A 68,987-nucleotide genomic window follows, 5' to 3' on the forward strand; every position below is an offset into this window, starting at 1 on the left:
CGGTTTCAATTTCACCTAAAAAGAAAGCGGAGGGACTAAAGTGCTATCACATAATGAACTAGCGACATGAAGCGGGTTTCAGACTGTTCCACAACTCCATTTCAGAACAAAAAATGCACCTTTTCACAAAAATTGAAAGGATGTGGTTAAACTAGCGAGTCAACAAATACTCACCGTACATGTACGGACTCACTCATATCCCTTAGGTCCAAATACTAGGGATATTCCGATTAATGTACACGTGCCTTCAATTATATATCCGATACCAAAGCCAAATCAACACATCACACACATCCTAAATATATCTCTGCAGCCACACGCATGATTAAGGGCATACATTGCTTTCATACTCACAAGTCACAATTCATGGTACATGTGTATATATATGGAGTTCAACTAAGTATATTTGTATTCCAACAAATAATAATTAGCAGCAACACACACTCTTCATATTCTTATAGTCCCATATGGAGGACTATCCTGAAAATGACATATACAGTACATCATGTACTCCAACTAATAATTAACAACAACACACTTCTCATGCATATTAATTGTCACTTCCATGGACTCTCCTGAAAATGACAGGCACCATTTTCAGTTCCATCCAAAAAGTAAAGAGTGACAAGCTAGAACATGTTAATAATATATAAATTTATACAGCAATGCATGCATGTTTAACCAACACAAGTTGATCGGAGAGCCTCGGAGGCAAATATAATACTAAGAGCGGCGGTAAAGATTCTCTAGCAGCACTAGTGTCGTCCTTGCATGTGTGCCATTCGTTCATTCATATTCTCATCACTAGTGAAATTTACTTAGATTCCATCTCACTCATCACAACTATCAAAGCTTAGCTAAGCTACTAGCTGCTTCTTCTCCTATAAGTAGGGCGATCTCACTCTCTCGCAGCAAGCCAATTAAGCGAATTAAGCACACATCAATTGACCAAACCTATCTCTCTATCTCTCTCGAGCTAGCGAGCTCTAGGTGTTCGACACCGAACAAGGCAGCTAGCTAGTGGCGATGGACGGCGGCCACAGCCCGGACAGGCATGCGGCGGCGGCGGCGGGGGAGCCGGTGAGGTCGCGGTGGACGCCGAAGCCGGAGCAGATACTCATCCTGGAGTCCATCTTCAACAGCGGCATGGTGAACCCGCCCAAGGACGAGACCGTCCGCATCCGCAAGCTGCTCGAGCGCTTCGGCGCCGTCGGCGACGCCAACGTCTTCTACTGGTTCCAGAACCGCCGCTCGCGCTCCCGCCGCCGCCAGCGCCAGCTGCAGGCGCAGGCGCAGGCGGCCGCGGCCGCCGCCTCGTCGGGATCTCCTCCGACTGCTTCGTCCGGTGGCCTCGCGCCTGGCCACGCCGGCTCGCCGGCTTCGTCGCTCGGGATGTTCGCGCACGGCGCCGCCGGGTACAGCTCCTCGTCGTCCTCATCGTGGCCGTCCTCGCCGCCGTCGGTGGGGATGATGATGGGGGACGTGGACTACGGGGGCGGCGGCGACGACCTGTTCGCCATCTCGAGGCAGATGGGGTACATGGACGGCGGCGGCGGCTCGTCGTCGTCGGCGGCCGCCGGTCAGCATCAGCAGCAGCAGCTCTACTACTCGTGTCAACCTGGTGAGCCCTTCATACATGATGCATGTCCCCCCAATTTCCATTCGTCGGTGCTTTGATTAATTTGCCTTTAATTTCTCTCTAACTAAACATGCACATATATAGCTAGTTTTTAGCATATATATACATGTTTAATTACGCATGCAGATGCAGTGATGAGGGGAATTAGTTGTTCCGTTTGGTGCTAATAATTCTTGCTCTCCTAGTACAAATTCAGAGAAAGAAAATTCCTTTCAGTCTCTCTTTGCTTCGATCGATCTCTTCTAGAGTATTAAGGGACATGTACATACGATCATATTACTGCATATATACACTTGATCGATCGTTTCATCTTCCAGAAACTCATATTTTGTCTTCCTTAATTTTAATTTGTCCTTATTTTGATCTTCCGCGTTGAATGTCTTTGAGACTTTGCACTTGTATTTTTGCGGTAATTGAGATTGGGAACGATCAATTACGCAGTACTAGCTAGTGTACTACACTGAAATAAGAGAATTAAGGGCAAAGCTTTGTCTTGTTCTTTTATCTTAGTAGTAGCAAATATGCTTCATGCATGCATACTAAATAAACTAATACTGCCAATTTATCCATGCATGCATATATAATCGTACTACATTATATGCATATGGAGTATATATAATGCAATTAATACTAGTAGTTGAATTGTTGCATGCGTGAATGGCGCAATACAATATATGTACTTAATTATGCAGATGCATGCATGTTTTTGTCATGGATTTGTAGATATGCATGAGTATACATATAATTTAGACATAGGGCTGATACTAGCTAGGACACTGAATTTCTAACCACCGGCCAGCCGATCAATGGTAGTACTACTTATTATTGGTTAATCATCAAGTAAAGCCACCTATTGATCGATCGATCATATATATGTACACTGTATATATCACTCCAGTTGTAGTAGGAGTAGTACTTTTGCAATAATTGAGAAGTAGTCCTTGTCCGAAGTGACATTAGATATGTAGGTAATGTGAATTGGGAAAGAAAAATGATGGATGAATATGATATGTGCAGCGACGATGACGGTGTTCATCAACGGAGTGGCGACGGAGGTGCCAAGGGGACCGATCGATCTGAGATCAATGTTTGGGCAGGACGTGATGCTGGTGCATTCAACGGGTGCTCTTCTTCCAGCCAACGAGTACGGCATCCTCCTCCATTCTCTCCAGATGGGCGAGAGCTACTTCCTGGTCAGTCTCAGCCCTGATCGATCGCTAGCTAGCTCCAACTCCTCTAATTCGATTCTGTCATCACAATGCACGTCACTAAGCTAACTAGCTATATACCCTGTCAATTAATTACTTACTTACAGAACAATTAATTAATCGATCTATAGTCAATTAATTAACAAGGCGTTGCATCATCTATGTATATATGACAGGTCACGAGGTCGTCTTGATCGAGTTGAGCGATTCGTCGATTGATTGATCGATGGCAACGTACGTATTGTGTCAGCAAGATTTAGGTACCCCTTGTCCGTTGGATCAGATCGATATGCAAGCAACGCATGCTTTGCAGGTGCCGGCCGGTTAATTACGCGATCGATCGAGCTAGCAGATGATGAATGCTGCACGTACGCATGGCAATTGTCACTGCGACGAGCCTGCATATATATGAACGATCCATTGATCGTCATTCTAGCGACCAAGCAGCACGATAGTACAAGTATATACTATACAATGCAATTGCAGCGACGAACTAGTTAATTATAATACAGATAATGCATGTGTACTTCTGTGGCCATACATATATATATAGAGAGAGAGGGGATTAATTACTATATTCGTTTTTCATCTAGCTGGTCGATCTCTGTGTGTACTTGTATGTATCCCGTTCTCGATCTTTATATCAGAATATTTTATATATGTATATTTTACAATTATATATATAGCCGTCTCGATCGCCAAGCAAATTAATTTGCGTGCGCCCTCATGCATGTAATTTTTGTTTGACGCACGCATGCATGAATGCACTACTAGTACGATTAGTAATGTAGATCATTATTCACTAAAGTGAGAAGCGTCCAAATGTCTTCCAGCTTTTTTTTCACAAACACGCAAAATATTGCACGTCAATATATTAGAAGAAAAAAAATATTTCGTTACACGACGCAATCAGCCAGACTAGTCTATGCTAAGGGAAGAGAGAAAAAACAAAACAAAAGTTGAAGCTGTAAAAAACAAAGGTCTTCCAGCTAGCTTCACAGATGATAGATTAACCGATCTGGGTTCGAAACCTTACCATTTCCTAATATTTGTGTTTTATTCACTGAAGAATAACACCCGGCCGTTTGAATATATTAATGTACAGATATGCATGAACCTGAATTACCAAGCATAGCTATATATTGATAAAATCATTTCATGTGGTAACTCATGCGTCGTATATATAACCGTGTGTGAGAGAGAAATTAGCTTTTATATATATGTATAAAAAAAACTAAAGCGGTTGATCGGTCGGTCGATCTGGTCGCAAGTGGCGAGCTCACCACCTCTACCAACCAAAAGGAGGCTACCGCGTGTCATTCGTTTTTCTACTACCAAGTACTCCACTCCACTTAAAACTCTCCCTCTCTTTTCTTAATTCTAGCCCAGCTTAGCTACTAGCCTAGTACCAAAAATTCATCGATCGAATGTACTAGTATGTGTTTTCTATGCCCAACTCTGGCAGCAGCAAGCATCAGTCAAACCACTACACTTTTAAGTATCCTACTTACAGAATGCTATTACAATCTTTTAACCAGTTTAATTGGAGCATACTTTGAATGAATCATGAATGGATGCTTGCTTCTGCGACTAGGTTAGGATGCATACCTGCTGCCTGCCTAACATCGGCTTGCGACTGCAGCCACCAAGAAAACAGTGAGCTTGACCCATGCATATGATGCATCCCCTGCCTGCCCACACATGGATCATAGACTATTTAATTTGTTATTCCCTTGCGTTAGTTGTGTTAACACCACCCCCAAAGTTAGTATATATCACAGGATTAAATATACAATTATCAAGTTATCATATCAGATTCCTTTCTACTAGGAGTACTCTGTTTTCCAACAAGTAGGTTAAACTTTTTGAGTGCACTGATGACTGATGAATGCATGCTAGTCTAAGCTCAAGGGTGCCCAACTAACATTCAGTAACAAAGCAATCAATGGAAATGAAAACTGGTCAGTTGTCACATCCACAATAAGCGTACTGAATCAAAAAGGAAAGCTTCAGACTTCGGTCTACATTCTACACAGATGCTAGTATAAAGGCAACACAGCCGAACAAAAGGACAGAGGTACTTCAACTAATGCAGGTCATCATAGAGGTAACTAAGGGATCATTAGAGAACCAAAGAAAGCAACAAGTAAACATCACGCAGACGCAGTACAAAAATGCTAACCATTTCTTCGGAGTTGAACCTCTTGTCAGGCAGCAGATCTTTTTTTTTTTCCTTTCTGAAACTTGTCAGGTAAATATATGGGCCATTGATCACAGAGCTGAAGGATCAGCAGAATACTATCAGTATCCTTTAGGCAAAGCTATTAACAATTATTATTATTGTACAACAAAACATATGCTGACAGCCTGATCATGAACCCAGTAGACTGGTGCATGCTCCACAGGCAAATTATAGAAAAATGTCAAGAATAGTACTCTTCAGGTTTCAATAGTACAGATCACGCTGCCTCCATGTTTGCAGCAGCGCCTACATCGCCAATCATCCTTCAGGCTGTAGCACTTGCTTAAATTATAGTAGTAACATGTTCTACAATTGTCACACGATTTCTTCAATATACATCACGTTGTCTCCTGGAAAGATTGAGATCGAGATAGAGCTGCTGGATTCGCCTGCAGGACTCGTGCAGCACCGGATATCTGCTCCCTGCTTTCAGGTTTCGACTGGAATGATCTGAACATGCTACGGTCACCAGGTTCAATGCCAAGGGTTGTCCAGATTGAGCTCTTTGCAGCTTCGTCAGGATCATCGATCCGAAGCGTTTTCGGAATCCACAAGTTTTTCTCTGCCTTGTCATCTCCTTGCGGTTTGGAGTCCCTGGAGTGCTTTCCTAGGACAGGAGAGCCGTTGTCTGAACATGTACTAGTGCTTGTAGGAGATGAAGCTGACACGCTGCAATTAGGTTGAATCCATGGCGAGCTCCATGCACCATTTGGCCAGGGAGAAATGAAGGGCCAAACTGAAGATGGAATTACCGGAAAGTATCCTGGTACCGGCATCACTGGTGGCATGCTCCACTGAACACTAGCTGTGCTTCCATTGTCTGAAGAATTTGCTGGTTCAGCTGGTGCTGTGCATACCGGTGGTGCCATGGCAGGAATGCCATTCCATGCTGGACTCCATGGGTACACAAAAGGAGGACCAGGGAAGCATGGTATGGGATGCATGGGAGGGACTCCACTATGCCCAACAATTCCATTTTGATGCCCACTAACTGCTCCATTAACTGGTTCATTCCGGGGACTATCTGAAGTTGTTCCTGAAGCCGGGCAGGTCTGGGTTTCTCCATTTCTGGGTTGTGCTGTTGAGGTAGGCTTGGCATTCTTACTCTGCTCTCCAATTTTCAGCACAGAGGCCATGGAATTACAGAGTGGGGAATCAGGTGCAAATTTAACTGCCGTTGCTGTTTGATCTCCTTTTATAGAGAGTTGATAGAGGGGAGCATCTCCAGCAGGAGCAGCTAGATTGCTGCCCGTGATTAATATACTGCGGTAATTTGCAGTGGAGCTCTTACTCTTGCGCCTACCAGCACCAACAGGGAGGTTCCTCATGCTTCCACCTGCCGTCCAATATCTCTGACAACTCTTGCAAAAATGTCTTGGCTGGTTAATGTTGTAGTTGTTGTAGTAGCAGAACTTTGTATCCATGCTGTTGCAACGAGGACAAGGCAGGATCTTGTCTGGCTTCTTCAGGACCTTCTCTTCACTCGATCCACCACCCTCTGTTTGAGCTGCCTCAGATTTGGACTCTGATCCAGTCATTTCATCATTGCTAGGTGTTTGATTCTCACACTCGCTGGAACTATTAAAGCTAGAACTATTCATCTGATCAGCATCTAACTCCTGATCTGTGCATGGCTTTTCTTCACTGATCCTCATGTCTCCTGTATCCTCACATGAATCCTGACGATCACATAATGACTCAGTAAAACAAGTTGCATTGCAGAAGCAACAAGCATTTTTTTTTAGAAAACTAGATCAAACAATATGGTATACAAATTCAAGCACTTTATCTACACATTGGGAAAAACAGCACTTAATATGAATTTACGACACCGTATTCACTACAAGCAATTTTTATCTTGAACTAGCTGAACTTCCCACGTTTTTTTGCGCAAAGCTACATTAATGCTTACAAGCCACGTAGTCGCGCGTTGCGCTACTTTTGATTCTGTATAAGATCTATTAGTTACAGAAGGTCTTAGCATGAGTTAATTTATTTACAAAGTATCCCTTGGTCTAGCTAACTATAGATTTAACTAAATCGTACTATATGAGAAATCACTATAAGCTTCTTGGTTTTTGTTTTCTTCATTATCTTTGCCCTCTCTCTCTTTGTACCATGTGTCTAAGAGGAGGCACTAGAAACCTCCAGAAATTCCCATATGTTTATCAAATTGTTGATTTTTTAGTGCATATGTAACTTTTTGATCCAATGGCTATTATTTATCTAAACTCTTTATTCAATGGTTGATATGTTTTTGATGATGTGGCGTGTTCTCGTGTAAGAAAGCTTGTTACTTCCACTATATAAGATAAGATAAGATTTGGAAGTGACTGCATTTAATATACAGCTATTGCTTATATTACCATAAATGCAATTGTATTTTGTATACAATTATATTGATCAATTGCAGTTATAATATGGACTCGTCGTGATTACTAACATAGATATTTCTCTTCCCCCCCCCCTGAATAATGTCGTAATTTTGAGGCCTCGAAGCAAAAATGATGGCTACTTTTGGCCTTCTCTTCAGAATACTATAATAGATGCCTTACTTGCATATGGGCAAAAATTCTTGGCAACTAAGCATGCAATCTCTCGTGGATCATCTTATTTGGTAAGAGTTGGTTAGCATAAGGAGCTTGCTATAGTTCAAATGGCCTAAAAGAATTGATTAATTTGTTTCAAAGGAAGGCATGGCTGGATTTCAGTGGTGGCATAAATTCTCCATGTTGATCTGGGTGATTGCAAGGATGATTAAGGGCATGACTATTGTTTTTGTTGCAAGCGACGGATCCTTTTTATAGCACATCATTTGCATACATCAGTTTCCCATGACTACAGTACAGCAACGAAGTTTGGTAATCCCAACAGTGTTACAGCATATGGTTCTCAGACCTAGTAGCTGCTCTGTGGGTGCAAGTGTCAGACTTCATGTTTGAGATCAGTCCAAGCTGAGTTAGAATCTAGAGGATAAGCATTCCCATTTGAAATGTATTTGTGCTTCTGTGCAGAAGCAAGAGCACAAATCAAGCAACATCACGGTAGCAAACTACACAAGCCATTTCTGTCTACAGAGTAGCACCAGAGAGCAACTTCAGAAAACCCCATGAGAGATTTCTACTTAGAATCAGCACCAACCTATTACCTAGTACTCGAAAGCTGCTTGCAAAATAGTACTAGTACACAAGAGCAGAAGAACTTTTAGAGAGTTGAGTAAACAATTGGACTTCTCTCTTGCTCTGGCTACCCAAACTTCATGTAGAAATTGAGCTAATGAGCGTGCTATTACTATCCATAAGACCCGATCAAAAAATCGGTTTTTTTTGTAATTATCTCGCTTAATCCAAAAAGGTTGTCACGGTGCCTAACTAATCAATCACCACAGAAAGATGCAAATTACGTGAAGGATTGGAGTGTAACGAGTACAAAATTAAGATCAAGCACATGATTATACTACGAATTAGCTGATATTACTATGCAATTCGACCATATATTGCAGTATTAATCGAACAATTTTATCTATACCTTACTGACCAAGAACTGAAGCAGCTAACACACGGATGGATGTTGTTCCAAACAACTTTACCAATTACAAACAGTCGCACGCGCACGCAAGAACAAAACACTGCAAAATCAGCTCGGAATATAAAAAAAAAACCGCACCTTTTTCCTCGAATCAAGTCGCCAAAAAGAACTATAAAAAACAGAAATTTTCACGAACTGAAAGGGGGGAAAACAGAGGAGATTACGAAAAACAGAAAAGAAAAAAAGAAACAGGGGGGTCGAGGCGAGCTCACCTTCTCCGGCGTCTGCGGGGGCGGAGGCACGTGGGATTCCGGCGGCGGCGGCGGCGGGTGAGGAGGGGAGGCGGCGGCGAGGTCGTCCATGGAGATGGTACATGGGCGAGAGAGAGAGGGAGAGAGAGAGAGAGAGAGAGATCCGACAAGTGGAGTTTGCCATTGGCAACGCTACCACAAAGGGGAAAAAGATTTCCTCTTTCCTTCTTGCACAAACACCCCTGTACTATTAATCAAATTTCATTTTAGTCCTCCTCTCTAAATGGGTCTCTCACTTGCATTGCTTATAGTTATAGCCGCGTGGGTGTTAGCCATGCTTGGCCCATGATGCCTCCATTAGCCTCACATGAGTTATTCACATGCTTTCATAGAAAAACAATTGTAGCAAGACATGCTGTATTTTTATACTCCTAGCTATAAATGAACGAGAGTTTTTCTTCATATGCGTAACAAACACAAATAATAAATTTGTAGCCTCTTAGAAAGTTGGATTTCTTTTCATCTAGCACCTAAATTCAAGCGGTGTTTAGTTTAACACTTCAGCAAAACAACATTAAACATGTACAATGTTTACTAACAGTGGGCTCTTAGACTTGCCATCCAGACAACTAACAAATTTGCTAATACTGCGTATGTAATAAAGGAAAAGAAAAGTCATCGATATTAAGCTAAACATCATTTCTTAGTTTAGTCATATAGAAACAAAATAACTTTTTTCTTTCATGAGACGGAGAAAATAATAGTAGAGTAAAAAAAATATTTTGGTGGATTAATATTTAGGGTCTATATAATCCCAACTATTATAAAGTGATAGTATTATAAATGACAAGTATATTGCTTAAAACCCATACAAGACTCTACCTTTCAACGTGTGCCAAAGCTATAAACCAGATTGGATCATGGGAATAGGTACCAAGTTACCAACCAGCATCCACTTGAAGAACAGAATGTTTTTGTAGTTAAGAGATAGTGAAGGGGTTGATTCAACAAAGAGGCAGCTGGGGTTTACTTTACCGGGTCAGGCCGGTGACCGGTGACCGGCGTGCCCGGTCGGAGTCCTAGTCAGCGCGCGGAGAGCGATCCTGGGCCACGAATCCCCCTCCCGTGGGGCCCACCGCCGCCAGATCACCCGGTCGTGTACAACCACCCGGGTGCCCGTACCGGATACACGCGCCCGCCTTAGTTTATTCCGTCTCGTGCCACTTGGAGAACGAGGGTCAATGACAGGTGGGCCAGGGTGCATACTATGGCCCACATGTCAGTGCCTTTGATGGTGGGGTGATGAGGTAGCTTGGGTTTTTTTGATGAGGGGGAAAAGTAATGGAGGACGGCAAAAGGCGCTTTCGGCTTTTTTTTTAGTGCTTTTGGTTTTATTGGAGGAGCTCCACATGGCCCACGGCCCCTCTCCATTTCTTTTTTTTTGTTTTTCCTCTTTTGAGGGTGTTTTTCTTTTAAGGGAGAATGATGATCTGTTTTTGCTACACAAACCTGACCTGTTACTAACAAATTGTATTTTAAGAAGCATGTGCATATAGCTAGTATTCATACTGCATAAAAGAAATCGTTATGCTCAGTCTTTCTTTTAAAAAAAATTGTGCAACATATATTATCCTTATCCTTATCCATGTATTATTTTAGCCGTAGCCAACGTAACCCTTAATAACAAGATCTTATCCTAGAGATGAGTGTGCATACATGCAAGTGACCTTTTGCATTTGAATTGTGTTTCTCCGAAGAAAAAAAATATTTCTCTCTGGAATAAAACTTTCTTTCTTTACCTCTGAAAAAAAAAGACTTTCTTTCTAAGAAAATATATTTACAGAACTTCTGCCTCACTTTCGTGAAAAACAAGTAAAAGTAAAATACAGTATAACAAATCAAAGCTGCAAGAGTGGATATCGCGGCAAAATTGGCCCATGTTAGGGAAACCATGGACAGATAGATAGTGCCAGGTCTTTCATGGATAACGCTATGAATGAACAAATGAATGGCTGAAGAGAAAAAAAAAAAAAGGTACTCCGTAAGTATTTCCAGCTACCTTAGCTTAGCAGCAGCACCATGCATGCTGGCCGACATGATGCATACGCTGGTGATCTCACATCTCTTATTATTTTATTTCTTTTCTTCAGTTTCTTTCTGCCTCCACTGATCCACGCATGCAAAATGCAAGCAAAATCTATTTAGGACCTTTTTGGCACAAATGTATAGTAGTGTTGCACATATCCACACATCCACCCTGGCTTCCTTGCAGCCACATGATAAAGATCTTTTCCTGTGCTGCCATTTCTTGGGCAATATATATAATTAATTAATAATACGAAATAATGTTCATACAGTTTGCATCTGGCTTTTGCAACTTGCAAGATCACATGATGGACCATGCATGATGCTGGTCCCTCTATAGTTAACCCTTGGGTACCTAAACAACTGAACTTATGCAGTGGCCACATGATGAAGACTATCTGGTCTTTCCTTGCTCCTCTTGCACAACAAAATTCAGAAAACTAGCTCTCTCTTTTTTTTATATACATCAACTCAGACAACTACTCCTAGCTAGTACTGCTTGATGCTAAATATATGTTATTAGTATCTCCTATAAACCAAGATTAGATGGGCTGGTCAATCAGTCATAAACAAACATAACCCAAAAATAAATGTGCTTCGGAGAGAGAGAGAGTAGTGGAGGGAATAAGGCCAAGAAGAAAACATTGGCACCACAAAACAAAACAATAACGAGTAACAGTTAAGTACTGTTGGATATTTTTATCTGGCTGACGAAGGAGGGGCTTCCTGCCTACCGCCAGTCCTTACTCCAAAATACTACTTTACCCATAAAAAATAAATCTAGGACCGGATGTGACATATTCTAATACTACGAATAGACATTTATAGTAATAGGTTATGTCTTATCCAGTACTAGTTTAGTTTTTTATGGGACGGAGGAAGTACTCCCTTTGTTAGTTATTGAATAATTGACACTGACACTGTTAAAATTACACTTTAACCTCTTATTTTATAAAAAAATAAATACTAAATAAATGTTATATTATCAAAGTGTATAGCAGGCTAATTGTTTCGCCTACCATTGATAAATCGTAAAACAGTGTATAAAAAAGAAAATTGTTGGTAGAACTTTTATATATGTATGTTATTCATGATTTAAAAGTTAATCATAGAAAATAACTACGACGAAGAAACTCTCTAAATCAACTTAAAAAATTTAAATTTTAATAGCAGGTTAAAGGCTGAAAGCTGCAAACAATGGTTTCATATAGTTATAAATATAACCTTAAAAATTTTATGTGTTGGTATAATTATTTAAAACTAAAGTGTCGTACCTAACAGTGTATACACTTATTCGAGATCGGAGAGAGGGGTAGTATTTTCGTTGGAACTTAAGGGAAGAGAGACTAAAGTTTAGTCACTCTCTCTCAAACACCCCCTAAATAGAAAATACTCGTGCACTTACCAACATGGCAACATGCACTTTACAATTGTACTACAAGTGGCAAGGGAAAAAAAATTAAAAATATCCGTGTGCATCCACTCAGCTCTTGTCCTTTCCCGAAAAAGATCTAGGCCCATTCCAAAGAGAGAAAAAAGAGTGGCCACGTAGTGTACTTTCAGTTTCCAATTTCAATTTTTTGTAAAAGGCCTTCATGATTCGTGCCGGACCGAAGTGTCAGCCATTCAGCTCTATCACATGATGAATATTTTACTGAGGAATCACATGATAAATCCGAAGCCCAATGTAGTTCAAACAGTAGCTTAATTAGGTTGTGTGTGTTTTATTGTGATGGGTTGAGTTTAGATAACATGCCCAATGTAGTTCAAACAGTAGCTTAATTAGCTGGCGTTGCGGCTGAGGCCCCACATGCGCTCCTTGGTCTCCATCAACCAAAGCGCCTTCATCAAGGGAAGAAGCATTCATGACAACTTCCTCTTTGTGAGGAACATGGCCAGAAGATTTCACCGTACGAATCGGCCGATGCTCCTCTTCAAGCTCGACATCACGAAAGCATTTGATTCTATACGTTGGGACTACTTGATGGCCCTTTTGCAACGCCTAGGCTTCCCTGTAAAATGGAGAGACTGGCTAGGTGCCCTCCTCTACACATCTACCTCGCAAGTTCTTCTCAACGGCATCCCTAGTCAAAGAATCACGCATGGGAAAGGACTTCGGCAGGGAGACCCGTTGTCTCCGCTCCTTTTTGTCCTAGCAATCGACCCTCTCCAACGTCTCTTTACAAAGGCAACAGACCTAGGTTCGCTCTCTAAGCTTCGAGGCAGAATGCATCGCCTGAGAACATCTATGTATGCAGATGACACTGCCATTTTCGTCAATCCCACAAGAGGGGATGTCCAAGCGCTCACGGAAATCCTGCAACGTTTCGGCACGGCCACTGGACTCGTTACCAACTTCCAAAAATCTCAAGTCGCGGCCATCAAATACAATAACATTGATTTGGACGACGTCCTAGAGGGAGTCCCAGCAGTGAGAGCATACTTCCCGATCAAATACCTGGGACTCCCCCTGATCCTCGGGCGGATGCGAAAGGCGGACATGCAACACATCTTTGATAAGATCACAGGGCGTATAACAGGATGGAGAGGCAAAAACATGGGACTTGCCGGGAGGTCCACACTTGTAAAATCAATGCTGACGGCGCAGCCAATCTACTTACTGACTGCTCTGAAAACTTCAAAGGAAGCCTTGGAGTGCCTAGACAAGCAGCGGCGACGTTTTCTCTGGGCTGGCACGGGGGACATCACGGGTGGAAAATACAAAGTCAATTGGACAAAGACGTGTCTGCCAACTAGGCAAGGAGGCCTCGGGGTCCTGAACCTAGAAAAATTCACGAGAGCCCTGCGTCTATGCTGGCTGTGGCATGAATGGAAGGACCCAAACAAGCCATGGGTTGGTCTCGAGATCCCCTGCGACGAAGTAGACAAGAGTTTGTGTAGCGCCCGTTCCGTCGTGGCGCCTAGCGGGAAAACTATCTCTTAAAAACCCTATTTGCGAAATCTGTTCCTTTGCTTGTCGTCTAGTGTCCATGCCATCTCAGATCTCAAATCCCCGATCTATCGTCGAATTCAATCCCGAATCCAAATCCTTCCAAATCAATCCCTCCGCAAAAGTCTATTTCGCCTCCCCCGGGTTCGATGGGCCGAATCCCTCTCGGCCCATCTCCCTCCCTCGCTCTCTCTCCCCGCCTCCATCCCTAGCGAGCTCCCCGCCCACAGAATCGGCCCCCGCGCGCCGTTGTTCGCGCGCGCGCGCCCGCGTGGTCGCCGCCCGTGCCGCGCCTGCGCCGTCTACGCCGCCCGGCCCCGCTGCCCTGCCACGCAGCCGCTCGGCCCCGCAAGCCAGCACGCGTGCCCGAGCCGTGCCGCTCAAATCGCCGCGCCGCCGTTGCTTCCCACGCGCGCGTGCTATGGTGGCCGACCGCCTGGTCGCCGCCGCCGTCAGCGCCTGCCGCGCCTGCCGCCCGTGTCGTCGCTCCGCTCCAAACCGCCCCGCCGTCATCGCCGTCGTCATCGACTCGGCCCCGCCTCTCCCTGCGCGTGCTTCCAAGGAAAGGAGGCAGGGCTCCTCCTCATCGCCTTCTCTCCCTCCTCCTTTTCCCAAAGAAGCAAGGAGGCAAGCCCCCTTTCCCTCTTCCTTTCTTCTTTTTCCTCCCATCGCCGGCGTCACCTCCTGTCGTCGTTTTGGCCGCTAGCCAGGCGCCAGCTCGCCGGCTTGACCGTCCAATGTCGGTTCCCCTCTCCCAAACCGACATTGTCGCCCCTATAAACCCAAGCTCCTCCCTCCTCTAATCTCCCTCGTTTTCGTCTCTCGCCGCCACGCCACTGTCACCCCTGTTCGCCGTCGCCGATCATCGTTGCGCGTGTCGGAGGAGTCGGCACGAGCAAGGACGCGGAAGGGGACTCCGGGCGTGCCCTCCCCCTCCTCTTCCTCGGCCCGAGGCCGAAACGATCACGTTTCGCGCCGTCGGCTCTCGTCACTGCGCCCGCCCGCACGGTAGTGCATCCCTCCGTTCTCCCTCCTCGTTCCATCTCCTCCCCTTAGACTCGGGTAGTAGCACGAGTAGCCTCCCCATAGCTAGCTGGTGCCGCCCCGACCTTTGCCGTCGCTCGCCGTGTGCTCGCTGCTGTCGCCGCCCGAGCTCGGAAACGTCTCTCGTCGCCGGCCTCCCTCGATGCGTTTCCTCCTAATCCGGTGCAAGGGACGGATTCCCGTAGCCGCGTAGATGCTCTCGCCGCCGGGAATCGGCCCCTCGTGACCTCGTCGCCGTTTTCCCTTTTTCTCTCCGCCGGTGGCCGCCGCCGCAATCCGCCGCCGTCGAGCTCCCTCTGGCGAATCCGAGCCGTTGGCTCGTCTCCCCTCGTCTCGTGCAACCACCCGGTGTGCTCGCTTTCGCCTGTATCGCCGTGATTCGCTCCGCCGCTCGTCGCCGCCGCCCGCCGTCCATTCGCGGCCGGCGTCTTCGTCTTCCTCCAGCCGGCCCGCGAGGCAGCCACGTAGGCGCCACGTCGGTGCCACCTCGGCACAACCGAGTCGGCTGACCCGGTCAGCCGCTCCCTCCGTTCCACCCTCCCCGTGCGCGCGGTCCACCGCGAGCCGTGAGGCTACGCGTGGGCCCGCCGCACCCGCGTCCCCCGCGAACCGCGCGCGTGCGCCGCGCCCCGCCCAAACCCTAGCGCCGCGTCGCGTGCTCCCTCCGCACGGTGAACCGTGCCGCCGACAAGCGGGTCCCACCCGGGACCACGCAAGGTGGACCCGGCCCACCGGCTCCCCCTCTCCTCTCCGCCCGCGCGCGCGCTTTGGGCCGCCTTCTTGGGCCGGCCGGCCCCATTTAGCTCGGCCGAGCCGCCCCTTCCTCTCGGGCCGCGCCCTAGCCGCCCGAGGAAAGTCTGATTTCCCTCCCTCCTTCTTTTCTTTTCTTTTTCTTTTTCAAAAAGGATTTAAATAAATCCTTTTTCCTTTAGACCAAAAATCCAATAATCTTAGAAATTCAATATCTTCCCGACCGTAAATCCGTTTGACTCCGTTCAACTTCCAAAATTCCTCAAATCTCGAGATCTATCTAATGGCACGCTTAGAGGTCATTAATAGGGCTTTATTTTCGCCGTTTGTTGAGTTGTCCCGTTTTGCGTGTAGTTTCGGAGCCCGAAGACCCGTAGTGCGAGGATTTCGAGGATCAAGCTCAAGATCTCGAGCGAGGCAAGCCACCTTTGAACATCTTGAGCCTATATTTGAACTTAATTATGTTGCTTGAAAAATATTATGCATTGATAGGATCACACTTAATCTGCTTGTCCCGTCTGCAAGGCAGATTGGCGGACCTACCTATTTGTTGCATTTGATCCTTCCTCTGTTAATTGTTATACCATGTTTCCTTGTAACCACCTAGTCGCGCCTCGAAAATCGTGCACTCTGCACGAGTATCGACGGTCGCCTTCAAACTTAAAATCTGAGTAACTTCTTGGGTAAAACTTGGGTTTTACAAAAGACTTGGAAAACCCGACACCTGGGTCGGTGCTTGTGAACTAAATGAATTTCCAAAACCGCGGACCGGGGAACGTACCGGGTGTACGGTTTCCCGCTCTTACACTTAAGGACCGTTTCCTTGGAATTTCATCCGAACATAAGACAAGTACGACCACATGGGTGGAATGGGACACCCCTGGCTGAGTAACTAGCTTATCAGGGGAGCCTTGATGCCGAGAGACATGTGGATTCGCCGGGGTGGTGTCGGGGAGGATCCCTGGGCTTCCTGGCACAGTATGGTCTGGGACCTAACCTGTTGTTGGTCTGGGACCCCTCTCGTCGGCATATGGTAAACCTGTGTCGGCTTTCGAAATGCCTTGTCATGAAATCTTGGAGGTCTCCCGACGTGGCTGATCCCCACGGGCTGGGTGATCCGGGTTAGTAATGTCGTGTGGGTAAAGTGTACCCCCTCTGCAGAGGTGATTAAAACTGTTCGAACAGCCGTGCCCACGGTCATGGGCGGATGTGAGGTGATTCCTAGCGTAGTTTTGTTTAACTACTGCCTTGTGAATTTGCTGTTGTCGAAAGGGGATCGATGTTTGAAAAATCTGCAGCTGATGGATCAGCTAGGCCTGGGTGGCCGTTTGAAGGTTGTTGGCCCGGGTGGCCGTTTAAAAGTTGTTGGCCCGGGTGGCCGTTTGAAAGTTGTTGGCCGGGTGCCAACTTTGAATCAATTCAAAAGACTGATACATTGCACATACTCCGACCGGACGAGACGCACTGTCTCATCCGTGTCGTTTGAGAAGCACTCACTTAGTTGATTTCAGAAAAGAGTTCAAATAAAATCAATTGCAAAAACAACAGCCTTTCCTTGAAGCCTGCATTAAACACTTATTTCCCATGGCTTGCTGAGTACTCCCGTACTCACACTTGCTCTATATAAATAATCCCCCCCAGTTGTTGAAGAAGATGAAGCGGATCCCGCTGACGAGGAGTTCTTCCAGGAGCAAGCCGGCTACGATGAGTTTTAGGGTTTCGGCCTAGTTCCCAAGTCGCGCCTGTGATGTTTGGTCCAAGTCTTGGCTTCCGCTTCCCTTTTGTAATGCAGTTGTGAGCTCGGGATCTGTCCGCAGCCCAACATGACTGTACTCCTACTCTATAATAAAGAGACCTCTGTTGCTGTGATATTCTGTCTTCCTGTGATACCAGCACTGTTTCCTAGGACTGGTATCGATTAACAGGTTAATTTGGAGCGTCACGGGCTAGTTCCGGTCGGGACTAGTTCGAGGCGTGACAGTTTGTTTGCCGCATCCACTAAGATAACCATTGGTGATGGGAATATAGCGTGATTCTGGGACTCTGCGTGGATTGATGGGAGAAGACCAAAGGACCTCATGCCCCTAGTATACGCAATTTCTAAGAAGAGGAAAAAGACCCTGCGCCAAGGAAAGGAGAATGATGCCTGGGTAGGTGATTTGGCACTGGAGACAAACCCAGTAATTACAGTGGCCCTTTGTGGAGCAGCTGGTTGCCCTATGGACTGCAGTCCACAACGTGCAGTTAGAAGAAGAAGAGTCAGACCAAATCGCCTGGAAGTTCACTCCTCATGGGCACTACTCGGCTTCATCGGCCTACAAAGCGCAGTGTGTTGGCGCGCCTGACACAACTTTTGACTTCTTGATCTGGAAGGTCTGGGCGCCCGGAAAATGCAAACTCCACGCTTAACTTATCATACAGAATAGGGTTTGGACCTCTGACCGGCTTGCGACCAGGGGTTGGCAAAATAATGGCAGGTGCCCTCTCTGTAGAAGAGAAGATGAAATGGCTTTGCATCTTGTCGCTGAGTGCAGGTATACGAGACGGATTTGGAACCTCGTTGCGACATGGGTAGGGTTCCACCAGCTAAAACCCCGACGCTGGGGGGTGGCGCAATCGGTTAAAGATTGGTGGGAAAGGCTGGCCTCTGTGTCTGGCGTCCCCAAGAAGGGACTCCGCACCCTGATTCTACTCATCGTATGGGAAGTCTGGAAGGAGCGAAATAGGAGGATATTTGATCATAAGGAAGCCGCAACCTCGTATCTCCTTTCAAAGATAAAAGAAGAGGCTGGCATGTGGGCCTTAGCAGGCGCCAAGCGTCTTGGAGAGATCATCCCGCAGTTTGTATAGTGTACAGCTTTCCTTGTTTTTTGCTTTTTCTTTACCCTTAGGGGTTGTATTTTTCTCCTGCTATATTCAATGAATAAGCACATTCTTGTGCTGGTTCCTTTCAAAAAAAAAAAGATAACATCACTTACTTTGTAATGCAAATACTTCTTGAAATTCTTAGGAGAACTAGTAGTAGGTTGATCTTAATCAGATGAGTATGGTTTTCAAAATTGCGGCAACTAATTTCGTGTTAGAATAAATTTATAAAACGTAATAAGCTTATGTCTATTGGAGGTAGATCTACATATAACATTTATTTTTTAAAAAAAGTAGTATTTGAGAAATTATTGAAAGTTAGAATTTTAAAGGGACCATCAAATATTTATGAGTGACGCGATGTGCCAGCTGCTGCCAAAGCTCAAGTCTGAAGAAAGAGTACAGTACGCAATTCTTCAGGCCTATTTTAGATGGGCCTTACTCTGGGCTCATCTTTGTCTAAAGACCTGTAAAATTCCAGCCCATACATGTGAATTGGCCAGGATTGAGGCCCATATCAGCGAGGTACATGACAGAATTTTGTTTATTTATACATTTTTTATTAAAATATTTACAAAAATATTTTTTTATTTCGAAAATTTACAAATCTAATCGCCCTCCCAAAGGGCGGCAAGGGACCTAAATGCAAAATTTTTATTTGTGTTCAAACCCTTTCCACCGGTTTTAATTGCTTAAAAACTAATAATGCTTATTCGATACTTCAAATGATTTTAAATGAAAAAGTGATAAACTACAAAGTTATAGATCTCATCAAGATCTACAACTTTTATATAAAATTTATCTCCATCCAATGTCGTTTGAGATGTAGATCTGAGATTTTTTAAAATGTGTTTTATATTTTGTAACGAATATTTGAATATCTAAAACATCTTAAATGAAAAAGTTGTTAACTACAAAGTTGTAGATCTCCTTGAGCTCTACTATTTTGATATAAAGTTTTATTACATCTGACTTTATATAATATAATTTTAAATTATAAAATCATAGAGCTAACAAGTTGTACTGAAAAATTTGCATTTAGATTCCTTGCCGCCCTCTGGAAGGGCGATTTTTAAAAATCGCCCTCCCAAAGAGCGGCAGGCGATTAGATTTGTAAATTTTTGAAACAAAAAATTATTTTTGTAAATATTTTAATAAAAAAAATGTATAAATAAAAAAAATTCGTACATGACACACATTGGAATATCTGCCGAAGTGAGAAATGGATAATGGAAAAGCGAAAGCATGTACGGGAATTTTCAGAGATTGGCCTACCTTACGTAATAGTATTATTATTATTTTTAGAAGTATATGACAAAAATAACTTCATCTAATATAATACACGGTTACAGTAAATCATGCGTTAAAAAAAACTGCCTCCCGATCAGTCTCTACATGAACTAGATTACATATATTCAGAGAAATTAAAGCACCTTCCTTATTGATCATACATGGCGATCGATCGATGCACCACCACCATCTTTGGCTTAATTTCATCGTGCTCATAGCAAGAAATGAATCACTTGCCCAGTTGCTGCTTGCTAATTTTCTACTACCTGCTTTTCTCCATCGATCAGTTAAGTTGGTTCAGCTCCAGCCTGCACCATTCAGATCGATGTTTTCGCGCCTGTGAGAGTGGGACGACGACCTGCCATTGATGCTGAGGTCCAGCTCCGACGCCTGCAGCGTGCTCATCTCGCGGCGCCGTTCATCCGAACACGATCGTCGCCTGCTCGGCTCGTTGGGGAACAGCAGGTAGTGGTGCTCCTTGCCTGATCTTGCTGCTGCCGGCTCAAATGGCGGCAAGCCGATGGACAGGATGTCCTGCTCTCCTCTGTGGCCATGAGAGCGCGAGTGATGCGAGCCCTCGCAGTCGCAGGCGGTCAGGCAGCTGTCCACCGATCCATCGCCGACCTGCTGCTGCTGCTGGTGATGGTGAAGCTGGGTGTGCTCGTTTTGGAGGCGTTTCGATGAGGAGGCGTTTGCAGTTGCAGCAGTTTCTGCTACGGCGATGGTGCCGAGTGCCTCCTGCGCCTTCTCCAGCACTGACTGCAGGTACTTTCCTTGGGCTTCAATCCGAAGCTGCAGGTGTCTTTGTACCTTTTATTTTCAGGATCCATGATCACTTATAAATACTACTGATTTATTTATTAGGAGACACAAGACTATTGCTATGCATTGTTACATATATTCCATCGAGAAACAACTGAAAGATTTTTATATATACCTCTAGTTGTTCATGCAGCCGTCTCTGCACCTCAATTTGCATCTGGAGGGCTTCATTTATGTGCATAGAACTGCTAAAAAGATTGTGAAATATACATTACATTCTGATGTTTGATGTTTCTATTCATGAGAGAAAAAATTAACTTTATTTGCTTCTTAGTTACCTGTTTGTCTGAGTCTCTAGGTCCAAGTGACTAGCCGGTGATCCATTTCCTTCACATGGTTTATCTATCTCTGTCGTACTACAACCTAAGACTGAAAACGTGAAAGCAAGTTTACTATCTCGCTTATTACTAATACTGATAATCAAGCTACTTCAGAGTTCAGAATCATGTAGCACTTACCACCTTGTGCACGGGAAGCATTGGCTTGAGATTGAAGATTCTTGCTAAGTCGGTATTTCTACGATAAAAGAAGCCAACTTAGTTTCTATCTTCAAGTCACGAATAATGCTAGACACCTATAGTTTAAACATATTTCAAAATGTACCTGAAGATGACTCTTAAGATGGTAAAGGGTTAATCCAGGAATTCCCATGAGCCTCATGATTGTTTTCGGCGTCGCCTCTGAAGAAGTTTCAAGTGTAGCCATTGTAAGATATGCAAATTTACCATTCCTCTGCTGCTTCAAAGCATGAATGATTAATTAAGTTTTGAATACTCACTGTCCGGCCCTCCCAGCTGATTTACTGCTTCCACAAAACGCTCATGCAACTCTGATGTCCATTTTAACCGAGGTTTAGCGTCGGTCGAGAGGACAAGCCCTGATGATGAATCTGCTCCGCCTTGCAGGAGAAATTGCTTCTCCGGAGGCAAACCCGGCCTTGAAGACAGGTGCTGGCTATCACTCTGAACCTGTTGCTGATGATACATCATCTGCCATCAAAGATGTCATGTTCCTAATTTGCAGATATCATCTTGTGTGAGCATAAGCATATGATACGAAAGGCCTCTCTTCCTTGCATGGTTCAAAGAAACTAACACAGTAGTACATACAGACCTGTTCAGTTCCAGTCATGCACTGAAATGTCTGTCTGCTTGTAGTAGGCTGCACATTTATCAGTAGTGATAAGATCCTCTGCAGCCTTTTTCAGTGCCTCTATTTGTAGTAACCAAAGACTTGATTGGATTATGTGTGTATGGTCTTCTGGGAGTGAGACAACCTTGGCTTCTTCAGACTATCTGCCTCTCCAATGACTAGCTGCTGCTGCCTCTGCTCATGTCAAGGTCTCAAGCAGAGAGTCTTGAGTCTTTATAAGGCAGGGAAGAGAATGTGGAATCACTGGGACAACACACACACTCAAGCCTGCCTGACCCAATCTTTGCAGCAACTGAAAAGAGATATTATCCTTATTCTCTCAGGGTGCCCGTGGACCCTAACCTCTGCCGATCTTTTCCATTGTAAATTCCAAAAACGCTCTCCCATTCTGATTATACACTTGTACCAACTTTGGTTGAAATTACATGGCACATGAGAAGGGCGAAAGGCGAAGAACAATCTTTTATTTTTCTTCCTTTTCTTTTCTTTTGAGAAACTAGGGGGAGGGAGGGGCGGGGGGAGCACCTTATTCTCATGACAACTTTGGGGCTGTGGTGCTGCAAACCTATGGTGTTAGAACTTGCCGGCCTCTTCGGCTGGATTCCTGAATGATATCCATAGTTGAGAACTAATTCTGGTCTCCACTGCATTTCTGGAGGCCTATAAGTGTTGAAATGAAAGGGCAACATCTGTGGTCAATCAGCATTGGTTAAGATTCCATATGATCTGCTGTATGATCACAATGAATTGTTTCGCATTTTGCCCGGATGCGGTGTACATATGTGTGCACAAGTTCTTTCTTGATCAGAATTCAGGCACACTTGGTTAAGGAATAATAGAGTGGTTAACCTAAGAGGCCCAAAGTTCTTTTGACTGCAGCTGCAGCTGCAGGCATCCAGAAGAAGAATTGTGCAAAGTTGCCTGCATAGAGTGAAAGTGAAGTTGCCCATTCTATAACCCCTTTGATGCCTTCTTGGGGTTGCACAAAGGCATGGAATGGAATAATGGAATAAGCATAGAATTCCCTTTTGTCTCCTTTGGTAAGTTTGGCACCTGTTCAGCTACCTGCAAGCCAAAGCAAGCTGCTGGTAGGGTTAAGGCAATCTAAATAGGGCTGTGTCTGTGTAACCTTTTAAGCCATTGCCGTAACTTCGTTGCTGTTCTTCATATGGCACCCAAAAGTGAGCTTAAAATGAAGGTTTAGTTCCAACGTTTTTAAGCACTCTTTGCTGCTTTCCCTTTATTCCTGCCTCAAAAAAACCGCCTCTAGAAGTATCAACAGCACTCCCATCCTTGTCCATTCAGGTTTAAATCCGGGTTAGGATCCCACACAACTTTGTGACCGACATATGGATCTAACGAAACCTAGACCCACATGTCAATGATAAAGTCACTGTGACTTTAAAGTTAGAGGAACTGGTACCAACTGTCAGGTACACATTCAGCAAGCCATACCAAAATTTTTAATGAACGCTAGAGCTTCTTGTCAGATCTCAAAGGGAGATGATCATACTTGCATGCTCCCACAGTGCTACGTCATGTGCGTTTCATGATTGCATCAGCATCTGTAATCCTTTTGAAGTTTATAGACTCCTGCCATGTGAAAATGAGAGGAATCTAGACGATAAGCTTGCGGCGTAGTGGACTAGAGTTTTATCCCCCGTGACCTTTCTTTCTACACCCCAATTAACCTTGTCAAGTTGGTGTTGCTCAGGAAGACAACTTGTTAATTGCAAGGGCTGTAAATATTCCTCACAAAATTTACCTTTATTAGTCCTTTTTATATACTAGTACGGCCGTGCTGTTTCACTCGCGTAATAAGTAGGAATAATTCATCCAGCCTGTTATGTTAATGTTTGGCCAAGTACAGTTGTGTTGTTTCAGAGTATCAAACTACTCCAGGTAGGATACAAAGTTAATAACGCAATATGTGCCACGAGAGTGATAAACCAGAGATCAAGTATTCACCAGAGATCAAGTATTCAGATGCTGCAGGTCTGGTTGAAAAAGATTGACAGAGTATGGGCATACGAAGGCAGAGCACATCAGTATTTTCGTTGTTCTTTCAAAAGTCCCTTGCATTGCACTTTTATTCGGATTTGTGCCTGTTGCTGTTACGTGGTTCGATACAATTTCATCTAAGTTGGTAAGGGAATCTTGGTGGCTAACCCAGGTACGGATATCACTTGTACTAAGATAAGCAAAGTGCTCCTGTGATATGGTATCTATACCTGTATTTCCTTAGCTATATATCGAAGTTGAATATGTTCTGTTCCAGCTGATAGCTGCCTGATTCTCCAGCTTTGGTCGATCGTGAGTTGTCAACAAAGGTAACCGATCAATGATCATACAGAGAAACTAAAACCATGTTTATGTTCCAACAGCATCGGTTCGTGAAAGAAAAAAAGAACTATAACACGGTACCGTAGAATATGGAATAAACTCCTTCAGCCCTAATGGCCTTAGCTTTCTCTAACTCCGTTTTATGCTGTTATATATTTGGGAAAAGAATACATGAATACATTCGGTTGTTACTTGTTAAATGTTTGGTATCATATGCTTTTGTTCTCTCTTTGCCCATCTGTCCGGCTGGTAACCTCTGTTGACAGTTTCATGCATGTAACTCTTGATGCTCGCATGCCCATTTACTTGTTGAAATTAAAGTACACTAAACCAAACATCACAACATGAATTAACTAGGCGTTAGCCAAATACCAACTTAGCATACCGGTACCAGGATGATAGAATATTTGTATTAACTTAGAATTCTGATCATGCATGCGCACTGCTCATCTATCTCTTGTTGAAAGAAATAGGGGGTCCAAAAATGTTCGTCAGTCAGTTCCATATTAGCCACTGTGTTCGATGTACAAATATCGAGGTTGAACTTACCAGGTGCTGGGAGTTCCACAATAGCTACAGCTAATGCACGAAGAACAATTTTTGGTGCATGCATAAGGGCCACTGCAGCCGAAAGGAATGAAGAACTAGGATACCTGGAAACAACTCTGTTATTTTCTCATCTGTGTCAAAAGATTCGCTGGGGGTCCTCCAGATCCAGCAGAGCCACTCCCAGCAAATGCCGAGAAGCCAGACCCTTGATTACCACCAAAAGCTCCAAATCCACCTTCCAATTCAACCAAATGGAGTTAATTCTCAGAAAAATGGAGATGGAGTTAACAGATTCTAAGCAAAAAAATAAGTGTGAGATATGTGCATTAAAGCTTTAGTAGCTGTGGAGCAAATTGGATAGAATTTACTATTAAGTCACATTTGTCCAGACGGTCAAACTGCTTGTACCAAATACATTATTTTCAATTAAAAGGAATACCTTGATTTTTAATCCTTTTTGCCAGTAAAGAATGGTTAGGCATATATCATTTGCCAAAACCATACGAGAACTTAGAAGTTACAAATGACAACACTATATTTAAGTTATGAAATAGATTGGAAAAGATGGTTAGGCAAAATGATCAATGATTACTCGATCAATAATGGATAAATCCATTATATGCTATAGAGCTAAGTAAATCATGGTATGCAGAACAGCTTATGACTTACCGATTGAAAACTAGCTGTGAATGAACTTAAATTAGCACGCTACTGCTAGAGCAAATACCAAACACTATTATTCACAAGGAAAATAAAAGTAACGCATTTATGTAAAATAGACCTAATAGAGCAGCCTTACCAAAGTCAAAAACAGACTGCTCATGTTCCTAATATGGAAATTTAGTTCCACATTTGGTTATATGCTAGCAGTTCAAGTTTAAAGAATAGTTGGGGAGTGGCAGGCTTTCTAAATTTCACAACATTGTCACAATATATATCAATCAACAAGATCAAGTTGATAATCACCGGTTCGATAATTAACTACTATTCTAGGACATGTCTCAAACACAAAGATGTGGACACATCTAACCATGAACATGTTGATGTAGGCTACATCATCATGATCTCAAAGACGAAAACAGCAAAAATCCAGAGAGCTCACCACTGCTGAAGCCACTTCCCTGGGCTGCACCTCCAAAGCCGCCACCAGATGAAGCCGCAGCCGCAAAACCCCCACCTTTGGAGGCAAGAGCAGCAAACCCTCCACCAGTAGCAGCAGCAGCAAATCCTCCGCCAGCAGGAGCAGCAGCTGCAGAAAAGCCACCGCCTGTTGCACCACCAGCAAATCCAGAATTGCTAGAAAAGCCCCCGGAAGCAGAGGCACTAGCGAATCCACCAAATCCCCCAGCACCGAAACTTCCCAATTGGCGTGATTGTCCAAAAGAACCCAGGACAGATCCAAGTGCTTGCTGAGCACCAAATTGTGCAGGCTGCCCAAATCCTGACTGCTGTGCTGTCCCAATTTGTGCAGGCTGCCCAAATCCTGACTGTTGCGCAACTCCAACTTGTGCTGGTTGGCCAAATCCTGACTGAATTTGTGCTGGCTGACCAAATCCTGCCTGCTGCCCAGCTCCAATTTGTGAAGGCTGCCCAAACCCTGACTGCTGCGCTGATCCAATCTGTGCAGACTGTCCGAATCCACTAAGCCCACTTGAGAATGCACTAGAAAATGTACTTGAGCTAGTTGATTGAGATGACTGTGCTGGCTGAGATGAGGGAATACTCAGTGACGCCGGACGGAAAAGCTGTCCTGGACTGGTTGTCAGGGTAAATGACGAACCTGAACTCTTATTGTCAGAGGTAGTAAATGAGTTCCCAAAGGGATTGGATTTTGGGGGACTTGAAGAAGGCACAGACCCAAGACCAAACCCACCAAGGGCTCCCAAGTTGAGATCCGAACTTGCAGAAGGAACTTCCTCTTCCATATCATCTTCATCTGATGAGGGATTGCTCGGTCCTACATCTTTTCCGGTGGAAGTGACAACAACAGATTCTGCAGACACTGGCACCACTTTAGGTGCAGAGACAGGAATTGAAGGTAAGCTTCCACTGGTTGCTGGAATCGATGAAGGTTTGCCTTCAGTGATTGGTACGCTTGAGCTAGTACTTGCAGAAACGGTTGTTCCAGTTACCTCTGATGTAACCACTTCAGGCTTAGATACAATTTTATTCAAGCCAGTTGATGACTCCTTAACAGGCATTGGAATAGATAGTAGGGAACTAGATATGGTACCATCAGGTAATGGTGATGAAGGTTTTGTCATTGATTCCTTTGATGGAAGAATGGAAGGACCTGTTGGAGACAAAACATCTGATGTTTTTGCAGCTGATTCTTGCATAGTTGACGAGGATGATGTAGCTGAAGAGGGAACAGTTGGCTTAATAGAGCATGGAGAAGATTGTGCAACAGGTGTTGGTGGAAATGCAGGAGGTTGGAATGCCACCTCAGGTTTAGCTTTCACTGGGCTCTGCACTGTTTCAGTAATCTTACCAAGTTGCACAGTCTTCCCTTGTAACAGAGCAGACTTGGGAGGTTCAGGAGACAAAGACGGTTTGTTAAGATCTCTAAATGCACCACCCATATTCTGTGGAGAAACATCCAGTCCTTTTGTGGTTCCCAAATATGGCATTGCCTGTCCACCTTGTTTGTTCTTTGTAATAATGGATGACGCACCTCCAGAATCCCCAGATAAAGTTTTCACGGTCAATGGACTCAGAGAGAATTTTGAGCCCGTCATCAAAGGCGACAAATCTGGGAGTGTACTGGTATTAGTTTTTGGAATGACAGTGGTTTTAAATGTCAAAGTACTTGACTTTGGCATGGTATGAGTTGTTCCAGAGGATGGAACATTGGATGAGCTGATATTATCCCAGACATCCTTATGTGAATAACTGAATGACAACGGTGAAGATGAGCCCAACTTTGGTGTCTGGTCAGAACTTTTCAGCTGCCCTGGTAATTCAGGATACTTATGCTGAGGGCCTTGAGATGGTCCAGCCGATTCCTTTACCCATTTGAACAGTGTGTTGTGCTGGGGTCCTGACGGCTTTGTTTTCTCGTGCAGCACTGTAAAAATGATTCAATAAGAAAGTTGTACCCAACTCTATAATCAAACTTTCTTAAAATAATGAAATTTCTACTGAAGAATTGTTAAATAGCTTACCTTCACTTGGATAATGCAGCTTGTTTGCATATGATTCTACTATGGAGGAAGTGGGGCTACTGCTGGACTTCTCCTGGGACATAGCTGCCATCTGAGAATCAAATATTTTCTTATTTGACCTGAATGGCAGGTCACTGCTGATCTTGAGGCGCTGTTGTTGCGCTATTCTTTTAACAGTAGTTTTCTGAGGCTCCAAACTAGCCAGGCTCTAAGAAATTGACAAGTATTTTGTGGTTAGATTTGCAGCCAATTCACCATACATAGAGCAACAAGAAAATACGATGAGAATGTGCCAAAAGAAAAGAAGTGCAGAAAGAAGTGATAAAATGGAACAGAAAGATCCACATTTCTTCCCTCAATCATGTGCATAATGCATATATATGCAAAGTTTGGGTCTGGGTTAAAAAATTTACCCTATCCAGTGACTCTCTCCTCCTCCTTGCAGTCTCAGGCTCAGCAGTCTTGGAAGGCCCTGATATGCTAGTTATGTGTTCTCTCGTTGATGGATATCTCTTAACTGACTTGGAAGGAGTACCACCTGAAAATTTGGCTGCATCCATCGTGTGATCTAGACCAATCGATTCAAACAACTCTTTGGCCACTGACCCTCGCTTTGTAGAAGGAGAACTTATATTTAGTGCAGATATTTGTTTTGAGAGGCAGTCTGACAGTTGTTCAGCTGCTGCTAATTGTGAATTAAGCGCATTGTAAACACTGGATATTTGTGTCTGACTGCACAATAAGAAGATAAAAATCAGATAAGAAACTCACATACATCGATTTATATTTGAAAACAAAAAAAAAGATTAAAGTATTCTTTTCAGAATAAACAGTTTCTTATTACCATCACCATCCCAAAATAACTTCATCTTTGCCTATCTCACACATACCAATACAAAAGCCAAAAGACTAGGATACCCATCACTTTTTCAAACTCCAATGCATTTATCCCCAACTTCCTCAAACTCCAATGCAATGATTGCTCTAAAGTTGAAGCATTTGTGGGACAAATGAATTAGGTAAAGTCGTAAAGATGAAGTTATTTTGGAACGGAGGGAGTACTAAGAAAGAGTAAAGAACAGTTTATAATTTTGTCATTATGATGTGGTAAAAGTCGTAAAAGCGACTTTAGAGATATGTTAATGTGTGAGAACAAAATCAAAGAGGTATGAACAAGCTAACAGCATATGTACAAGCTACTACATGCATCTGTACCAAGATAGTTTCTGCTCACCCTGATCACATAGCAAGCTAGCAAAGCAATTGGTTACTTTGAAAATTCAGAAAAATAATTGGATATTGATCAAGTTTGGTACACCATCCATTTAATGATATGACTAAACACACAGGAATTGCTCGTGAGGTGTAGTATTGAGTACCTGGATCGTGCCTTACTAGAATAAATAGCTCTGCGACTAGAAGCAACTCTTCCTGTTTCTCCAAATTTGTTCATCTCCAGATTATTGAAATGCCTCTCCAGCTCTACCAGCTGGTTTGTCAAATTCTGTATGACAAAAGAACCACGAATTACAAATTAGGCTGTTGATGTTATTTTCCTTAAAAAAAAGAACATAAAGGGTCAGATTGTACCTGGTTAGCCTTGAGAATATTCTGCCTCTTCGCTTCGAATTCTGGACTCAATTTCTGACGGTTCCATATATCCCAGTATTGGGTATCTGAAGATTGGTCGACGATTCCTTTCATGTAAGCTTGCCTAGCAGAGACTGTAGAGAAACAGAAATAAGTTTCTTATTTAGTGTGCTAACCAAAATTTAATTTACCCAGATAGCAGATGCAGGCTAAGTGTGGCGTCCACTTCTTGCCTAGAAGGCCAGGAACACTTTAAACCCTTTAATTTCCAATTGAGATATAAAACATTGACATCAGTAGAAAAGGAGAAACCGACAAATCCAAGCTCAAGTCATGATGGGTAAAACTCCTTTGTCATGTCACAACCATATCATTCACTTGGAAGGCTTTTTCAAACCCACAAAGTCGAGGAACTAAAAACAGACCAGGTCTAGCATACACTCAAGTTAAGGGCAAGCAATCAGCATTCCGCTTTCTGGGTTTCCTCAATCCTTATATATGGAATGCACAAAAGCATTGCCAAAACAACAAATTTGAAATAAATACAAACATAAAATGCCATCCCCACTCTCCACAATTGCAATGTTGACAAAATGTTAAAATAGCAGCAGAGCAAACCAGTTCTTCAAACCTAACCCTGGCCTGACGAATTGTTTTTATTTTTTTTTCAATATATATAAATGTGCAGTAGGCATGTATTAGGAACTACTCCCTCTGTCCCAGAATAAGTTAATCTAGTACTAGGATGTGTTACATCCAGCACTTGATTAACTTATTCTGGGACAGAGGAAGTATGAAGTAACCAAAGTAATGACAGTCATCAATTGATGGAAATATCAGAGATGATCGATATATCAATTTTCATTTTTTTTCCCAAACGCAAAGAGAGAATGTTGGTATTGGATGACCAACAATATCAACTACCAAAACAACGGCACCAAACCAGGTGTGGATAAAACTTAGCTAATTATCTGTAAGCACTATGAAGATACATATAACCTATATTTCTTTCAGGCATATATTGAAGTACTAGATGTAGTGTGTCTATTGGCAAAAAGAAATAACCACGAGTAGTAGACGTGCCTTGAAACATCTTATTCCGCAGGTCTTCAACTCTTGAACACTGTTCTGCTATCTTGTTCTGGAGATCAAAAATAAGAAGGAATTTCTTTAGCAGGTTAAAGGCAGAACTGGAAGATAAGAAAGGTAAAGGAGACCAAAAAAAAATGTGTGGTGAAAATTAGTATAATACCTTGAAGATCTGCAACAGTTCCAGAAAATTTTGCAAATCACCCTCAAACATAGAAAGAGGCCGTTCCTGGAAGGTTATGCAAGCATCTCTGAAACCACCATCCTTCTCTATGTATGATAGGAGTGTATCTAACTCCTTGGTCATATCATTAATCTGTTTAACAAAAGGGTAAGAAATTTACTAGTTGAAATAAAGATAACAAAAGGTAGACCCAAATTCCAATATTTAAAATATTCACTCTGTTTAAGGACATGTTTCATACAGTATTGCACAACAGTTGAGGTGAATAAGATATTAGCATGAAAACAATTGAAAGAGTAGAGAGATGAAATAAAACAGGAACCGAGCATGAGTGCAGAAGAACATAATTATCTATATTTATACCCTATCCTAAGGAGATTTAATATGGCAAATTGAACTGAAAAGGTTCAAAACATCATTTCCGAAGACAATATTCAGGAAAATTAATTACATGCTGAATCATAAAAAACAGACCAAACTGAGGCATTGGTAGTAAAAAAACATTATAATCAAATGTTTTTGTTGATCTTACACTGTAAAATTTTTTAGACAGGTCCTGTTCAGTATCGAACATTGCGCCTAACTTGAAATTTTTAGAATGGTCCACTACTGCATGTGTTCTGTCATGTGGTTTGTCAATGCTTTCCTGTGGTAGAGGTGATCCACGGGAGGTAGGAAATGCCTCAAGATTTCCTGTGCGAAAGCCAGTGGATGAAGGTCCAGCTGAGGAAGGTTTTATTGGAGAAATTGATGGTGATGACTTGGAACTTAAGCCAACTGAACTAGGAACTTTCTTATCGGTAGTGTAGCTGCTTTGCAGCGGGTGACTTCCAAAACCAGGTTCATTCCTTTCTCCAGGCTTAACCAGGGTAGATCCATCAGAAGTGAACACTGATGATTTATTAAAGCTAAGGTTACCATCTTTCTTTGAGTTCTGAGATCCTCCAAATGCTCCCACCGGCTGAGTGGAAGGTATGCTTCCTTTACCAAGTTGGTTATTTACGAAATTGCTACTGCTGCTTTGTTGCCAGGAAGAACCTAATTCACTAGATGTGTTGCTTCCAGCTGGACTCAAACTGACGCTATTAGCAGTAGAAAAGCTGAAAGATATTCCAGGTTTCAAGTTGCTTGCTGGTGCTAAGAAAGAGGCAGGTGCAGGTGAGGAAGCCACTATTTCCTTGGCTTTTGAAACTGGAGAACTGTTTTTCATATCTGTTGATCCATGCAGGTCTCTATCTGCAAGATACAAAAGGAAGAATTATTAAGTCTCCAAAGAACTTGGAAACCTAACAAACAACCCCTCAAAGATAAAGTAACTGCCGCATAACAGTCCTTTTACCTGGTTGTACACTAGAAAGCTCAGCCCCATCTGGGCGAATACTCTTGTCCAATGAGCTGGTAGCACTTGGAGTAAACTCTTTTCCAGATACAGTTACAGGTGAAATTTCTTTCATCACATCGCTATCTTCAATAGCAGATAGCTTTGTTTGAGGTAATTCAGAAGGATCAGAAATCCTAGGTAAGAGACCAGTGGCAACACATTAGTTTTTCTTTCCCAAACAAAGGTTAGTACACAGACGCTATAGCAAGTAATAAACAGACCATATTTTTGTTTGTGATTTGGCACTGGCAAACAGAGGTTGACTACCTGGCAAGATAATATATATTCAGTTTCCCTTCACCAGTCAGATAAAGTAGAATATGTTGAGGAGCAACCTCCTTTTGTTCAGGACCAACTGTTACTGTGATCTTCTGAAATAATGACACATTCTCGACACCAAACCCCAATATGACATTGTCATCACCATTCTCTGAAATGGTAGATTAGAGTAGAGAAACCCAAGTTTAGACTTTATTCACAGAGAAACAGTCTGCTCTAGTTGCGGCTGAATTATGTCTTACCTTGTAGGTCAATCCTAGGACTATATTTATCCTCCAACATCTCAAGATATACTACAGTTTTTTTGTCATCAGTTGCAGATGACCACTTCAAGAGAGAAATGTGTTCATCAATGCTCTTTTTGTTGGAAGTCACCATTAGATCCCTGTCAAATTACAATCACAGCTAACAAATGTTGGAAAAAAATATAAGTAAAAATAAATGCAATATTACCACATTGATGCTAATTGGCAGAACTAAGAAGATACTAATGCCCCAATCTAAGGTCAGAAATAACATAGCCAATTAGAAAAGTTGCATTGTGCAAGTTTAGTCCGTATAGCTTAAAATTTCAGCACATATACTATTTTACTTCATGCTATGGACAAAATAACATGAAATCCACCTATTAAACTCTCAGGAGGTGACAAAAGAACAGAAATGTTTAGCTAAATAAATACTTTGATCAAGTATTTACTTGCTCACAACATGAACATTTCTGTTGGACTCTTAGAAGTATAACAAAAAAAATACTGTGTAAATTGCAGCATGATAGAATATATCCCCACAAAATATGCCATATTTATCTATCAACACAATACAGTAGATAACTCAGGTCTGCATACCAGCGATGCAAATAGCCCAGCAGCAGATTAGGTCCAACTCCAGATGGTAAAACATCATCCATGATGCCTCGGAAAAAATCCACATAGGTGAAAACAACTGACTTGCTTGAATTCTGTAAGGACGTTGAAAAAGCACTTTAATCAATCAGAACCTTAATGCTAGAACTTAAGCGGGTAACTGGATTGCTGTCTCATTAAGAGGGCACCTCGATCAGTCAATACTTTTAAGAGGTCACAAGCTTTATAGCTTTATAACTTATTGCTTGAGTTCTATTATAGTTTTCAACCTCGCCAATTCATGGATGAGAATTAGGAAATCTTGTCGTCCGAAAAACAAAAAAATTATCACATATATATTAATCATGCACATGTTCTTATTGATAATCAGAACCAAATATTTTAGTATACATGCAACATCATAACATCCATATCATAACAAATCTGCTGTAAGCCCAAGTATTAGTGTTCTGGTACTGCAGTTTGGAAAACATATATGTATATGACAAGAAGTTAACAAAATGACTTTTGTTCTTAGGAATTCTGTAAACTTCTGGTTGTTCCTTCAGAAGGCTAGTTTCATAATAAAAACTACTACCTCTGTGCCATAATACAACTACTTTTGCCATTTCTTGAGGGGATTAAGGTTGAAGAGAGAAATGGTTGTGATTGGTTGAGATGAGGGAGTAGGTGAAGAAATTAAAATTGGGATGGTTGTGATTGGTTGAGGTGGGGAAGTAGGCGACTAGGCGGAGAAGTAGTAGTATTTTGGGACAAATGTCAAATGCCAAAGGTAGTTGTAACATTGGATGAAGGGAGTACCAAGTTCAAATCATAGAAAGTATCAATATACAGCCAATTCATAACAGCTCAAAAGCCTCTTAAATTTTGGCCAGTAGACACGGTATGGATCAAAGGATTCATCCACTGAATTAATGCCAAGGATTATGTAGCATTTCAATATATTAGCACAACTCATACATATATGAGCACACAAGTATGCAGATGCACGTGGTTATGACAGAATGATGGAGATGAAGGCTACAACATTCAGAAAATGGTGATGAGTTGTTCCTCTCAAACCGCTCCTCTCTTCTTTGAAGACATAATTTCCATTTGCTGAAATATATACAAATATTGCCATCACAGCAATATGAAAATATGCGTAAAACTAAATCCTTGATTATTTAAGGTAGCTTGTTTCATACAAGCATATGATAAAAAGGAAACATCGTTTTCTAAAAAAATAAAAAATAAATTTCATGATATATAATCTACACAGCAGAAGCAACTGGAACTAAACGACAGACTAACCTCAAAAAATGTATTTCCGCCGCTTCTTATTACTTGGACAAGATAACCCTCTTCATTGCCTTCTTCATTCAATCTTACAGAACCAACAACAATACTGTCATCGCGCACCCACCCAATCGAATCCACTGATAAAAAGAAAACATTAATAACAAATCAAAATGATCACCTACTTAACACAGTCCAATGCATTTGACTGTGTGCCTGCAATGATGGCAATAGAATAATAAAAAAATGAATAAGATGACCTTGAGGAAAAGAGCATAAACTTCATAGAGCATGGAACAAATCTTGAAACCCATGTTCACCCCATTAGTCATTTTTATTCTATAAGTGGCGATCATATTTGTGGGTTGTGTTTTTCTCACATATTTTTGGAAAATAAGAAACGGGTATGTTTAGCATGTCTGTGTACTGTGACGCTAAGAGTAACAAACCATGTGCTGCTCATGAAGTTTAGGCCTGAGTAACAAGCTTACTTGTTTCATTTACCACAGAATAGAAAACAATTTTACGAGTTTTACGCACTAGGACGTAGTGAGCCAATCAATATGTCCTAGTGTGTAATAGTGCTAATAGTGCTACCAAATTAAGCCTGGTGATGATTGTATCTGTTCTAATAGTGCTACCATAAACCATTTCGTTTAAAAATGTGTGAATAATAATAACTGCGAAGAACTTGGAGCAATTCAATAATTCATCCTGTAACTGGGGAATGGAGATACAGGCCACAAAAGAAAAACTGAATGGTGCTTACCTTTGATGCTAGCATCATCTGAATCACTATCATCAGACCATAGCTGGAACAAGAGGGGCATGCAACATATTTCCTTAAAATCTGATGATAATATGTTAAGTGTATTCTTTTTTGAAAGAACAATGTGAGTCCCTTCCTTGCAGCAGTCAACTGTATACATTTCAAAACGATGGGAGAATTCAGTTCAGAAACTAGTATGGTGGTGATGGTTAACTTCAATTACAACAATGAATCATTGATCAAGAAATATGCTATGCTAGCACATAATGGCCAAGGAGTGTGCTAATGACTAAAGGCAGGAATGCGCCAAAGATAAGTACTCAATATGGCATCATCCTTTTTATACAGCCCACAACAAAAATCAATCTAGTTTGTCTAGCTGTCTTCTGTAAAGACTAAGCATTATAGAAAAAAGATGACTCATAGAAACAAAGATCTGTCGAATGAACTTGCAATACCCACAGAGAGATATATGTTGCAAATGAACGATGTTCTTGTAATTTTCATTCACAATAATATAGGCTATAGCATCAATAAATTAATGGTTCTTACCATCTATGATCCAAATATATACCATTTACAAACCAATGCATGTTTAACAACTGTACAGATGCATTTCTAAAACAAAACTACAAAAAGGATCCTAGAACATGATCTCCTATCCAAAACAGTAACACGACGAAATAAGGTTTTCAAGTATTGAACTTCACAACAGCCAATAACAAATAAAATTTACTTTATAAGGTGTGAATATTGAATATTTGAAATATATTGGTGTATGCTATATCTCACATCTGCTTCAAGAAAGTTTCACTGGAATTTGTAACAGTTAGTCATTGCATAACATTGTGCCTCAAATTTATTAGGAATAGAAGAAGCCACAAACCAGCATCAACATTTTCCATTATGTCCTTCAGACCTTCCCCCAGACTTCCTTGAGACAGCAACCCGTCTTTCGAGAGTACAATAAAGGCTTTGGAAGCATGATTTAGCCACTTGAAATCTTTCACAGTGCTGGATCCTTCCAAGGTACATGATGACAGTGGTTCCACATCCTATGTAGCATAATTGTGAATAGCATGAGTAGAAGATACATGAGCAAAATTACTAGATGTATAAGAGATCCACGAGGTCAAAGTGCAAATAGACATGGGATACTGAAAACATTCACTGACTATAGGTCATTATCGCATAAACATTTCTGTCAGATATTGTTATGTAAAATGCAGCTCAGTAGGATATATATTAAAAAAAACAATTCTCCGGTTCTAATAAGTTGTGCTGGCCCTGTGGTTGAAATTTATCATCGACATGAGGGAAGGAGATGAGATAACCTTGTCTGTGAGCAGGGAAGAAGCCGAGAAGAAGTGGATCACACTGCCTGCGCAGGCAGCAAGCACCGATTCATCACGGGAGAGTTCGAGGAGAGAGACCCCGGGGAGAGGGATGTCCGCGACGCAGCAGTCCCGTGCGCAGCGGGTGGTCGACTTGCCCTTCTCGCGCGCCTCCTTGCTGGCCTCGATCAACGCCTTGGTCGTCGCAGCCATAAACCCTGGAAACACGAGGGGAAACCCGAAGCGGTGAGATCGAGATGGGAATGCCCTGGTCCGTCGCGACTTCTCCGTGGCTTACCGTTGGGGTGGGCAAGGAAGACCGCGGCCCGGCGGTTGGAGACGGCGAGCGGGCGCGAGGGAGGCGACTGGAGGTCGAAGAGCGGGAGCGGCGAGGAGGTGGTAGGGAGGAGGGGGATGGGGTCGCCGGCGAGGCGGAAGACGAAGTCGGTGGTGCCGTCCTCCTCGCCCTCGACCTCGTCGGAGAGGTCCAGCTCCCGCGGCGGCGCCATGGCCCCCCACCGGTGGTCGGAGGAGCCTAGGGTTTTGGGCGGGAAGCGGGACGGAGACGGCGCGGCGGCGAGGGAGCAATAGCAAATGGGGTTTCGTGAAGCGAGAGCGCTAGTAGCGGAGGCCTTGGCGTGGAGTGTAAGCAGAGCCCAGCAGCGTGGCCGGCGGGCGGGCGCACGCGGCGGAGGGGAGAGGGAGAGGCGGAGGCGGCCGCTTCGCTTGCCGGCGGTGATGGTGGTGGCGCTGAATACATGGGCTCTTGTCGTTGCCCCGTGGGCTTAATTGGGCCTTCTACTGGGCCGTCACATATATTAATTTGGACTTCTTTTTATTGGGCTTGACCTTGACGGTGAGTAAGAACAGAAGGCGCATGAATTTCAAGGAAAGCTACCGGAGGCGAGAAAATTCCGGCGATGTCGCGACGGTGACACGGCGACCGAACACAAAGATATCGCCGGCAAACTCACGCAAGCACCGCGCGACCGACGAACGGCAGGCGGAACCGCGCGAACAGTCGCTGCTTCCTTTTCGTCTCCACCTAGCGACGTGGAGCAACGCCATACACACGCTCCCATCCGCACGCGCATTTCCAGCCTTACTACTCTCTCGCACCATCGTCTTCCATCCGCCCATCTACCTCCCTCCTCCGTCCACCCTAACTACGGCGGGTCGCCGGCCATGCTCGCGTTCGCGGTCATCGTCTCGCCTTCCGCGTGGCCGAGAGCCGTCTCCTCAGCTTTCGCGGCGGCCGTCTTCGCGTTCCTGGACGTCGTCGACGTGCTCCTCTGCTTCGTGTACGGCTTCCTCGACGCCGTCTTCGAGGACAGCCCGGTCAGCTGCTACTGCCACGGGAGCCACAGCGCGGCGGCGCTGGACGACGACGACGAGGTCTCCGACACATTGTACCACCGGCGGAGCGCTCTCCGAGACGCGCTGATGGGGCTCGTCAGAGGCAGGAGCGGCGGCTCGCCGGAGACGGAGACGGAGCGGCGCAAGGGGCGGAGCCCGAGGTGGTCGGACTGCGGCTGCGATTCGTGCCGCGCATGGCAGCGCCACGACGACGGCCGGCTGCACTTCGTCGCCAACCAACCGCCGCCGCCGCCAAACGGTCTCAACCGCTTCCGTTATTTCTGTTACAATCCTTTCGCTTTGCCGTGTCGGCGACATTAACGTTCGCGAGCTTAGCTTTTGCAGATGGAGCAGTGACAACGACGCAGCAGAGTGGAGAAGAAGACGCCATCTTCATCCACGGCTTCACCTCGTCATCGTCGTTCTGGGCAACAGTGTTCCGCGAATCATCCATCCTCAACAACTGCAGAATGTTGGCGGTCGATCTCCTCGGCTTCGGCAAGTCTCCCAAGCCGGCAAACTGCATGTACAGACTGAAAGATCACGTCGAGATGATCGAGCGGAGCCTCATCGATCCACTCAACCTGAGCTCCTTCCATCTTGTCAGCCACTCCATGGGCTGCATCATCGCCCTCGCATTGGCTGCCAAGCACCCAGAACGAGTCAGATCAATCACACTGATTGCACCGGTAAGTACAGTACATATATATCTGAAGAAGAATCAGTGAGAGCTCTGAATTTAATTAAGGAAATATCGATCCGTTGCTTTGGTTGTAGCCGTACTTCGGAGCATGCGAAGAGAAGGCGAGCCAAGTGGCACTGAAGAGACTGGCGGAGAAGAAGCTGTGGCCGCCATTGCAGTTCGGATCCGCAGTGATGTCATGGTACGAGCACATTGGGAGGACTGTCTGCTTCTTGGTCTGCAAAAATCACCTGCTCTGGGAGCGCCTCTTCAGGCTCATCACAGGAAAGAGGTAATCACATACTAGGATTAATTCAGAGTTCAGAAAACAAAGCTCCTTTTAACTAAGATTGATTTTAAACAAAAAAAAATGTTGTTGCATGCTGCAGGGATGTGGACTTTCTGCTGGGTGATCTGACGAAGCACACGCACCACTCGGCGTGGCACACGATGCACAACGTCATCTGCGGTGGGGCCATGCTGCAGGACAGGAACCTGGAGGCCGTCGAGGCGGCCGGCGTCCCGGTGCAGGTGATCCACGGCGGCGACGATCAGGTGGTTCCGGCGGAGTGCGGCCGCCACCTCAAGGCCAAGCTTCCCGGCGCCGAGCTCCGACTCATGGAAGGCTGCGACCACAAGACGGTGGTTTTCGGCAGGGAGAGGGGATTTGCTGAGGAGCTCAGAGCATTCTGGTCCGCGTCTCATCAGAATAAGCAGCTAGCAGCATCTGCATCAGGGTGGGCAGGTTAACGGATGTTGATTGTTGGTGTGTAGAATAATGTCTGATATGAAATCATGATGTAGCATAGAGAAATTCAGTCCACACTTTGAAATTACTGGTACTACAATTTTTAGAGATTAAAGACTAGGGTGAATCCATCGACACGTTTCTTTCGTCAGAACAGTGTCCGTATATTGGAAAATCCTTTTCTAGCTCGTGGATTGGCAGATTAATCTTTGAATTTGCAAAGGGGACTTGACTGTTTCAGATATAAGCACTCACTCTTGTTTTCATATTATAAATCATAATATAAGTCGGTTTTATTTTTTTTCTATTCAAATTTTATTTAAGTTTAACCAAGTTTATAGAAACAATACCAAATGATTTAATATTTTTTTGATAGTATATTTGTTTTGTGTTAAAAAGAAGTTACTATATCTTTCTACAAATTTAGACAAACCTAATAAAAATTGACTAGAAAAAAAAGTAAAACAAATTATAATATGAAACTGAGGGAGTTGATACTATCGACGACATGAAGTTTGGCCTGACAAATGTTCATACCCCCATGTGGCTGTTAACTGGGAGATATAGATTCCTTTCCCGATTGATCAAAGCGCACAGAAATTAAGTCGTGCATATAGTTCAGCTACATTTATTCTCCGATCGCTTTCATAGCTTTTCCTTTTCTCATCGATCGAGCTGATTGCTGCTTCGCGTACGCGCCTAGAAATACAGCACGCCCCGTCGACCCGGGGGGTTGCAGATCGATCGGAAGCTCAAACGCACGCTAGCTACTGCAGGCACACCAAGCTGACGAACGACAACATGAGCACCACCGGAAGGGCTCTCCTCGTCGCTCTCGCCGCCGTTCTTCTCGTCACCGGCGACGCACTCCTCGCTCCCGCCGGTGGCCAGGAGCAGTACACCAAGGCGCCGGCGGAAGCGCACAAAGGCTACAGCATCGTGCCTGGTGAGCATGCAATTGAATCCATCCTAGCTATACTCAAACTCCCAATGTTATCAACTTATCATGTGATGATGATCGTCATCGTATATCGTATATACTGGGCCACGAGAAATATTGCATAATGGGCCCTTACAGATCGCATTACGGGGGCAGGATGTCAAGGCCCATGACCACGAGAAATTTAGCATACTGGGCCGTTGCAGACCTAGCTGGTAGCCCATGCCAAGAAATCAGTCCTCGTTAGTTTTGTACCACATCGCCTACCAGAGAGGATAGGGAGAGCACCCAGGGTATAAGAAGAGGGGTTCAGCTTCGTACCAACTCATACCTTTCTCGGCCTTTTGGCTAAGATCAAGTGTAGTATCTGTTCTTATCAGTTTAATATCTGATATGTGGGCCATGTGCCCACTTCGATATTAAATTTATTTTTTATGGGGGAGGGTCCACCATAGTGGCTTGCCACTGGGGCCCTCGCGTGTCGCCCAGGCGTTGCACTGCAGCCTGGGCCTGGCGCACCCCAACCAAGTCTCAACTTAAATTTTTAATTTTGTTTACAAAATCTAATCTAAGTTTTAAATTTATTTTTACCAAAGCTCAATCGAAGTTTTAAATATTTTTACTTCATTATTTCTTCATGCTCATTCAGGCTTGGTTTCAGCCCAGGAATGCAACTATTTTGAATCGACCCAAATTCCTTCAATTCGTAAATTCCTGCATCAATATGATCCCTTAGGAATTCGATTTGTATTTCTCATCACTGTACATATGATGGCTGTATGAATAATCTGACAGCCTGAATATGAACTAGGTTCAGTGATACTAGAGATCGCTTGGATGAGTTGGGTGGCCGACAAGTGTTATCCTCCAACCTGTCGCCGTTACTGTTCAGAGAGGATAATAACAAACGAGTACTATTGTAGCATAGTCACCCAGATTCCTAGCGTTTATACGTACTACAGAACGTATAATATCCGGCCTGTTGCTTCCCTCAACAGAGAACATGAAAGGCACATGATAGTTCAGCGTTGCTGATAAAAAGAGCACGAAGATTGAAGGACACGACGTAACATAGGCAAGCACAACTGGTTCAATACTTACTTCAGATTGTTAGATTTGCCTTTCCATGCCATGATGTAGTACTAGGCCATCACTTCCTTTAAAAAGTTCAGAACTTAACCTCTGCTAAAGAGAAGAAAGGGAAGACAGATAAGTTCAGCAATCAGCATTCCTGTTGCTAGATACTAGTAGAGTACAAAACTGCATGCATACAATTTCATGATTACCATATCTAAGTCTGGTAACTGTTCAAGACTTGAAGTGTTTATCATTCCTTTTGCTACCAACAAAGAGAATTTGAGGCCGTCTTGCGATATGTACGATTGGTACGTACTCGGTACTCTCTCTGAATGTTGAGCAAGCAATGAGCACACACACACACGATGACACGAGACATCTGAAAATTGGCACTTCGAGACTTGTACAGTAGCAGTAACAGTAGTAGTACCAATCCGATGTTGAGATGGATTGGGTGCAAACGCATGCAGGAACCAAATGAGGCCCCAACACCTGTATCATATCCACGATCTCCATCTCCATCCATGTTCCCCAGTACTGCAAATATTGCGCCAGCCACTGTATGATATACATGCAGGGGGATCTATCTATATCCACAGTGTTGAGAGCACCCACCAATCGCAGGCACGAGACGTGTAATCCTGTCGAGCCAAGGGACCACCCACGAGCGGCAGATCAGAGAATTTCACTATTGCAGCGGCTCCATCTCCATACTGCAGTCGATCGATCGATCGCCGACTCGCCGTCGCCGTCGATGTTGCTGTCAGCCGCCGACCGGCAGGCAGCCGCTCTCGATCCCTCTCTGAGAAAGTCGAGTCTGAATTTCTTCGCTGGCCACACTTGGCGCGCAGCTGCGTGCGTCGTACTCGCTCACTGTCCTCTCCTCTCCTCGCGTTGATGCCGTGTCCTACATACTGCTAGCTATCAAAAGCAGCCTCCTCCATTATTTTTGTGTAGCTGAAGGTGGAGAGAACGTTCCTTCTTGAGGCCTTTTGTTTTGTTTTGGCCACGAGTTTTCCATGCGTTTGTCAACTTGTCCTCCCCTATTTATTCCTGCAGAATTCGACGTGTGAGGTTTTTGGTCGGGAGTTACTACTAGCCACCAGTATTTCTTCACTCTGAAAATAGTAGGAGTATTTTTTTTCTAGTATATCTTCTTCTTCAGATTCAGCAAAACGGCTAAGGAATTCCTTTCGGTTGGTTTCTTCAATTGACTATACTTTTTAGTTATGAGGTTACTGTCAGTTTCTTTGAGTCTCATCTGAAGACTGGAAGGGTTTCAGATAAAATAAACAGCCATCCCCATATGTTTTAAAACAGCTGTATATTAGTTCTACTTTAATGAGTGATTATTCCGCTTTTGTTCTTCCTCCTACCGATTTCATAATTAAACATTGACCAAAAGTAGAGGATTATTGGTGAACCATACCATGGGAATGTTAAATTATCTCTAGTCACACTAGCCATTTTTTTAATCCTGTAAACGGCTGAAGGCATATGTTAATCACAAACCAAATCGTGTACATAAAAAAATTGCAAGGACCTATTTTTTAAGAGTCAGATTAGGTAGATCTCAAGAATGATTTGGAGCCGACAGGGCCCAGATTTGGTGGCATCAGCATGGTAGCTTATACTCCTAAATCCATAGCTCACAACTGGCTCGAATGTTCATCGGAGAGGCATCTTAATTCATTCAGTTATAAGTGTTCCCTCCCCTGTTTCAACCATAGCATCTGATTAAAAATCTTCAGACATTTTTAAGCCCATTTCGAGACAATTAAGCCACTAAAATCAGTTATGCTACATTTCCAAAAAAAAAAAAGAACCTCAGTTACCTTGAGCCGAGTGCACCATGTGCTGTATTGCCGTGTCCGTCAGGTAAACAGTCCTTATCATGACTCAACAGTTCATAGCTCCTACATGACCATGATATGCTCATCGAGGATTACGAGCATGTGAGTGAGGGGTCACCGAATGAATCAAAGAAAAAGGGACAAGATGATGGATCGATGGATGTATCGCCACCAGCACCGGCACCAAGCTGCAGCAGATCGAGTAAAGCACAAGATTGTTTTTTTTTTTTAATTTTAACGCAAGGAAAGACTGTTGAAAGAGCCTTTGTGCTCATGAAAGGGCAACATCACTTTTCTAGATAAGGGAAAGACACCTTTTATTATAAAAAAATATTGCAAAAAAATGTTTTTTTATTTTTAAAAAAGGATCTTTGAGCTGCTGGACGAGCAAATTTGACCTTGTTCATGGAGAGAAACCGTGCGTATGCATGTCTTGGCTTAATTTGCATTTCGTGTCCATATCGATCGATCAGAAGATCACGAGAAGTAGCTCACGTAGTACATCTAGATCGTCCTATCGAGTACACGAGCAGCACCACGACAAAGAAAAAAAAAATCAAACATGGAAATTTCCATAAAGAGGTTTGATGGCGTGAACCGTTTTGCAGAGCCAACTGTGTTTTGCAAGCTTGCATAGCATGGATCTACACTGAAAAATTATTAACCAATAATTCTTACAAGCACACTGAAAATTAATCAGGCTTATGAGCTCCTCTAATCCCCTACAGCTACAAGCTACTGATCGAATCGAACTAGGGGTGGTGATTCTTTTGGTTCCCATTCGATTCGAATTCGTTTCAGTAGAACCAGTTGGATCCGGCGTACTTCGCCGGCGGTTGCTGCATGGCGCCGCCGTAGTCCACGGCGCCCCCTCCTGTCACGTTGAAATTTGAACTGAACCTGAACTCCGGCGCCGCCGCCGCCGTGGCGGCGACGTCGCCTCCGAACGGCGCGTCGTCGCGGATGAAGAAATTAGCCTGCTGCTGCTGATGGTGGTGGTGGTGCATCTGCGTGGCGGCGGCGACGTCGTTGTCGTACATGGTCATCAGCCCGGCGAGGCATCTCTGGCCGTCGACGGGGAGGTCGAAGTCGAAGCTGCCGAGTGGCTCGAAGATGTGCGGCGGCGGCGGCTTGCTCTCGGCGGCGGCGGCGGCGGCGTTGTGCTTGCAGGCGTACTGATGGGCGTTGCGTTCGTTGCGGTCGAGGAAGCCGAGCGCGTAGTTGCTGTGCGGGCACTGCACGTTGCCGCAGGTGTAGACGCGGGCATGGCTGTCGCTGCTCAGCATCAGCTCCGGCTCGCTCCTCTTCTGGATGAAGTCGACGTCGATGGCCTCTTCCTTCATCAGCGGCATGATCAGGAACTTGTTGTTGCTCAGAGCAGCATCCATGGTGGTGGTGAGGTCCATGAACGCGGTCGCGTCGTTCTGCGCCTTCTGCAGGTTGTTGTTCCCGGCCTCGTCGCCGTCGACTCCTTCGACGTCGTACTCGCCGGAGACGCTGGCGTTGAAGGACGCGGCGGAGAGCGGCGGGGGGAGGGCGCCGGGATGGAGCTTGAGATAGAGGTCCTCCTCCTGCTTGAGGACGGCGAGCCAGGTGACGATCTCCTTGGCGGTCATCTTGTCCTGGAGGCACTTGGACTGACGCACGAGGCGGCGGACCTTGTCGACGTCGGGGGACATGTGCTTGATGACGGCGGTGAGCACGGCGACCTTCCACGCCTTCTTGAGGTCGTGCGGCTTCTTGTACGGCGGCGGGCCGAGCTCCTTGGGCACGCCGGCCTCGGGCCACCACGCCTCGCTCCCCTCCGGCCACCACGGCGGCGGCACGCCCTTCTCCAGCGGGAAGCGGCGCTGCGGCGGGTCGCAGTGCTGCATGAGCGCCGAGAGCAGCGATCCCAGCGTGGTGTCCTGCAGCTCGTGCAGGGAGTGCGGCCCCGCCGGCGCGGCGCCGCCGGCGTCGCCGTCGCACCCCGGCACGGCGTTGTCGGCCTGGTACTTGGCGATGGCGGCCGGGCCATTGCGGTCGAAGCGGACCTTCTCCTTCCACCATGAGCGGAGGTTGTCGGAGGCGCCGCTCACCGGCTTCCCCTTCTCCGGGATGATGCCGTACACGAACCCCTGCGCGTTGCACACCTCCATCATCTTGAGCATGTACTTGAGGATCCCGTCCTGCGCCCGCGACATCTTCTTCCGCCGCGCCTGCTCCTGCGACTGCCGCTGCTGCCTGCCTCCGCCGCCGGCGTCGCCCGCCCGGCTCTCCCTCCCGGCGCGGCTCTGCTGAAGCTCCTTGAGCCGCTTGTGCCGGACGCGGTCGCGCCACATGCGGCGCTCCAGCTCCTCGATGTCGTCCACGTCGTCGTCGTCGTCGTCGTCGTCGTCGCCGTCGCTCTCGTCCTCGGCGGCGAATCCGCCCTCGTGCACCTGCTGCTGCTGCGGCGGCGGCGGCGCCGGGTTGACCAGGTCGCCCTCGCCGACGAAGCACTCGCCTCCGAAGAATCCAAAGGCGGCCTTGCTATCAACGTCGGCCTCCGCCGCGAACGCCATGCGCCGATCCACCATGGTCACCGCTGCTCCCATCATCTCCTCGATCGTAGCACAGACTGACTTAATAGCAGCAGCAGAGCAGTAGCTATCTATAGATCCACCTGCACGTAAGCCGACCTCGAATTAGTTTTTTTTCCCCATAGTAATTACTTTGCTGATCAATGATCATAAGCTTTTGGTAACTCAAATGATGATTTCATTAACAAAGAGAAATGGTTTAGCAGAAGTGAAAACAAGCTAGAACATGCGCCCATGTGCCAAATGATGAACAAAGGATCATCAAAGGCCATCATCAAGTAAGAAGACAAAAATAAAATAATAATCGGGCCGTATACAGACACGCATCAAAATCAGGGAACTCAAAATGGAATCTTTATTGAATGAATCCTAGGAGCATGGAACACACACATACCTCTCTCTGACTCTCTCTATGCCCTTATCTGATCTCCTTCTGATTACTCTACCACTCTTTCCATAAGCTTGGCACTCAGCTAGTAGAAAGAGAAGAAGAGAGAGTGCCTTTGTGTGTGTGGACTGGAGAAGAAGAAGGACGACAACAACAATAAGGAGAAGTTAAAAAGGATAAGAAGAGAGGAGAGGAGAGGAGACGATGCTGCCAGCCACGAGTCCACTGTAGGAGGAGGAGGAAGAAAGGAGGAAAGAAGCAAGTAGGGGCGGGCGACGACGAACCGAGCGAGAGGTGCTGGGAAACAACAGCGACAACTACCATTTATAATGCCCTCTTGACTAACGCCTTTGCCCAAATTCAATCCAGGAAAATGCAGTACTACGGTTTTTAATACCACGTGTTGAGTGGTATCTCTCCTCGTGCGCCGATGAACAATTGTACTACCAAACCAAGGCGGCTTCTTTCGCTCAAAAACAAACAATTTGCCTTGCAATACACAATACTGCTGCGTACACTCCGTCAGTGACCAAGCAAATTTACCAGCATGATGCTTGTAAAACATGGTTCAAGCTCTGAAAAACAGTTTTTTTAATTAAAAAAAAGCTCCGAAAAACAATTGCGGAGTTCTGAACTTTTTTGTTGCAAAAGGGAACACACTGTTCATCGGCTTTAGGGGTGGTTCCTAGTTCCTGCTGGAAATTAAAAGCACAATAATTAGACAAGGTACCTTCATTTGCTACGTGGCGAACTCTGTGCTAATGGCCAAAAGGACCAACACAATCAGGGCCCTACCATACCACCCACACCACATGTAGTAGCAGCAGCAGTTTACAAGAGGCCTGCAAATTCTGTTGGGGAGAGGTAGCTAGGTCTCCTCCGTCTCCATGGAGATGGAGACCACATATTTACTCATTAGCCTTATCGCACAGCTATTGTTTTGGTTGGTTCCTCTAACTCTGAGATTAATTTCAGGATTTCAGGCCCCATGTAAAGGCTGGCTGGACCATCATGCCCATCTTCTTCTTCACTTGTGTCATTCTCCCTACCATTTCTCCATGTTTATCTGTAGGTGTCGGCAGGTTTGGCCAGCTTGCTCTCTCTAACTTCATCTGCAAATTAAAACCCAGCACCTTGATAGCGATCCACGCGTTTACTAAAGGATCGTTGAAAGACACCTCTTTCATCTGCGCTGCTCTTAATTCATGCTGTTGTATATTCATTCTGAAAAATGTTGTGTTGCTGTGCTGTAGTCAGTAACAGACTAACAGTAACACGCCTCATGCACATTCAATTTTGGAGAGGTCAAGTTGTAACATAAAGAATGAATTCTCAGGATCAGATTTCAGAAGACAGTGAATGAGAGAGAGAGATTTTGCACCATGTTTATGCCTGATGCTTTGATTGACAACAAAAGCAAGTCAACTGTATTAGCAACTTGCAAGCGTGGAGAGTAGTACTAGTATATCGAATGCTGCTGGGTCGACCATGTTTCCGGTAGCAGTGGCAATGATTGGCCCAAGTATTCTAGAGAGTTTTATTCAGTTATCGACATCTCCTCCCCAATCCTTTGATCTGATACACCACGTTGTACGCAATGTTTGCCAACTTATTTAATCCAGTTTGATAGTTCTATTTCAGGTCGTTATCGCTGTTAGTTTATTTTGCTTCTTTCTTCAAGTCTCCAATAGGAGGGATCACTACATTTGCAAATGCCGACTGAATTTTTTGAAAGATCGCCGACTGAATTTATTAACTTTTTTTTTTCTGAAGGTCAGTAAACTTGGTGTGACAATTTCTTGCCAAATTTCGGCACAAAAACAAGATGATTCATACTAGTACTAAGAAAACAAGATGACTTGCTTTAACTTTGTGAAGCACATGCCATCTCTCCAAAACCCAAAGTGAACAGGTTCTCTGAACAACGAACAGGTAGCAGAATAGCTCGCGGTGTTGCATGTGTAGGATGTCGCACGCAGCAGCAAAGTTTTACAAGAGTTGCAGATAATTGACGATGACAAGGATGTGCTCCCTCCTCATCAGGCAAGGATCTCCTTGGATCATCTCGAATCTAGATAGATACTCAGGAAGATCTCAGGAGCAAATCTCGTCGTCAATGGTGTTCAGTTCACTGAACAGGGCTGTAGAAACCTGCAATGATCTGAACATTGGAGTTCCAAGTCATTGCTTGGACTTGTGTGCAATCATTTGTCCATGTTCAGATCACTTTGGGCGATGGTCTTTCTGAATGACTTCAGAAATCTAACTCTATATCACTTATATAGCATGAAACATATGCGTAGTTTGCTTAGAATTTTTTTTGTCAAAGTTTATGAACTTTTGAATCTTGAGTTCGTTGTGTCTTATATCACTTTCATAAATTCTGAAATTTAAAATGCCTAAAAAATTTTTGAGCACATCTCTGTTACTCAAAGCACTTGAAAATGTTATACTGCCACATCATCTATATATCCAAATCAGTTTCAGCTTAAGCAAGCATTGGCAACTGTGAAAATTCTCATTTTATTCCTCCATATTCTGAACATGTTTGACTTCGAATTTCAGTAGGATGCCGGAAACCCATATTTCGCACGCTCTTGATTTTTTGGGGGATTTTTTCGTGGTGATTTAGTGGGTAAAAATGGGGAAAGGTTGGTCAGGGAAGAGAACTCCGACCCCCTAATGAGTCCGAATAAAGCTGACCGAGTGACCGGTTACCTCCTTCCGTTGAAGAATTTTGAGCACATCTCTGTTACTTGAAAAATGCTACACTACCGCACAGTCTATATCCAAATCAGCTGCAGCTTCAGAAAACTCCGAACCCCCTGATAAGCAATGCAAAACCTGTAACTTAAGCAAAAGCATTGGCAACTGTAAAATTTCTCATTTTATGTTTCCATCTTCTGAACGCGTTTGACTTCGAATTTCAGTTGGATACTGGAAAGCCGTACCCCGCGTATCCTTAACATTTTTAGGGGAATTTTTCGCGGATTAAAACGGGGAAAGATTTGGGGGTCGGAGAAGAAAACACCGAACCCAACCCCAAAAGGAGTCCGAATAAAGCGGAGCAGTCAACGCCAGCGGCCCGTCATCTCCTTCCGCTGAAAAGTCAAATCAGTCTTCGCCTACGCAGACTCCCGTCGCGCTCACTGCCATGTGGGCCCAACCGCCAACAAAACCCGGCTCCGCCTTCCGAGGCGAGCACGGTCGTCGTCTACGGCGCCGGCGGCAGTCCAGCGGCGGCGCACGGAGTCACGATGCCGGTCGTCGTCGAGACGAGATTGTGCCTGCAGTCAAGATCGCAGGCGACAGTACAAGAAGACCTAACGCAACGTCTTGTGGTTAAAAAAAAAAGCCTACAATGCTGTTTAATTAGGGTTTAGTCCATTCAGTCATCCACCGAACCCTGCAACCCCAAGCGCCGCCGCTTCCCTCCTTTTTTGTCGCTGGGCCGGCGGGGGCACGCCGGCCAAATATTTTAAGCAAAATCCGGCGGCCGGCGCCTCCTCTCACGCGGTTATCTATCCAAAGCTGAAGGTGCGATGGCCGCCGCCGCCGCCGCCGCGAGCTACTCATCTACTTCTTGGAGAGTCCGACCCGGCCTAACCCCATTTCGCTCCCCTCTCCAGCCACACCCGCAGGGACGACTCCAGCGGATAGCCATCTTCGCCACCCGCATCCGCATCGCAACACCCTCGGCGGCGATGCAGTCGTCCTCAACGCGGCACAGGTTGCGCCCCCTCCCCCCATTTCGTTACTCTGATAGGTCTGCTTCACTGTAAAATGCTGTATTCCTGTCCATGCTATACATGTCTGAAAGTCTGAAATTATCCTGAGTGCATGTCTGAAAGTCTGAATTTATCCTGAGTGCAGAGCATTTCATAGGTTGCATGTTTTTCTAAGTATTTATTAGCTACTCACCCAAAACCCTCATGTTGTTTTCAACATAAGCAGGTAGAAACCTCCTTGTTCAAGTAAATAACTATATTCAGTACTCTATATGTCGAGATATGGATAAGAGGGGCAGTTAGGGCCTGTTTAGATTCATACTATCATTTTAAACCATATCATTGTTTGGTAAAATCAACAAATGTATGGCGGTGTTTACTTTGTTATCAAATATTGGTCATGTCTAAAGAATTTGACAATATCATATTTAATCTATATTTTAGCAATGCTAAATTTTGGAAAGGTTGAAAATAGCTATAAAGTGAACAAGCCCTTAGTATATTGTTCCACGGCAATAAAAGCTATTGCCTGTTTATTCCTTTCTGCTGCCTGGTTGGGGTAATGCATAGATGATATCTATAAATACTCTTTATTCCTACTATATTCAAAGAAATTGGCACACCTGGTGCCGGTTCGTTTCCCCAAAAAATAGTAAGCTGGTTAGGTGCAACAGTTAGTCTGAACTTCTTCTTCTTTTTTTAGGATCAGCTACTCTAAACTTTTGAAGAACCGTATTTTGTTAGTTTAGCAGCATTCAGTTTAACCATTCCGCTCTCATGAGACGTCAAGTTACTCATAAAAATCATAGAGTTTTTGCATTTTTCTTTCTGCACCAAGAACACCACCCTGCGCCACCAGTACTTTTCAGCACAAAAGAGATTATAGTCATTTTTACTATTTTATCCAATGCAACAGAACTCACACTGTTTGTTCCACAGGCTTGAGGCAGTGAATCATGACCATGAAACAATACCTGAAAGGTATTACTATACATACAAAAAATAGGCACTTTTAGTCCTCAATGAACAGGATACTAAATTTTTGCCTGTCCGATTTAGGCTTGCAGTAGTCACTGGTGGAAACAGAGGGATTGGCCTAGAAGTGTGCCGCCAGCTTGCCCTCCAAGGTGTGACAGTCATTCTGACAGCAAGAGACGAGAAAAGGGGGAAAGATGCTGTTGAGTCCCTTTGCCATGAATCTAACCTCTCCAACATAATCTTCCATCAACTTGATATCCTAGATGGTAACAGTCGTGCCTCATTGGCCCGATACATCAACAGTAGATTTGGAAAGCTTGACATCTTGGTAAAAATACAGCTGTTTCCTTCTCTTTACTACAAAGTCTAACCAATCTGTTTCTACAAGAACGAACATATACTGAAGATCGCGTGAGAAATGCAGGTGAACAATGCAGGTGTTGGAGGGGTTGCAGTAGACCAGGATGGCCTGAGAGCTCTCAACATTGATCCCAGGGTTTGGGTATGTAGATTTATGTTAGCTTTTTACTTTCTCTGGATTGATAATACTTATTGTTTTGGACAAAGCTATTTTCAAACTTTAAAAACTTTAACTATAAATAACATCTAAAATATTTATTGTAGAAATATGGTGACCATATGTATAGATTGGTCTTAAAAGGTGCTCCAATAAAATCATATATTTATTGATATTATATATATATATATATATTATAATAAAAAATAGTGGTTAAAGTTGTTTTTTGCATACCGTGTCTTTGTTCAAAACAACAAGTATTATCAGCCAGTAGGAAGTAGCATATTTGCATAGCTTCAAATGCCTCCCCTATTTTGTTCTCTAATTTTTCCCTTGGATGATATGGCCCCTTACAGTTGTCAGTAGTTTTAGTGTCAGATATCCTTGCGTTATTTTGGTGCGTAGTGTTCATTGCGAACTTTGAACACTGGTGTCTATTCAATTAAAAATTCTCTTTTTGATGCACAAATGAATAGTCAGCAGCAACCATCTCAACCACTAAAAAATGTGTTTGCAATTCAGCTATCCGGCAAAGCAGTCAATCTGATCCAATCAGTAATTGTACAAACATACGACGAGGCAGTAAAATGCCTCAACACCAACTATTATGGATTGAAATGGATAACAGAAGCTCTCCTGCCGCTACTGAAACAATCGCCGTCAGGAGCAAGAATTGTTAACACCACCTCTCTTCGGTCAGAGTTGAAGGTACAAATTCTTTCTATTAAAAAAAAGGGTACTTCTGTGCTTCAACTAGCTTACCTAACAACATGATAGTTCCTGTGCCAAACTTGCCACAGAGAATTCCCAATGAGAAGCTCCGCGACGAGCTGCGCAACATCGACATCTGGGACGAAGCACGGATAGAAGCGATGCTGAACGAGTTCTTGCTTGACCTGAAGAACGAACGGCTTGAGGAGGCAGGATGGCCAACAATGCTGCCGGCTTACAGCATGTCCAAGACCGTCGTCAACCTCTACACCAGGATCCTGGCCAAGAGGCACCCGGAGATGCGCATCAACTGCGTTCACCCTGGATTTGTCAACACGGAGATCAACTGGAATACAGGGATCATCCCTCCTGAAGAAGGCGCGAGAGGTGCGGTCAAGGCAGCTCTGCTCCCTCAGGATGGACCAACCGGTTGCTACTTTGATCAAACAGAGTTGGGTGAAGCTTGGTAGTAAAATATAGCATTATAAAATTATTAAGCATGTTTAATAATCATCCTTCCATGCTAGCTTAGCGATCAGAGCTGTGTAAACATATACCACTACATGATTCATGGATGTTTCACAGACTAAATTTGTTATGCAAGGATGCTTAATAATCAACCACTTTTGAATCGTTTTGCATGGATGTTCAGAGATGCTCAGGGAGTGGGGAACGTTGATGATGTCATTTTTTTAGAAGGGTATTCTTTTACTCTGGATATATACAATCTTTTTAAATTAGAAACTTAGCCTATTAAAACTTAGCCCTCAAATAATCCAATCCGAATATTCGATCTTATAGAGATTTGAACTCAAGATCTTAAAATGCTACTCAGAAAACTTCAATCACTAGTCTCCGTACCCTTTCATGGTAATGCTGGCATATGCTACTCGTCTTCTCGGAGATAAGGGGCACACTTGGCCCTGGCCGTGACCAAAATCCTATCAAACGTGACACGTTGCAATACGTGTCCACCCTCTAAGGGACGTGTCGCCTAGCCGTCGCACGTACAGGTTTATATATGTTCATCATCAGAGGCGCTACCCTACGACGAACAGGAAACCACCAATTTAGCAGTGCAGTGCGCGATCATGTCGTCGACGCAGGAGAAGCGAGGCGAGCAGATGGCGCGCGCGCGGGAGGCGGCGCGCGAGATCACGCCCGAAGGCACCGAGCGCGCGCGCGTGGTCGGCGAGGAGGAGGCCGGCCCCGAGCACCACCGCGCCGGCATCCTGGAGGCGGCGCAGCGGGGCGCCTGGTCCCTCGTGAGCGCCGTCGGCCGCACGCTCGGCGTCGTGAGGGACACCGCCGCCCAGACCAAGCCCAGCGAGTACGGCGACGCGGCGGAAGCGAAGGACACCACCGTGGAGAAGGCAAGGGAGACGAAGGACGCATCCAAGCAGCAGAACGAGGAGCTGAAGGCGACGGACAGCGTTGCAGGCGAGCGTGGAGGCGACGCGGCAACAAGCGGACGCGGGCAGGTGGCAGGGAAGGAGGAAGACTAGTACGGCCCGCCCATGTGATCCGTCTTGGGCCAAGTCGGCCCAGAAACGTTGACCTAATTATTAGACTTGGAATAAGTACACTTTGGGTCCCTCTATTTGTTGCCCAGTCCGATTTTCGTCCCTTGACCGCAAAACCGGGTATGACCCAGCCCCCAACTTAAGAAAACCGGGTAAACGTGGTTCCTCGGCGTTTTGAAGGCAGTTTGGCTGACGTGGCGCCTACATAGCTTATTTGACTTGGTCTTCGTCCCATGTGGCATTGATGTGGCGCTTACGTGGCAATTATATCTCGGGAAAATAATAAAAAACGTGGCCCCACATGTCAGCTGCACAAACAAAAATAGTTTTAAAATGGTGGGGCCCACATGTCAGCCTCACTCATCTCTTCTTCCCTCTCCCTTCTCTCTCTCTTCTTTCCTTTCCCCTCTCTCTCTCCTTCCCAGGCAGGGGACGGCACGGGTGGGCGGCGGAGCAGGCGAGCTCCGGCGGCGGCGGCGGGCGTGGTTGGCGCTGCTCCCCGACCGGAGCGCCGCCGGTCCGCGTGAAGGCAGGTCCGGCCGTTCGGGGGGGTCTGGCAGCTAGCGCTACGGCGGCGGCGATCGGCGGCGGGAGCGCTGGGCGGGAAAATGAACGGGGCGGCGGCGGGAAGAGCGGCGGCACGAAGCCGAAGGGGTGCTAGCCTCGTCGTCATCTTCTTCCGGCGCATAGTCGTGGAGCGGCCGGCGGAGCGACGACGACGGGCGGCGGGCGGAGGGCGGAGTAGAGGGGCGGTTGACGGAGCGACGACGGGCGGCGGGCAGCGTGGCGAGAGCACTGCGAGGGAGGAGGCGAGCTCGTCAGGGTGGTCGGCGGGAAAAGAGGTAGCGCAGCGCACGCCGGTCGATGGGAGGGAGGGAGAGGAACGGGGGTCGGCAGCCGGCGGGTGTCGGCGGTGCGTGGGGGTCAACGGCTGGTGGAGGTGGCCGGAGGAGGAAGAGGCAGAGGAGGAGGTCGCCGGCGAGCGCGGGCTCCATGCCGTCGGCCGCTCCGCCCGAGATGCCCAGCAGAACGGCGCCGCCCCTCCTCGCTCGGTCGCCGAGCGCCGCCTTCCTCCTCGCCCGGTCGCCGAGCGCCGCCTCCCTCCTTGCCCGGTTGCCGCGAGCGGCCCCTCCTCTCACCCAGCCGCGGCGCGCCGCCTCCCTCCTCGCCCGACCGTCGCGCGCCGCTCCGCCCACCGCCCCCTGCTGCGCCGCCGCTCACCATTCTGTAAGGGAGAGAGGAGGGATAGAGAGTAGAGGGGGCTGACATGTGGGACCACAGGGGCCCCACCTTTTCTTATTATTTCTTGTAGCTGACATGTAGGTCCCATGTTTTTTATATTTTCCTGAGATCCTATTGCCACGTAAGCGCCACGTCAATGCCACGTGGGACGAGGACCAAGTCAAAGGGAGCCACGTAGGCGCCACGTCATCCAAAACCGGACACAATCCACGGTTTTATAAGTTGAGGGACCCGTCATACCCGGTTTTGCGACGGAGGGACGAAAATCGGACTGGCCGACAAATAGAGGGACCTAATGTGAACTTATTCCATTAGACTTTGTGTAGGTCTAATAGCCCGGAAATGTTGGCCCAAATGTTAATGGAAGAAGGTGCAGGCTTCCCTGAGGAAAAAAGTCCATATGTATCCTTCAACTTATGGTTCGTGTCTGATTTTGCTCGCTCAACCACAAAAGGAATAAGTTTATCTAAGTTCCCTTAACTTGTCAATGATCCAATTTTCGTCCTTCAACTGAAAAATCAGATACAATGGGTCCCCTTAACTACCAAAAACCGGTACAATATAGGTCCCATGGTAATTTGGATGGCGGTTTTCGTTAAGGTGTAGCCTACATGGCTAATTTGACTAGTCTTCATACGATATGGCAATGACACGGCGCTTACGTGGCAATTTGATTTGGAAAATAATAAAAAATATCGGCCCATATGTTAGTTACACCAAAAAATAATTTAAAAATGGTGGGCTCCGTGTGGGCCTCACATGTCATTCTCACCCCTCCTCTTCTTCCTCCTCTCTCCCCAACTCACCTTTCTTCGTCTCTCTCTCTCTCCAAGCCCGCATTGCAGGGAGATGGGGATCCATGGGATGTTGCAGAGCAGACGAAGCGGGGGATTTGGGTTTGGTTTATGCTAGTTTTGGAACAAGACCAACAGTCAGGGGGTGGCCAGTGCCCGGTGGTGAGCACAGTAGCGACGCCCTATGGAGGAAGGCGGTGGAGGGAGCTCATCTATCAACTCCGGTGGCGAGTGCTTGTGGCGGCGCTGCCTCCCTCCTCACCCTGCTGCCGCGTGCCGCCCCTCCTCACTCACACCTAGAGAGAGAACGAGTAGAGTGGAGAAAGAAATGATTAGAGGGGAGTTGGGGTGAGAGGAGGAAGAAGAGGAGGGGTGAGAATGACATGTGGGGCCTATCATTTTTAAATTATTTTTTTAACTAACGTGTGGGGCCACAAATTTTATTATTTTTCAAATCAAATTGCCACGTAAGCGCCACATCATATAAAGACCGAGTCAAATTAGCTACGTACGCACCACGTCAACGAATACCGCCGTCCAAACCGCCATCAGACCTATATTGCACCGGTTTTAACAGTTAAGGGATCCGTTGTATCTGATTTTCTCGTTGAAGGATGAAAATCAGATTCGTTGACAAGTTAAGAGAACTAAGATGAACTTATTCCACACAAAACCAGACATGGAGGCTCTGTCAAATACGTAAATCGGCCCAATATCATGCTGAATTGCTGAGTAGCCTACTCAATATCTAGCCCAACCTTTTTCCCCCTTTCCGTGATGAATTCATATGCGTGCAAAATTTATGTGATCTCTCCTGAGGCATTCGCTAGCTGTCACGATTGGATCCTCGATTACCTTCCATACTTGAGCTATGATTTACTATATATGCTGCACCTAGGTGTCATGGCACCTATCATTTGCATGTGACTTAAATAGTTATAGAAAAAATTAAAAAAATTAGTAACATCGTTTGTGATGATACAAGTCTATACACAAACATGCAAGACTAAATTTGATCTACAACTAGAGAAACAAAAATAATAAAATCAGACATTCAATAGTACCCGTACAGTGCAGATAAAATTTCTTATTTTTGTTTCTTCATATATCGATCGAATTTAGACTTGCATGTTTGCATAGTGACTTATATTATCATGGATTATCTTATCAAATTTTATGTATTTTTTATATAATTATTTAAATTACAGGCATACACCTAGGTGCCATGTCACCTAGGTGTAAAAAATACTTTCTGTTATAGTGCTGGACTCGATAATTTTCATAGTTAAGGGAGGCTTATAATATGTTTTTTTGCGTTTATGGGATCAAAATGGCCTGTAGTTAAGGCAGGCATAATAAGTGATGAGTTCATATACGTGCAACTGCAAACTTATCTGATCTCTCGCGACATTCACTAGCTGTCACAATTGGATCTCCGATTACCTCCCATACTTGGGCTATGATTTTCCTACAATGAATTAAGGTGCAAACGTGGAGGATGAAACTAAAACTCGTCTAGATTCATGCAGAAACATAGATAAGTGTTGCATTTGAGTCGCTGGCAGAGGATGAATTCCAACCCAAATCTGCTGAGATATCAATTGCCATGATACGTCGGGTCCAGATCCTCTAGAGTTGGGTATAACTCTATCGGGTGGAGTTGGCTAAATCTGTGCCATTCGGCATACTTCAAGGGCTAGGCTTAAGCCACATTAATTTATACTTAAAAACCAGTAACTGACCATGCAACAAATAATCTTGTATCAACAGCTTGTCACGAGATCATTTTTACTGTATAATTAGCACAAAAAATTCAAGATTCATCTATTATTTAAAAAAAATCATACACATTAATATTGATATGGTTCGCTGTTTGCATATATGTGAAAGCACTATGTTGATATACACTGACTGCCGCTTTAGAGTTGATCGACTATATCTGTTGTTTGGGGAATAACAAAACGTTATTCTGTTACATTTTTTTGGGGGTGAGAACTTAATCAAATCGCTATTATTGAGCAAACACATGAAAAAATTAAGTCATAACCATTAATTTAAGGAGTTAATTTATTAGGTGAAAATTCCTTAAAAAAAACTTATTAGGTTAAATTGACGAGGAATGATCTCAGCCGTAGAAAACAATGGATAGCACAGATTTGGCCAACTCCACACGGTAGAGTTATACTCAACTCCAGGGGATCCAGACCCTGATACGTCCACGAAATGCATTCCTCTCAAATCCCAGCCGGATTTGGCACCAACTAATGGCGGTGAATTGGATAGGTTAATTCATAGATGAAGGTAATTGATTGATACGGGCTAATATCATCTTGCCAAAACAAACATGCCATCCAGGCGTGTATAACAACACATCACCACCATTGCAAAGCTTCTTCATCGATCGCCATCGTCTTCTCCAGTCCTCATGCAGGCTATGGCGTCCTTACTCCCAATTCTGTTGCTCACCGCCTTCCTATCGTCTAAACCTGCACTCTGCTACATCAATCCAGGTGCAACGCCGCCACAGAAAATTGGCACGAAATCTTCAGGTGGCCGTGCAACCTACATCGTGTTCGTCGAGCCGCCGCCGCCGCTTGGCCACGGCGATGGCGAGGACGACCACTGCCGGTGGCATGAATCTTTCCTGCCACTGAGTGAGCTCGCCGGCTCCGACGACGAGCCACGCCTCGTCCACTCGTACACCGAGGCGGTCAGCGGCTTCGCCGCGAGGCTCACCGGCGGCGAGCTCGACGCGGTGTCCAAGAAGCCGGGGTTCGTGCGCGCGATCCCGGACAGGACGCTGCAGCTGATGACCACGCACACGCCGGAGTTCCTCGGGCTGAGGAAGGACGCCGGATTGTGGAGGGACTCCGGGTACGGGAAGGGCGTCATCGTCGGCGTCCTCGACACCGGCATCGACTCCTCGCACCCTTCCTTCGACGACCGCGGCGTGCCGCCGCCGCCGGCGAGGTGGAAGGGCTCCTGCAGGGACACCGCCGCCCGGTGCAACAACAAGCTCATCGGCGTCAAGTCGTTCATTCCCGGCGACAATGACACCAGCGACGGGGTGGGGCACGGGACACACACCGCGTCGACGGCCGCCGGGAACTTCGTCGACGGCGCCGCGGTGAACGGGCTCGGCGTGGGCACGGTCGCCGGAATCGCGCCTGGCGCGCACATCGCCATGTACAGGGTGTGCACCGTGGAAGGGTGCACCGAGTCGGCCTTGCTGGGTGGAATCGACGAGGCCATCAAGGATGGCGTCGACGTGCTCTCCATCTCCCTCGGTAGCAGCTTTGCTGCGGACTATGACAAGGACCCCCTCGCCATCGGCGCGTTCAGCGCGGTGTCCAAGGGTATCGTCGTGGTGTGCGCCGCCGGCAACAATGGCCCGGCGTTCGCGACGCTTAGCAACGAAGCGCCGTGGATGGTCACGGTCGCCGCCAGCTCAGTCGACCGGCGGTTCTCGGCCCCCACGCGGCTCGGCGACGGCAGGGTCATCGACGGCGAGGCGCTTGATCAGGCGAGCAACTCGAGCGGCAAGGCGTACCCTCTGTCCTACTCCAAGGAGCAGGCTGGTCTCTGCGAGATCGCGGACACGGGCGACATCAAGGGCAAGATCGTGCTGTGCAAGCTGGAGGGGAGCCCTCCGACGGTCGTCGACAACATAAAGCGCGGCGGCGCCGCCGGCGTGGTGCTGATCAACACCGACCTCTTGGGCTACACCACCATCCTCCGGGATTACGGCTCCGACGTGGTGCAGGTGACCGTTGCCGACGGAGCCAGGATGATAGAGTACGCGGGGTCGAGAAATCCGGTGGCGACCATCACGTTCAAGAACAGGACAGTGCTAGGTGTTCGTCCAGCTCCCACCCTCGCGGCGTTCTCGTCGCGGGGACCGAGCTTCCTCAACGTCGGCATCCTCAAGCCGGACATCATGGCACCAGGTCTCAACATCCTCGCCGCGTGGCCCTCGTCGGTTGCTCGCACCGATGCCGCCGCCGCGCCGCCGTCTTTCAACGTCATATCCGGCACGTCCATGGCGACGCCGCATGTGAGTGGCGTGGCGGCGCTTGTCAAGAGCGTCCACCCCGACTGGTCGCCGGCCGCCATCAAGTCCGCCATCTTGACGACATCCGACGAGGTCGACAACACCGGCGGCCCGATCTTGGACGAGCAGCACAACAAGACCATGTTGTTCGGGCCCTTCAACACCGGCGCCGGCCACGTGAACCCGACGAGAGCCGCCGACCCGGGCCTCGTCTACGACATCGGAGTCGCCGAATACGCCGGCTTCCTCTGCACGCTCGTCGGCGAGTATGTCCTGCCGATCATCGTGCGCAACTCCAGCCTGCAGAGCTGCAGGGATCTCCCCCGGGTGGGGCAGTCGCACCTCAACTACCCGTCGATCACGGTGGAGCTGGAGAAGACGCCGTTCACGGTGAACCGGACGGTGACCAACGTCGGGCCGGCGGAGTCGACGTACACGGCGAACGTGACGCTGGCCGCGGAGACGTCGCTGAAGCTGAGCGTGTCGCCGGAGACGCTGGTGTTCTCCAAGGCCGGGGAGAAGAAGACGTTCGCCGTGACGGTGAGCGGGAGGTTCACGAAGGCGGCGCAGGCGGTGGCGGTGCTGGAAGGGAGCCTGAGATGGGTGTCGCCGGAGCACGTCGTCCGGAGTCCGGTGGTGCTCTACATCCCCGTCGCTTCCGCACCGCCGTCGCCGCCGATGCCGGCGGTTGGGACTCGGCGCGGAGACAACTGGGCCTGAAGTTCTTCATGGGCTATGTACATGGGTCGTACGCTTTGCTGTGTGAATACTAATAACTGGGCCGATTTTTTACTATAATCCTAATGGGCTTTTGGGTTACTCTCGCACGCAGTTTCAGCCCATCAGACTGTACTGGAAAGGATTGAGATACTCTACCTGCCACTTTGCCTTGTTAATAACGGGTTGGTTTGGTTTGAGTCCTATATTGGCCTTACCAATATTTGGCAATTTCAATAGTGTTTATTGTCTATTTGGTTTGGAGCCAAATTTTGGCATGCCTAAGAAAATAGGCCATTTCAACAGTTAATTTAGGCTATTTTGGTTTCAATCCAAACACAATTTTACCTTTGCCAAAATTAGCCATGACAAAAGTTACCAAAATTTAACATTGACAAAAATTGGTAAGGCCAATTTAGGCCACGAACCAAACCAGCCCAACATGTGTGGGTCTAGGGTTCATCGGGCTTACATATTAGTGATGGAATCAGTTTACTTCGAAGGTTGAGGATCTTGATCCGTACTATAATAACACATTTTACTTAGCTTTTGCAATTGAATTCAACTGCATCTACTACTAGAGTAAGTACTCTAGTTTTGCTATTTTGCAAGCTTCACATCTTCCTTAATATAAGCTCGACAGAAGGGCAGGAGAAATGGAAAGAAGAACAGGACAGACAGAAAGAAAAGCTTGAGCTCGGCATGAAGCCATGGGGATGGAGATCAGGATGGCACGAGAGCACCTTGCAGCTTTTATGGTGCTCTTGCTAGCTGAATAACGGCCGGTGGAAGGTGAGCTACAGGAAGATTCGTCCTTATAGCAATAAACAATGTCAGCATCGGTGCACAGAACCTAACTGTTCGCTGTTAAACGCAAAGCAGCTCTTCAGTTCAGTTCAGTTCGGTTCAGCTCTTCAGTTCAGTTCAGTTCGGTTAGGTTCAGTTGACAGCAACAGGAGCATCACTTACTAAACCAACACAAAAGTAGATAGGACACTACCTCTATCCAGATTCGTTGTAACATGTAGTATCTCATTTACTCATAGGTTAGTTTTTTCTTATGGGATGGAGGGAATACTCCGTTCCTTTTAAAATACAGTGACCTAAAATGGATGGGGTAAATTTTAACCCCTATTTATATTCGTAGTATTAAAACGCGTCTCATACTATTGTATATTGTTACATTTTAGAACAAAGTAAGGACTCCACTTGGATGGTTCAGACTACTCTACAAAGACTGCGTTGCTCGCCTTCATTCAGGTAAGGAGAGAGAGCCTTCTCTAATCTCTACAACGAACTGAACCGTGTGAGCGAGATCAATCTTAACGCTCTGAACATTGGAAATGCAGGACAGGAAACGAATCGAATCCGATGAAATTTCAGACGCCAGTAAAAAGGGTGGAAGGTACGGTGAAGGTAATATCAAAACGTGAGAAAGAATCTGCTGCGAATTGGACAGCAGTAGCAGTGAAAGGTAAGATCACAGTAGTAGTAGGAGGAGCATTTTCAAGACCAACCCGTTTACCCGCGTGCATTTCCACGTCAGGCCCGTACGAAAGTAGAAGCCGCAGTTGCCACTTGCCACTGCAGCTAGCTGGAATAGCTTACCGTACAGCATTCAGCTGGATCACTCAAAAAAAAAAATCTGTAAAACATCACACCAACTCTTCGTTTGCACTACCCGTCCCAAAATAAGTGCAGCATTAGATATCTGTATCCAACATTTGACCATCCATCTTATTAAAAAATTTTAAAAAAATTAGTCACACACATAAAGTATTATTCATGTTTTTTCATCTAGTACCAATAAAAATACTAATAAAAAATTCAAATAAGACGAGCGATCAAATATTGGACATAAATATTGCAAAATTGTATTTATTATGGGAAGGAGGTATTACTGCTACTTCACGTTTGCGTACGGGAAATTCGTTTGTACTCCATTGTCGAGAAAATCTCAGGGCTCATTAGGGTCAACCTTCATTTTTATTTTTGAAAACAATGTTAAATAAACAAACTTAAAAAGTAAGACATGATTGATAGTTAGACTTAAGAGTAGAATCAAATGAACAATTGTATTTTTTCTATAAACTTGTAAAGATGTTTGATTTAGGATAAACCCAAAATAACTTATTACATAAAATAAGTTTCAAAATTTTAGTCAAATAAAATCAACAATTTTGGCCGTGTTTAGTTCCCTTCAAACTTCCAAAAATTCCATCACATCAAATGTTTTGACACATGCATAGAGCATTAAATGTGAACGAAAAAAAACAATTACATAGTTTGCATGTAAATTGCAAGACGAATCTTTTGAGCCTAATTACGCCATGATATGACAATGTGATGCTACAGTAAATATTTGCTAATGGTGGATTAATTAGGCTTAATAAATTCGTCTCGCAGTTTACAGGCGGAATCTGTAATTTATTTTATTATTAATCTATATTTAATACTTTAAATGTGTGTCCGTATAATTAAATAAAAATTAGCCAACGAACTAGACACAGTCTTTATACAATATGCGGATGGAGTACGTACGTTATAGGGCAAGCACTGCCTCTTCTTAGGTTTCTTCTGTTTTGAGAGAGGGGTTGAACAATTGCAGGCAGGCACTGCAGCGTCTAGAAGAATTAGAAGCTCGGTTTTTGAATCATGTACAGTTCTCTCTCTTTTTCTTTCCTGGAATAAGGTAGAGCTAGCTCTCGAGCTCAATCTTAATTAACTCGTCTGTTAAAAAAAAATCTAATCCTAACTATGTATTTAGACACACATGTATTTAGATTCGTAGCTCAAAGTTAGCTTTTTATATACGTCCTGATGAATGATGTATAGTGGCGTGTGTGGTGCTGATGATGATTAGCTATTTAAATCTGGGCGTGCCGCTCCCTGATGCTGTGATTATGAACTTATTTTGGCTCTTCCTCTTGTAGCTCTCAAGAGTGTCTGCCATGATTGAGCAGGGCCAGGGGCATGGATAGTTTACAAACAAGTCTACCAGATGTGTCCATGGACCCGCCATCTTCCTATACAAACGCACCCTTTGATACTCAAAAGATTCAGCCACAACTTGTGCTATTAAAGAACGTTGGTTACAAACGTTTACAGCTTTGCACTTAGGTCCTGTTTAGATCCCACCCTCAAATTTTTCACCATATCACATCAAACATTTAAACACCTACATGAAGTATTGAATATAGGAAAAAAACTAATTGCGCTGATTGCGACTAATTTACGAGACGAATCTTTTTAAGCCTAATTGCTATATGATTTGATAATATGGTGCTACAGTAAATATTTACTAATGACTGATTAATTAGGCTTAATAAATTCGTATTGTGGTTTACTGATGGATTCTGTAATTAGTTTTTTTATTAGTTCTGAACACCCCATGCGACACACATCCTATATAATACCCGATGTGACACGTCAAAACTTTACACCCCTAAATCTAAACACTCCCGTAAGATTACTATACCAACCTGAATCTATCTCTGTTTTTTTTTCTCTTTCACAGAAGGATGCTCCCATGAATTACTAGCTGATGAGTATGGTACTATGGTGTGTACTCATTCAGGCCATTGATGATACTACCAAGCAAAGTTATCAGCCGATTTATTTTTTGCTTGATGCATTACTGCATTATCCCTTTGTAATTTTACTTTGGGACAAATAAAGTAGAAAAAGGTGGACAGGGGAATAGAAAACGAGTAGTACAAACGTTGGAACTTGAACTCTTGACTGACCTATCACCAACCATCTCGTGGTACTAGCACACCACTTAGGGCTGTTTAGATACCTCGTAAAATTTTTCACTCTGTCGCATCGAATGTTTAGACATATGTATGAAGTATTAAATATAGAAAAAAATAATTACTAGATTACGTGTAAATTACGAGATGAATCTTTTAATTCTAATTGCTCCATGATCTGACAATGTGATGTTACATTAAACATTTGCTAATGATAGATTAATTAGGCTTAATAAATTCGTCTCGCAGTTTACGGGAGGATTATATAATTTGTTTTTGTTATTAGTCTATATTTAATAATTCAAATGTGTGTCCGTATATCCGATACGACACTCCAAAACTTTTCACCCATATATCTAAAGACAGTTTTAATCTCCATCCATTCTCCAAACATCGAGATCTCTGACGAGTATAGGCCAACAAATAATTCCTCCATCTCAAAACAAACTAATCTCATATTAAAATATAATGTATACTAGTACATCGAATCTGAATATACTCTATATCCAGATTTATTGTATTAAAATGTATCGTATCTTAGTATAGAGTTGTTTTATTTTTAAGGCGGATAGAGTACTCTAACCAACTCAACAGTCAATTACCATTAGAAACCACCTGCGACAACACTACTGCCATTAGTTTATCTGGAATGAGACAGAGCAATGAGCCATGCGTTTAACCCAGGAGAATTCTGAGGCGTGCTGACGAAAATGGGAACTTTCCTTACACTTCCTCTATTTTCTTTTATATGATGTTGCTTAGTATGATTTTCTATACTCTATCTATTGAACTAACCAATATTAAAAAATATTTACTACTGATACTTTCTCCATTTTATAATTCTTGAGGTTTAAATAATGACAAATAAACTAAAGAAACTGGAAATTAAAATCTAGTGTGGTGCAACTTGATAGTAAGCAGTGTAGTCTACTTGAAGTGGAATACTTCCTCCGTTTCAAGTTATAAGACTTTCTACCATTGCCCATATTTATATAGATATTAATAAATCTAGACACGTGTCTTATAATCTGAAACGGTGGTAGTAGTATCTTTGCTCGGCTATCAAGGTGCAGGGAAAGTTCTCATTGGCATAGAGCGTATCTGACAGCAAGTCTTTTTAGCTTTTGGCAACATCTCTCTTCGCTCGTCGTAACTAGGCTTTCGATGCAATCGAGAGAAAGGAAAACTTCAAGGACATATCCAGTTGTGTTACAGAAAGATCAGTGGAGTTCACTTCCCCTGGGGCCATGCAATACATGCTGAGTTTTCAGTTCAGTTTCAGAGAATATATAAAAGACTTTTGGATCCGTAGCACTCAGCAAAACTCTTATGTCTCGGAAACATCTGTGCTCAGTTTGATTTGAGGTCAATTTTGTTTTCCTTAGAGCAAGTTCAATAAAAGAATTAAGTTGGTGGTATAATATCGAGGCTAGCAAAAGCAATGAGCTTGAGAAATAATCTTTTTAACTTATTAATTTTCCAATCATCCGTTTGGAGGAAAAGAGTAGTATTATTTTTTCACAAAAGCTGGGAAAAGAAGGTGGGCTTTATTCTTCACCATGCCGTCACATGAATAGGGGCATACTCCATGCCACCATCACTAATCAATGTCACATCCTGCTAATGCAAAACTCTTGCACAAATCCACTAATTAAAACCGTGCTAGTCACCCTAAGATGACGCCAAATCAAGATCTTGCACATTTAATTAAACTACTCTAAGATAGAAGTATGCTTTATGCTAAAGCAAATGAATAAAAACCATTAAGAGATTTTAGAGTATCCAGGTGGCCGAATTTGCTAAAAGAAAGGGTTAAGAGAATTTGTTCTTGCCATTTCTGCTAAAGCCGAGCATCTTCGTACTCCTACATGCATATACATGTTCTGCCTGCCGGAATTTCTTTTCTACTCTCCATTTAAAAATGTAAGAACCTATAACCGAATGATACGTTTTATAGTACAACATATCTTGATACACTCCTATCTAGATATATTATATTAGAAAACGTTTTATCTGATTTTAGATTCTTAGGCCCTGTTTAGATCCCACCCTAAATTTTTTCACCATATCACATGGAACATTTGAACACATGCATGAAGTATTAAATATAGGTTAAAAAATAACTAATTACATAGATTGCGACTAATTTACGAGACAAATCTTTTAAGCCTAATTACTCTATGATTTAACAATGTGGTGTTGTAGTAAACATTTGCTAGTGACGGATTAATTAGGCTTAATAAATTCGTCTCGCAGTTTACTAACGGATTCTGTAACAGATTTTGTAATTAGTTTTTTATTAGTACTCGAACACTCTATACGACATCATATATAATATCTGATATGACACGTAAAAACTTTACACCCTGAATCTAAACACCCCCTTATATTTTAGGACAGAGGTGTAGTAGCGTTTTCTTATGACTGCTGGAATTTCTTGGTGAAGGGAAAACGCACACTGGACTGCCACGTGTCACGCACAATTAGCTGTTAAGCATCGGGCAGTGAGCGACGCGATCTGCTTTGCCCTTTTGTTAAGCTTTGGTTTGACAGCCAAGCCATGTCGGGGAGGCGCCACGTGGCGTGCACCCAACAAAGCCCTTTCTTTTACCTCTCCTTTTTTACGGTTCACGATTGGTTGCTGGTGGCAACAACAGTAAAAACTGTACTGTAGTTTGGTCAGAGGGGTGACGAGTGAGTCCGAAATGGAGTCAGTGGTCAAGTCAATAATAGGAGTAGTCCAACCACGTTACCTGTGACGAAACAAAAAAGACGCATTGCATTATTAATTTATTAATGGTAGGAGTACATAAACATTTGGGACCAATAATCGCTACAGTTTCTGCACATACAGGAGTACCAGTACTACTCCTACGTGGGTGTTTTTTTTTTCTTCATTACTACCCCCATTCCATTTTTAAACGTAGTTATTAGTTTTCGTTTTCAGTTTTAATGGTTTGTCTTATTTATTTATTTTTTAAAAAATAAAAAATATAAGTCATGCATAAAAGTACTACTCATATTTTATCATCTAATAATAATAAAATAATTAATCATAAAAATATTTAAATAAGACGGACGATCATAATTAAACACTGAAACTTATAGTTGCGCTTAAAATGTGATAGAGGAAGTAATAATAGTAGTAGTGGACCAACCAAACTTTTTGTTGTTCACGTCCAAGTGTACAGTACTTCTGAAATTTCTGCTAATGGTTGGGTTGCTGGAGAGACTCCGGAGACATGGGAACACAGCAACTGTCAATATCCAACACATGAACAGGACATTATCAGATAAGTGGGCTTGCACCATTAATATTATGGTCCAGCTAGCTGCTGGTACTCCTAGATAAGACATTATCTCAAGTACTTAAGTAGCATTAGTAGTACTTAATTATGAGTTAAACGGCTTGAAGAAAAAATATATGTGACCTTTGGTACTTAGTACAAATCAATGACGTTACGCAATAATTACCATCATTAGCTAGTACTAGGAGATAAGCTCGCCGGCTAATCAACATGATTAATTTGCTTAGAAATCTTTTTTGGTGCATCCGGCGATCTGATTGGGCCAGGCAAGATGTTTTCGGATTCTTTAAGGCAAAGTTGACGTTGTTTCGCTAAACCGGAGCCGGTGAATAATTAAACAAGCTGCCGAAGAAGATGTGATGCGCTGCTGGTTAATGGAATTAAAAGGGAATCAGACTAACATCATCTAGTTACATGATCGAGCGACATTTCCAGCATCTTGTTAATTAGTAAGCAATTATTTCTTCCATGTCGATCGTTCAAGTGAGCTAGACAACATTTTTAACAACATAATATGGCTATACTCTTAGGGCCATCGGATTTGTAGATATTTAACTATTTACCACTTTTAGATGTGACAAATAACTTTTTGCCACTGGATTCACATGTCATAGATACATGTGGACCCACATATCGTTGAAATAGGGGCAACAAATAGTTAATTGCCAATTGGAAAAGTGGCAAATAGTTAAATGCATACATGTGTCTTATAATAATTAAGACAATAAAGACTCTAATCATTAACCTAAAATATATTTTTTATTTTCTATTCTAAAAACTCTAAAATCCTGTTGAGTGAGACTAAGTGCCTTTTATGAATGATTATTGTACATGCCATATTAATTAGTGATTTGCTGAAACATGCATAATGAAAACCCGTGAATTAATTTTTGTATGGTACAAATTCCATTCCTTGGCTGATCTTCAACGGCGATGCAAAGCCATATAGTCCTATATGCAGGCAGGGGCAGGCATGAAATGTTCCCTCGTGACACTTTTTTTTTCCTTTGCTCTATGCCTTTTTCTGTACCCTAGCAAATTAACAAGTTTTTGTTTTCTTTATCCTGTGCCTTTTTGTGTAGCCTTGGAAATTAACAATGACAAATAAATATATGGAGTATGAAGGACACTAGATAGTGCGTCATGCCGTTTTCGGCAGCTTCTTTTTCTATCTTTACCGTGTATAGGAAAGAAGGAATCGGATTCCTTCCTGAAAGACAGACTTGATGAGAGAAATGACTTGACCAATTTTCTTGCATGTTTACTAGTAGTATGCCGGAAGGAGTCAACAAGTTCAACAGATTGCATATAATCGAGCGAGACACACTGCATTACATGGTAGCACAATCTGTAGCTTGCATTTGTTTGGTCTTAAACGACAAAGTGCATTAATAGTATTTTCTCCTTTCAGT

General features: G+C 44.5%; 8 protein-coding genes, 1 long non-coding RNA gene and 1 other non-coding gene across 17 annotated transcripts; 6 read left to right on the top strand and 4 right to left on the bottom strand.

The window, feature by feature from the left end:
• The first annotated feature begins 913 nt into the window (after window positions 1-913).
• On the top strand, window positions 914-3,554 carry LOC4344325 (WUSCHEL-related homeobox 11-like). Its single transcript, NM_001422295.1, has 3 exons — window positions 914-1,621; window positions 2,657-2,832; window positions 3,024-3,554. Exons 1-3 carry the CDS (start codon window positions 1,027-1,029, stop codon window positions 3,039-3,041), a joined length of 789 nt encoding a protein of 262 aa, NP_001409224.1. The 5' UTR covers window positions 914-1,026; the 3' UTR covers window positions 3,042-3,554.
• A 1,525-nt stretch (window positions 3,555-5,079) lies between these two features.
• LOC4344326 (cyclic dof factor 2) lies at window positions 5,080-9,047 on the bottom strand. Its single transcript, NM_001422294.1, has 2 exons — window positions 8,890-9,047; window positions 5,080-6,768 (listed from the first exon to the last, which is right to left on the bottom strand). Exons 1-2 carry the CDS (start codon window positions 8,977-8,979, stop codon window positions 5,428-5,430), a joined length of 1,431 nt encoding a protein of 476 aa, NP_001409223.1. The 5' UTR covers window positions 8,980-9,047; the 3' UTR covers window positions 5,080-5,427.
• Window positions 9,048-19,828: 10,781 nt separating this feature from the next.
• LOC4344327 (myb-related protein 1) lies at window positions 19,829-22,079 on the bottom strand. 6 transcript variants are annotated; one of them, XM_015791084.3, is made up of 7 exons: window positions 21,788-22,079; window positions 21,453-21,663; window positions 21,278-21,354; window positions 21,133-21,190; window positions 20,953-21,043; window positions 20,790-20,859; window positions 19,829-20,662 (listed from the first exon to the last, which is right to left on the bottom strand). In XM_015791084.3, exons 1-7 carry the CDS (start codon window positions 21,803-21,805, stop codon window positions 20,150-20,152), a joined length of 1,038 nt encoding a protein of 345 aa, XP_015646570.1. In that variant the 5' UTR covers window positions 21,806-22,079; the 3' UTR covers window positions 19,829-20,149. The 6 variants fall into 6 exon arrangements, with proteins under 6 accessions (XP_015646570.1, XP_015646573.1, XP_015646572.1 ...); XM_015791087.3 differs by having other exon boundaries at window positions 20,790-20,862; window positions 21,453-21,686; window positions 21,788-22,012; XM_015791086.3 differs by having other exon boundaries at window positions 21,136-21,190; window positions 21,788-22,011.
• A 2,478-nt stretch (window positions 22,080-24,557) lies between these two features.
• Window positions 24,558-37,373, bottom strand: LOC4344328 (nuclear pore complex protein NUP214). Of its 2 annotated transcripts, none has more exons than XM_015791081.3 (18): window positions 36,948-37,373; window positions 36,650-36,867; window positions 36,202-36,370; window positions 35,316-35,465; window positions 34,562-34,686; window positions 33,251-33,363; window positions 32,648-32,790; window positions 32,394-32,556; window positions 32,085-32,260; window positions 31,278-31,981; window positions 30,725-30,877; window positions 30,556-30,613; window positions 29,473-29,606; window positions 29,262-29,386; window positions 28,296-28,614; window positions 27,883-28,090; window positions 25,821-27,785; window positions 24,558-24,953 (listed from the first exon to the last, which is right to left on the bottom strand). In XM_015791081.3, exons 1-18 carry the CDS (start codon window positions 37,156-37,158, stop codon window positions 24,838-24,840), a joined length of 5,250 nt encoding a protein of 1,749 aa, XP_015646567.1. In that variant the 5' UTR covers window positions 37,159-37,373; the 3' UTR covers window positions 24,558-24,837. The 2 variants fall into 2 exon arrangements, with proteins under 2 accessions (XP_015646567.1, XP_066168171.1); XM_066312074.1 differs by having other exon boundaries at window positions 30,538-30,613.
• Window positions 37,374-37,834: 461 nt separating this feature from the next.
• LOC4344329 (probable lysophospholipase BODYGUARD 4) lies at window positions 37,835-39,679 on the top strand. Its single transcript, XM_015791082.3, has 4 exons — window positions 37,835-38,264; window positions 38,351-38,694; window positions 38,783-38,979; window positions 39,077-39,679. Exons 1-4 carry the CDS (start codon window positions 37,835-37,837, stop codon window positions 39,435-39,437), a joined length of 1,332 nt encoding a protein of 443 aa, XP_015646568.1. The 3' UTR covers window positions 39,438-39,679.
• Window positions 39,680-40,094: 415 nt separating this feature from the next.
• LOC112939602 (uncharacterized) lies at window positions 40,095-47,898 on the top strand. Its single transcript, XR_003243361.2, has 2 exons — window positions 40,095-40,381; window positions 47,230-47,898. It is a non-coding gene; the product is annotated as an uncharacterized lncRNA (long non-coding RNA).
• On the top strand, window positions 40,703-40,899 carry LOC112939737 (U2 spliceosomal RNA). The gene has a single exon (XR_003243610.1). It is a non-coding gene; the product is annotated as a U2 spliceosomal RNA (small nuclear RNA).
• Window positions 43,940-46,550, bottom strand: LOC4344331 (protein ETHYLENE-INSENSITIVE 3-like 2). Its single transcript, XM_015791088.3, has 2 exons — window positions 46,261-46,550; window positions 43,940-45,949 (listed from the first exon to the last, which is right to left on the bottom strand). Exon 2 carries the CDS (start codon window positions 45,882-45,884, stop codon window positions 44,103-44,105), a length of 1,782 nt encoding a protein of 593 aa, XP_015646574.1. The 5' UTR covers window positions 45,885-45,949; window positions 46,261-46,550; the 3' UTR covers window positions 43,940-44,102.
• Window positions 47,899-49,628: 1,730 nt separating the features above from the next.
• Window positions 49,629-52,833, top strand: LOC4344332 (short-chain dehydrogenase/reductase 2b). 2 transcript variants are annotated; one of them, XM_015789596.3, is made up of 7 exons: window positions 49,645-49,791; window positions 49,884-49,984; window positions 50,922-50,963; window positions 51,042-51,288; window positions 51,385-51,462; window positions 52,000-52,185; window positions 52,278-52,833. In XM_015789596.3, exons 2-7 carry the CDS (start codon window positions 49,959-49,961, stop codon window positions 52,656-52,658), a joined length of 960 nt encoding a protein of 319 aa, XP_015645082.1. In that variant the 5' UTR covers window positions 49,645-49,791; window positions 49,884-49,958; the 3' UTR covers window positions 52,659-52,833. The 2 variants fall into 2 exon arrangements, with proteins under 2 accessions (XP_015645081.1, XP_015645082.1); XM_015789595.3 differs by having other exon boundaries at window positions 49,629-49,984.
• A 5,327-nt stretch (window positions 52,834-58,160) lies between these two features.
• Window positions 58,161-60,617, top strand: LOC4344333 (subtilisin-like protease). The gene has a single exon (XM_015790915.3). The coding sequence runs from the start codon at window positions 58,173-58,175 to the stop codon at window positions 60,516-60,518; it is 2,346 nt and encodes a 781-aa protein (XP_015646401.1). The 5' UTR covers window positions 58,161-58,172; the 3' UTR covers window positions 60,519-60,617.
• Window positions 60,618-68,987: the final 8,370 nt, after the last annotated feature.

The sequence above is a fragment of the Oryza sativa genome, chromosome 7 (genome assembly GCF_034140825.1).
Source record: "Oryza sativa Japonica Group chromosome 7, ASM3414082v1".
NCBI classification, from domain to species: Eukaryota; Viridiplantae; Streptophyta; class Magnoliopsida; order Poales; family Poaceae; genus Oryza; species Oryza sativa.

Bases quoted from the DNA above. Each gene is read 5' to 3' on its own strand.
- LOC4344329 (XM_015791082.3), top strand. From the start codon at position 37,835: ATGCTCGCGTTCGCGGTCATCGTCTCGCCTTCCGCGTGGCCGAGAGCC. The intron at 38,265-38,350 runs GTCTCAACCGCT...TAGCTTTTGCAG, and splicing joins ACCGCCGCCGCCGCCAAACG to ATGGAGCAGTGACAACGACG. The intron at 38,695-38,782 runs GTAAGTACAGTA...CTTTGGTTGTAG, and splicing joins CAATCACACTGATTGCACCG to CCGTACTTCGGAGCATGCGA.
- LOC4344326 (NM_001422294.1), bottom strand. From the start codon at position 8,979: ATGGACGACCTCGCCGCCGCCTCCCCTCCTCACCCGCCGCCGCCGCCG. The intron at 6,769-8,889 runs GTGAGCTCGCCT...TGTGATCGTCAG, and splicing joins CCCCGCAGACGCCGGAGAAG to GATTCATGTGAGGATACAGG.
- LOC4344331 (XM_015791088.3), bottom strand. From the start codon at position 45,884: ATGATGGGAGCAGCGGTGACCATGGTGGATCGGCGCATGGCGTTCGCG.
- LOC4344325 (NM_001422295.1), top strand. From the start codon at position 1,027: ATGGACGGCGGCCACAGCCCGGACAGGCATGCGGCGGCGGCGGCGGGG. The intron at 1,622-2,656 runs GTGAGCCCTTCA...TGATATGTGCAG, and splicing joins CTACTACTCGTGTCAACCTG to CGACGATGACGGTGTTCATC.
- LOC4344332 (XM_015789595.3), top strand. From the start codon at position 49,797: ATGGCCGCCGCCGCCGCCGCCGCGAGCTACTCATCTACTTCTTGGAGA. The intron at 50,964-51,041 runs GTATTACTATAC...TGTCCGATTTAG, and splicing joins CATGAAACAATACCTGAAAG to GCTTGCAGTAGTCACTGGTG. The intron at 51,289-51,384 runs GTAAAAATACAG...TGAGAAATGCAG, and splicing joins TTGGAAAGCTTGACATCTTG to GTGAACAATGCAGGTGTTGG.
- LOC4344328 (XM_066312074.1), bottom strand. From the start codon at position 37,158: ATGGCGCCGCCGCGGGAGCTGGACCTCTCCGACGAGGTCGAGGGCGAG. The intron at 36,868-36,947 runs GTAAGCCACGGA...TCGTGTTTCCAG, and splicing joins CTTCCTTGCCCACCCCAACG to GGTTTATGGCTGCGACGACC. The intron at 30,614-30,724 runs GTATTATACTAA...TTTGATCTCCAG, and splicing joins AACTGTTGCAGATCTTCAAG to AACAAGATAGCAGAACAGTG.
- LOC4344327 (XM_015791083.3), bottom strand. The intron at 21,044-21,132 runs GTAAGTGCTACA...TCACGTTTTCAG, and splicing joins TGCTTCCCGTGCACAAGGTG to TCTTAGGTTGTAGTACGACA. The intron at 20,863-20,952 runs GTAACTAAGAAG...CAATCTTTTTAG, and splicing joins CTAGAGACTCAGACAAACAG to CAGTTCTATGCACATAAATG.
- LOC4344333 (XM_015790915.3), top strand. From the start codon at position 58,173: ATGCAGGCTATGGCGTCCTTACTCCCAATTCTGTTGCTCACCGCCTTC.